The sequence below is a fragment of the Beta vulgaris genome, chromosome 3 (assembly GCF_026745355.1).
Source record: "Beta vulgaris subsp. vulgaris cultivar EL10 chromosome 3, EL10.2, whole genome shotgun sequence".
Lineage (NCBI taxonomy): Eukaryota > Viridiplantae > Streptophyta > Magnoliopsida > Caryophyllales > Amaranthaceae > Beta > Beta vulgaris.
The window spans coordinates 25,025,869-25,097,957 of NC_079204.1; the positions used below are offsets into that span (position 1 = coordinate 25,025,869).

The following is a 72,089-nucleotide window of genomic DNA, read 5'->3' on the forward strand; positions in this document are numbered from 1 at the left end:
AGATAGAGAGAATGAAAAACAAAAGGGCCCCATGTGAACATGTGATAGGAGAGAGATAGAGAGAAGTTATTACCCAAAATAAAAGTGTAACATCTAATTTAAAATTTCCTAAAATAGAAAGTGTAACATCTAAAAAAAAACGGAGGATGTATATATATATATATATATATGTATGTATGTATGTATGTATGTATGTATATAAAGTTTTCTACTGTGGTTAAGACAAGTCCCTAAATTATTTTTCTCCCAAATCTAAATAAATGCAAACACTGATTTTTGTACTATTCATATACTAACTTTTACCATACTTTTTCTCAAATATTTAAAGAACAATTTTTCATATGTAAAATGTTGTTCGATTAGTCTTGATTTATGTTTCTATTATATGAATTTTTATAATTTTTGCTAATGATTAAAGTTGTCCATTGGCAAGCGTGAAAATCAAATTGTTGCATTTATATCAAACAGAGAAGTACGACATTGTTTTCTAGATAAAATTGTATGTGAATAACAAACCAATTAATATATAATTATATATGTTTTGTACTATTGTTGCAAGAAAACAAACAAACGAACAAATATGCCTACAAATGTTACAACACTTTGGATGTAAAATCCCTACCTATTGTAGCCAAGAACCAGTCCAAGGCCCTGTTGGATAAGTAAACATAAATCTAAACTAATTAGGATTGTCTGAGGCTCTACATAGTACATACTGCCATTCACCAACTTCTAACAATCTTTCCTACTTGAATCAGGAAAGCCAAAATAGCGAACTAGCTGCAACCTTGTATGCCAAGTAAAGGACTTCCAATAGCTCCTTTTGCACTGATCAACGAGTTTGTTGATATTCTTGGATCCGTAGCAAGTTTAGATGTCCATCCAACCATCCTTCCTTGATCTTGGTGTAAACTTATTAATGGATCAATGAATCCCCAGACACCAATATATGTTTTAATTGTGAACATAAACACTTATAACCACAAATAAACTTCAAGAAAAAATCAAGAACTTGTAACTTTGCGTCAAAAACTGCAAATAACTTGACAAGAACTTCAATATTTTCCAAGAAACCTTAAAAGACTTTAGGAACTTGATTTAATGGCTTCATATCAGTATCAGGGATCTCTTCTGGCAATACTACCTCTGTATACTTGTTAGGAGTCTTGCTGCCATGATAATACTTAATTACTTTGTCGACAAGATGACCTGTGCTAACTGATGGCGCTCCCCCCCCCCCCCCAACCCAACCCTAGAATTTATACTAATTTGTGTTATTCTGAATGCAGGCATATCTTATAGTGAGCATATTGGTTTCAGGTATGTTCGCATAGATATTTCCTTTTCTTTTTTTTTTTTTGAAAAAATATGCTTTGAGACAATAAGATTAACACTTAACTATAATATTTTTGGTTGTTTCTTACCTTTGCTATATCTGTGGCAAACAGTTCCTTTGTCCTGCAATTCCTTCATTTCCTTGCCAGAGAAAGTCTATAATAGTTTATTTGCAAGTTGACTAGTATGCCTGGGTTGATAAATTGTTGAAACATTGGGCGCATTTTTGCTTCAGATTGTTATAATAAGTTCATCTTTTGCTTGCAGTGATTTTAATGGTTTGTGTAACTAAAGTGGCTAAGACTGCTTTAGAGAAAGCACTGGATGAAAATCAGAATGTAGATGACCTATCGACATCCGAGCTGCCTATATCAGATGATCTGGTTGGGGATCTTCACGCACTCATTATCAAGATGGATTCATCCCTGGATAGCCAGCAACATTAAAAATTGGTAAGATTTTTTCTATGAATTCTTCACTTTGTGCCTTGGATTCTCATAACTTTGATTTAGACTTCTTTCATTTGCCTACAGCACCCATGTACTCAGACGTTCCTACAAATTGTACAGCCTTACAGTGACATTACCTTCGTGATATTGGCAGCGAACTACAAATGTGTATAGCTTTTTCATGGATAACTGGATTTACTACATTGAGATAGTTAAAAAGGCTGGTTAGGATTATGCTGGAGAGCTCATGCAACAACTGGCCAATAGAAATCTTTTGTCCCATATGGTATCTCATTTGGTGTCCCGAATAACACTCATGTTACCACCTAACCCACATACAATTGTTTGAGGGAGGGGGCGGGGGATAGTGGGACTGGGACATATAATGAGACATGATCTCAAGTCTCAACCCAGTAACTGGCGGAAATGAAAAGATGTTGCTAGAACTTAGAAGAGATTGTTTCCTTTGACATAGGCTATTAACCTAACTATTTGTGAACACTTTTTAATATCAAACTAGTATTTGGTTACGGGTAATGTCCCGTGTCAGTTACAATTATCAAATATATTATTATTTATAAATGCGATGTTGATTTTATTAGCTTTTGTTACAATTTGTCTAGTGTGAAATTGGACAATGAACATTATTGCATGATAAGTTGAAAAAAAAATTATAAGGATTTGGAGATGAAAATAACAATTTCAATGAAATTGGGGTAAAAAAATGTTATTACCTTAATATAAATGTTGGAGATCAAAAGGCTTGTTTATGGTCTTTATAGTTACATATAATGATAAGATTTTATTATGTTTTACTTTGAAACATTAAACATCATAATAAACATTGTAATAGTAGTAGATTGATGGTTAAATTTTCATATTTCATTTCAAATGTCATGTGCTCGTTTTCTAATAGCTATACATTAATAATATTTTTAAATGAGATTATAAACATGTGTATTAGAAGTTTTAGAAGAGTCATTTGACACTTCTCCTTTGATAAGAATCCTTTTAATATACTTCATCAATTTTTTTTAGATGTTACACTTTCTATTTTAGGAAGTTTTAAATAGATGTTACACTTTTATTTTGGTAATAACTTCTCTCTATCTCTCTCCTATCACATGTTCACATGAGACTCTTTTGTTTTTCATTCTCTCTATCTCTTTCCTCTCCAAAAATTACCTAGGAGTCCGTGATTTGAAAAGTGTAACATCTAAATAAAAACGGAGGACGTATTTGTATTAATATTTTCTTACCTTTTCTTATATTCTCATGCTCATTTTTCTCTCTCCTTGTAGATTATGTCATTAGTTTACGAAGATAATAATTGATAGTCATATACTTCCTTTATCCTGAAATAAGTGAAATGTATTTCTCTCTTTTATGTGAGAAGCTTCTTGAGAAAAGTGATTCATTTATTTGAGAACGGATGAAGTATATGTTTACTAGTTAGTATTTTCTTGAACAACTTTTCATGAGGGTCAGGACTCAAGAATATAAATAAATGTTCTATAAGTTAACTTGATTGAAAAATTTATACTTCTAATAAAAATTTATTGATTTGCGATGGTATTTAATTCACGGTTCTAATTTCAAAATTAATTTATAACTATGTTGCAACGGAAGCGATTATCAAAGCAATAAACTCAAGAAAGCGAATAAAGAACACACAAGATTTAACGAGGTTCACTATCAATTTGATAGCTACGTCCTCAAGGCAGGGGAAAAGATTGTTTCACTATGAACGAGATGATTACAAGTACAATAGGCAAGATTCAATTCAATTGAATCTCAAAGACTCTCTCTAATCTCCTCTATTGTATTTCTCTCTAATCTCTCTCTCTAATTTTGTGGTAAAAACGAAGCATACAATTAGGGCACTATTTATACCCTCATTAAAAAAAACCGGAGAAAATCCGCGTTCCCGATAGGTGCGGGCGCACCACCTTTTGGTCGGGCGCACCGGCTTCTGGTGCGGGCGCACCACAAATGTGCGGGCGCACCATTTGCTTCTGCCTCAACAACTGAAAATCCGTCGAGTGTGCGGGCGCACCCCTCCCTGGTGCGGGAGCACCTGACCTGGTGCAGGCGCACCTTTACTTGGTGCGGGCGCACCACTCGCGCTGATCGCAAGTCACTCGTTTCACAAATCTCCACCTTGACTTGCATCTACCACACAACTCCACCTCAAAACAATCAACCAAACATGTATCTCTTCAACAGTACTCGAGATACACTTTCCCCTCCTGCAGTTGCATCTTTAACCCGATGCCGGGCTTGCCCTCTTTATCCTGGGGCCGGGATTGCCTCCACCTTGAGGCACAACCTCTCACAAGATCAAATGTGACTATCAACGTTCAACAAGTCCAAGCAATGTTTGAACTTGCGAACTGGAACTGGCTTGGTGAACATATCAGCTGGGTTGTCTGCAGTCCCAACTTTCTTCACCACTATCCTCTTCTCACTCCTCAGAAAATGGTACCTTACATCAATGTTTATTCCTATCATGGTGCACCTGATCCTTACAGACAAATAACACTCAAGCTATCACAATACACAATAGCACGATCATGTGAAGACCCAGATCACTAACCAAACCACTAACCATATACCCTCCTTTGCTGCAGCAGTCAAAGCCATGTACTCAGCCTCCGTAGTAGACAAAGTCACTGAAGACTGCAAAGTAGCCTTCCAACTAACCACAGAACCTCCTAGAGTGTATACATACCTAGTCATCGATCTTTTAGTGTCTATATCACCTGCATAGTCCGAATCAGAATATCCGGTCACCAAACACTCAGTATCATTCCCATAAATGAGACCCACATCTGCCGTTCCTCTCAAGTAGCGGAAAATCCGCTTCACTGCCTGCCAGTGTTCCTTCCCTGGTTGAGTCATAAACCTGCTCACAACACTAACAGCATGTGCTAAGTCTGGCCTAGTGCAAACCATAGCATACATCAGACTACCAACAGCACTAGCATACGGAACCTTAGACATATACTCTTTTTCCTCATCAGATTGAGGAGAAAGACAACAGAAAGACGAGCATTTGCAGCAGCAGGAGTATCAATAGATTTCGCAGTACTCATACCAAACCTGTCAAGTACCTTCAAGATATAACTTTTCTGAGAAAGGAAAAGTTTCTTCCGTCCATGATCCCTATAGATCTCCATGCCAAGAATCTTCTTTGCTCCCAAATCTTTCATGTCAAACTCGGAACTCAGAAGCTTCTTCAACTTCACCACGTCTGACTTCTTCTTTGCTGCAATAAGCATGTCATCAACATATAACAATAAGTAAATATATGAACCGTCCTCCACCTTGCTATGATAAACACAGCAATCATATGGACTCCTGTAAAACCATGCTCAACCATGAAGCTGTCAAACCTCTTGTACCACTGTCTAGGTGACTGCTTAAGTCCATACAAGGACTTCTTCAGACTGCAAGCAAACTTCTCTTTTCCTGGAACAACGAACCCCTCTGGTTGACTCATCAGAATATCCTCCTCCAACTCCCCATGTAGGAAAGCTGTTTTCACATCTAACTGCTCAAGTTCCAGATCAAAATGTGCTACCATTGCTAATAACACTCTAATAGAAGTATGACGAACCACTGGCGAGAAAATCTCATTGTAGTCGACCCCTTCCCTCTGATGAACCCTTTTGCAACTAGCCTGGCTTTATATCTGACACTTTCACCCTCTGAAGTTCCCTCTTTCCTCTTGAAAACCCACTTGCAACCAACCACCTTACGACCCTGTGGTATCCTCACTAGTTCCCATGTCTGGTTCTTGTGAAGAGACTCCATCTCCTCACTCATAGCAACTAACCACTTAGCTGATTCGTTACTAGAAACTGCTTCCTTGTAGGACATTGGCTCAGGTGACTCAATATCTTCAGCTACATGTAATGCATAACCAATCATCTCCTCTACACAGCAGTTTCGGCCAGGAACATTCCTGCCCTCTATCTGTTCAATCAGTTCTGCGCGCTTCTTCCTAGGTCGTTTCTGACCTTCAACAACAGTTTCCTCATGATCAGACTCAACATCAGCTGTTTCATCAACAACAGCTACATCCCTCTGACTAGTCTCCACAATGGGAGAACTCACTGGAGCCTCATTATCCTTCCCCTGAGTTCGAACCTGTGGAGTAGGTCTGGAGCAACTACTTGCTCAGATCCTTCATCTGTGCTCTCATCAGTATCACCTGCAGGTTTGTTAGCAGATACAAACATAGTGTTTTCATCAAAAGTAACATCTCTACTAAGTATAACACGCCCTTCTGATGGGGACCAAATCCTGTAACCCTTCACACCATCTCCATACCCCAAAAAACAACCCTTCTTAGCCCTTGGTTCAAGTTTACCCTCATTCACATGATAATAGACCATACAACCAAAAACACGCAAACCAGAATACTCAGCACTTCTCCCAGACCATACCTCATAAGGTACCTTGCAGTCAATACCTGTATGAGGACCACGGTTTATCAGATAACATGCCGTTTTCACGGCTTCACTCCAGTACTTCCTAGTCAACCCTGCATTAGAAAGCATGCATCGAACTCTCTCTAGCAAAGTCTGGTTCATGCGCTCTGCAACACCATTCTGCTGTGGTGTTTTCCTGACAGTGCGATGTCTCACTATCCCTGCGTCCCTGCAAAGCTCATTGAACTCATCATTAACAAATTCTAAACCATTATCCGTACGTAGCCTCTTAACCTTCTTTCCTGTCTGATTTTCCACTAAGACTTTCCATTGCACAAAAGTCTTAAAAGCCTCTCCTTTATGCTTTAAACAATAAAGCCAACAGTACCTGGAGAAATCATCAATAAAAGTCACAAAATAACTGAATCCTCCTATACCTTCTACCCGAGCAGGCCCCCAGCAATCTGAGTGAATATAATCCAGCGTCGCCTTAGTTATGTGCAGCCCCTTCCCAAACTTAGTCCTGTGTTGCTTACCCAACACACAGTGCTCACAAAACTCAAGGTTCTTCACCTTGTGGCCACAAAGAAGGTTCATCTTGGATAATATCTGCATCCCTCGCTCACCCATATGCCCAAGTCGTCTATGCCACAACTTAGTCATCTCCTCAGAACTTGTAGATGCAACATTAGCAGAACCAGTCAGAGTAGTACCTTGAACACATACAGAGTACCCAACTTAGTGCTCTTAAGCACCACCTTCGAACCTTTCCACACACATAGTTCCCCATCCGAGCCAGAAAAAGTAAACCCTCCTTCATCTAAGACACCCAGAGAAATCAGATTTTTCTTTAACTGTGGAACATGTCTAACATTCATCAATGTACGAATCTCACCCCCCAAAGTCTTTATCTTGATGGAACCCCTTCCTACAACCTTACAAGCAGCATCATTACCCATAGTAACATTACCACCATCACAAGACTCATAAGAAGTAAACCAATCACGATTTGGACACATATGGTAAGAACACCCCGAATCTAAAATCCAACGATCAGACGGACTAGGCATATCAACAGCAGCTAATGCTAGGTCCTCTTCGGAGTCATATTTCGTATCCTGTTGTGCAATGTTAGCATTGGAAGCTTTAGGATTCTTGGGACATTTATTCTTCCAATGGCCAGGTTCTTTGCAATAGTGACAGACATTCCTAGGATTGGTCTCTTTACCCTTAGAATTTTTCTTCTTCTTAGGACCCTTCCCCTTAGCCGAGTTCACCACCAACCCAGCCCCTGAATCTCCACCACTCTCAGTCGTTGCCGCCTTCTGGCGCAACTCCCTAGTAAAAAGTGCTGACTTCACCTCCTCTAGGGTCACAGTCTCTCTCCCAACAACAAATGACTCAACAAAGTTCTCATATGAATGTGGAAGTGAAACAAGCAAAATCAAAGCAGCATCTTCATCCTCAATCTTAACATCTATATTACGCAAATCAAGTAAAATAGTATTAAGTTGATCTAAATGATCTCTTAGAGACGTACCTCCTTGCATACGCAAGGCAAACAGCCGTTGCTTCAAAAGCAACTTGTTGGTGAGTGACTTCGTCATGTAGAGACTCTCCAACTTCGCCCACAGACCTGCCGCAGTGATCTCATCTGCAACCTCTGTGATCACATCGTCTGCCAAGCACAGCAAAATCGTGGAGTGAGCCTTCTCCTCCATCGCCTCTAATTCGGCCTCGCTAGGGCCTCCAGCCGCTCCACTCTTGTCACTCTTGACAAGAGGTTTCCAGATGCCTTGTTGCTTCAACAAAGCGCGCATCTTTATCTGCCATAGCCCAAAACTGTTCCTCCCCGTAAACTTATCAATCTTTGAGTTCATCGTATTCATCTTCCCAAAACCCTAACGCTGATTTTAATCTCAAGCTCTAGATACCAAGTTTGTTGCAACGGAAGCGATTATCAAAGCAATAAACTCAAGAAAGCGAATAAAGAACACACAAGATTTAACGAGGTTCACTATCAATTTGATAGCTACGTCCTCAAGGCAGGGGAAAAGATTGTTTCACTATGAACGAGATGATTACAAGTACAATAGGCAAGATTCAATAATTGAATCTCAAAGACTCTCTCTAATCTCCTCTATTGTGTTTCTCTCTAATCTCTCTCTCTAATTTGTGGTAAAACAACGTACAATTAGGGCACTATTTATACCCTTCATTAAACAAAAACCGGGAAAAAGCCGAATTCCCGATAGGTGCGGGCGCACCACTTTTGGTGCGGGCGCACCGCTTCTGGTGCGGGCGCACCAGACAAATGTGCGGGACGCAACGCACACATTTGCTTCTCCTCCAACTGAAAATCCGTCGTGACGAGTGTGCGGGCGCACCCCTCCCTGGTGCGGGCGCACCTTTACTTGGTGCGGGCGCACCACTCGCGCTGATCGCAAGTCACTCGTTTCACAAACTATTAGATTTCTATGATCATACCTTGGGATTTTGATATAAAAAAACTCTTATAAGAAGAGTAAATAAAAAAAGAGGACAAAGCTGTCTCAACTCTCAAGATATATGAAGTTTGACCCACCAGGACATACCAAGTACCAACTGTGTGGTACGTTGCCTTTTAAATTGGTAGATAAGATGAGTAGATGGTGTGCTTTCTGTTTCTGGGTTAATAAAGCAGTTTGTTCCAAACTTCAACAAGACAAAAGAAAAAAAAAAAAGTACCTCATTTTATGATGAAACTTGACACAAACGTCATTATAACGCCCCCCATGTTCGATATATTTTAAACTTTTTTTAGCATATCAAGTTGTGGAATACTTTGTTGAAAAAAAAATCAGAAGTTCATAAAACAATCCATGTTTTTTACAGAACTTTTGAAGCCAAACCAAACCAAAATCTACAATGCCTAAAAAATCAAGCATTTTCGCGCTTCTTAAGTGCATAAATACATGTCAAGATCACACCAATAAATATAATACTTCAAAGCTTGGCACAAGGGTATGGAACTTAAGTGATAGGTCAGTGGAGCTTCAAATAAGGGTTGGATCAATACTGAAGAAGGTTCATACGTTGAAACCCGGGTCGTCGAAGCGACTTAAGAGCAAGAGTATATATAAAGCTTATATGCCTCAGCTTATAGATTATGATAATATTGGGAAAGGTATAGCAAAAAGGCATGTATATTATTATGATGAGACATGCTTGCCATATATATGGATACATGATGCAGGAGGAAGCTTTTCAAGGATGGTTAAGCAGCAGTATATTAGCCTTGAAGATCTTAGAGATTGCTGTGAGATCAAGATTTTTAGAGACCATCAAAGAGGGTGCATTGCTGTTAGAAAAAAGTTTAGGACTAATGTATGCTGAACCAATATCTATCATCTATGTAACACGTAAATGGTTAGGGTGCTTTGAAAATGGACAATTTTTCACAATGGAAAAACTTCAAGGTCTAGCTGTTTCCGAGTTTTTTTTAGCTCAAAAACAGTTGTGGTTTTCAAGAGAAAAATTGCATCTCGAGTTCTAGAAGTTTTCATGCCTTAATAAACAGGCACTGGGTTCACTTTCTTTTTATCTTTTCTTTTGGGTGGGGGTGGGGGGTGGGGGGTGGGGGGTGGGGGGTGGTTGTGTAACACCCCCAAATTTCTCTCTTTATAAAGAATATATTTTAATATAAACACTTGAGAAACTTGAGAGTATTACCGTCACGTGATAACGTTAAAGGCTAAAACTACTAACTACTAAATTAACAATGCAGCGGAATTAATAAAAATAACTTCTCTTTATTGATAAATAAAAATTTATTGTTTCAACTAAGACAAAGGGAAATATAAACATAATGACTACTAAACTAAGCTATGTAGTACTCCTCACTAGCTCCCCATATGTAGTATGCATCAATCAACCTGAAAAATCTGCTCACCAAAAGGATCATCACAGGGACAAAGCCATAAAACAAACAAAACAAAATGCGTGTCAGTAAAAATACTGAGTACATATATATGCGAAAATTTAAACACTTTATTAAACATTCAAAAGAATATTCATATAAACCTTTCTTGAATACTTGAAATAACTTGTATAATATAAAGTATATAACTTTAACAAAACTCCTTTTCCTTGCCTAGGTTCCTTTCCTAAAGTGTGCACACCCCTCAAGTTTAGTATTCCTTACTGAGTCTATTACGAGGGGAACTACCTTGTCTACATGACTTATATAAAAAGTACATGGGTAAATAATATAATAGCTACCGTTCTTGTTAGTAAATAACAAGCCGTGGCCTCTTTATAAATTGTGATCGTAAAAGATCATATAACTAATAAAAATCTTTCGGAAATAATTCTCCTTTATAAAGAATAATAATTCTTATATTTAAAACTTTTGCCACTTAAAAGACATAATATTAATAACTTGCTCATATCAAATAATCCCTGAAAATAATCTTTCTTTAAAATTAATAATAATAATACTGATAATAATACTTATAACCTTCGTCAAACAGTGGCAAATAGTTAAGCAAAAATATTCTTGAAGCTAGTTAATCATACTCGAACTACAATGGTATGAAGAAAGTTCAAGTCAACGCAACATGTAGTCTAACACCTAATATACTGTACTACTAATGCGTAAACAATAAGGTAGGCGTGAATTATTGATTGATTCTAAGCTCATAAAACATTCATAACTTTTAACAATGTAGGCGTTGACTTGTTTATTCATATAGAAGAACAAATATTCATGGCTACGTCAGCAAGATTGCTTCTAACATATTCCAAGTTCAACAAATTATTCATATTAAAATCACACATGTATATATGTGGACGCATACTGCACTTAACTGTATTAACATGTACGATTCTAAAACGTTCAAGATTATATAAAACTCATAAGGTTCATGATAAAACTCATAAAAGCATATGTTTCAATCCCAAAATAATAACCCTAAGAACATGATACTAGGTATGCAGAATAATATAAAAGATCTACATAAACACGCACCTTTAAAAATAATAACTACTAGGGAGGAAAATAGAGAAGGTAGGCTAAGAGGGAGAGAGAGTTTAAACTTGAGAAAAGAGATTTATTCCTCAAATTTGGTGTGAAGAATATGGTGGGTGGAGACCCCTATTTATACTAGTTGGGTAAATAAGATAAGAATAAGAATAGGAACTAAAAGATAGATTTTTGAGAAAGATAATTAATTTTAGCTAGGATAAACTATCTTTTATGATAATATATCTAGAATAGAGGAATATTCCACAAGATAAATAGTCTAGATGCTAATTACCCAAAAGATAAACAACCAAATAACCAAATTAATCAAAAGATAACAAAGAACCAAGTAATCACAAACTTCACGCTGTGCGTGAGTTTGCTTTGTGATAAAGTATTTTTTTTTTCTTTTATAAACCTTTTGTAAATCCTTTTTGAAATTTCTTTTTAAAATATCTTCTAACTACTTGGATTACAAGTTGTAAACTTAGGCCCAGTATATAATTTGGGCTAGAATTTATTTGAAAACCCCATAATTTAATACAAAGGCCTATTTAAAGCCTTAATAATTAATAAAAGCCTTTTTAGTATATAAAACCTTTTAAAAATATAACTAATAACTTACTAAAAATACGGAGTATTACAGACTACCCCCTTAAAAGAAGTTTCGTCCTCGAAACTTAATGCAAGCAATGCAAGAGACAAAGCAAGTAAGACACATATACCACCAACTTCCTATAAAAGTAAGTTGATTCACATAATAACTCATAAAATATGCCAAACAATATGGTTCTAAGTCAAACGCGCGAAACTCTATCGTATTCTACCCCCTTAAAAGGAGTTACGTCCCCATAACTCTACTACTAACCTTCTGCAAACAACTCTGGATATTTCTTTCGCATGTCAGCCTCTGCTTCCCATGTTGCTTCTTCAGACTTCTGATTAGACCAGAGCACCTTAACAATTTTAACATCTTTGTTTCGGGTACTTCTAACCTTAATGTCTAAAATCTTAATATGCCTTTCTTCATAGGACAAGTTCTCATCAATTTGAACTGTTTCAGGCTGCAACACATGCGATTTATCTGGATACCGTCTCAACTGAGATATATGGAACACATTATGAACACGGCTTAATTCAGTGGGTAGGGCTAGCCTATAGGCCACTTTTCCAACTCTATCCAATATTTCATATGGACCTATAAACTTAGGGCTGAGCTTCCCTTTCTTTCCAAACCTCATCACACCGTTCATTGGTGATACTTTCAAAAGCACTTTTTCGCCCACTTCATATTCTTCTTCCCTACGCTTCAGATCAGCATAGCTTTTCTGACGATCTTGGGCTGCCTTAATCTTTCCTTGGATCATCTTAACCTGTTTCACGGTCTCTTCAATCAATTCAGGCCCAAGTACAACTGTTTCACTTATATCGTTCCAACATAATGGGCTTCTACATTTCCTACCATACAAAGCCTCGAATGGTGCCATGCCTATACTTGAATGATAACTGTTATTATAGGAGAACTCTATCAAATCGAGATGATCTTCCCATGAACCCTGATATTCCATGACACAAGCTCTTAACATATCTTCTAAGGTTTGTATGGTCCTTTCAGTCTGACCATCAGTGGCTGGATGAAAAGCAGTACTCATTAATAGCTTCGAACCAAAGGCTTGTTGAAGCTTCTGCCAGAAGTTAGACAAAAATCTAGAATCTCGATCAGACACAATATCTTTCGGTACTCCATGTATTCTCAATACATGCTTGATGTAGGCCTTAGCTAGTTGGTCCATCGACCATGTTGCCTTCATAGGTATGAACACTGCAGACTTGGTCAACCTATCGACAATTAACGCAACAACGAAATCCATCGAAATAGAATCCTACTTCCATCCTGGCACATCTAAAAGTTGGACTTTTCCTTGGGGTCTTTTATGTTCACTCTTCACCTTTTGACATGTTAAGCATTTGGAAACAAATTCCGCTATGTCCAACTTCATACGAGCCCACCAGAAATTCTTCTTTAAATCCTTATACAACTTATCACCCCATGGGTGCATCGAATATGGAGAATTATGACCTTCCTCCATGATTTTCAATTTCAAATCTTCATAAGCTTCGGGTATACACCACCTTCCTTCCATTCTTAAACTTCCATCTTCATGAATTTCGAAGTCTCCAGCATGACCCTCCCTCACCTTTTCCTTTATCCTTTCCATTTTTTCATCTTTTAATTGAGCTTCCCTAATTTGATCAAACATCGAGGGTTGGATGGTCAGTGCACTAAACATTTTCTCTACTTCTCCATATTGCATAACTTCAAGATTCATCTTCTGAAAGTCTAAACACAGTTGATCTGCCACCACCATAGTGCTTAAGGTATGACTTGTCTTCCTACTCAAAGCATCTGCCACTACATTGGCTTTCCCTTCATGGTATTGGATATCCAAATCGTAGTCTTTTATGAATTCTAACCATCTCCTTTGCCTCATATTCAAATCCTTTTGGGTGAAAATGTATTTCAAACTCTTGTGATCTGTGTATATCTTACATGTCACCCCATACAAATAATGACGCCAAATCTTTAAAGCAAAGACTATTGCGGCCAACTCTAGGTCATGAGAGTAGTAATTATCATATGGCTTCAGTTGACTTGATGCATAAGCAATGACTCTTCTATTTTGCATTAAAACACACCCTAGACCATTTAGATGCATCACTATATACTTCATAAGTATCACTCCCATCAGGCAAGGATAACACAGGGGCTGAGGTTAGTCTTTCCTTTAGGATGGTGAAGGCTTTCTCACATTCTGGGATCCAAATAAACTTGGACTCTTTCTTCATAAGGTTGGTCATTGGTCGGGCTTTTTTCGAGAAATCTTTAACAAAATGTCTGTAATAACCTGCCAGACCTAGAAAACTTCTTATATCAGTCACATTCTTTGGAGTAGGCCATTCACTAACGGCTTCAATCTTTGCTGGATCAACGGCAACACCCTCCTTAGAAATGACGTGGCCTAAAAATGCCACTTTTTCCAACCAAAACTCACACTTCGAAAACTTTGCATACAATTGCTTCTGTTGGAGGGTTGACAAAATTATTCGGAGGTGTTTCTCATGCTCTTCATTATTCTTAGAGTAAACCAATATATCATCTATAAATACTACCACAAATTGGTCTAAGTATGGCTTAAAAATTCTATGCATGAGATCCATAAACACTGCTGGCGCATTAGTCAATCCAAAAGGCATTACTGTAAACTCATAATGGCCATAACGCGTCCTAAAAGCGGTCTTAGCAATGTCCTTATCAGCAATTCTTAACTGATGATACCCTGACCTTAAGTCAATCTTAGAGAAAATTCCAGCTCCTTTCAGTTGGAAACAAATCATCGATCCTTGGGAGAGGATATTTATTCTTGATGGTCACTTGGTTCAACTCACGGTAGTCGATGCACAACCTTAGACTACCATCCTTCTTCTTTACAAACAAGACAGGCGCACCCCATGGGGATACACTAGGCCTTACGTAGCCCTTCTCTAATAACTCTTCGAATTTGGTCTTAAGCTCATTCATTTCAGCTGGAGCCATACGATATGGTGCTTTAGATATTGGGCCAGTTCCAGGCATTAGGTCTATGGTGAACTCCACCTCCCTTATTGGAGGCATTCCAGGGATTTCTTCTGGAAAGACATCCAGAAATTCATTAACTACAGGAATATTCTCCATCTTTTCTCCTTCTACTCCCAACTTTTGTATACTACACAAGTACAATGGATACCCCTTTCTTATACAGTTCTTGAGTTGCATAGCAGAAATCATTCTTGGACTGGGCTTCTGACTGATTTTTTTATAGGTCACTCTGACTCCTTTTGGGCCTTTCAACATCACTTTTTGGGCTCTGCAGTCTATTTGGGCTTTGAATCTCCCCAACCAATCCATTCCCATAACAACATATAGGTCATCTAACTCAAATTCAATTAAGTCTGAAGGAAATTCTACCCCTGCTATAGTCACTAAGACATCTCTATATAGCTTAGAAACGTTAATGACATCTCCAGAAGGTATGACTATATCCATGCTTATAAGTTCGGGTTTTCCCAACTTAAGTTTCTCCACTAAGGTTTTCGAAATAAAAGAGTGAGAAGCTCCTGAATCAATAAATCTTAACTGGAATAGAAGAGATGAAGAAAGTACCAGTCACTACGCCCGCAGTCGTTTCAGCCTCACGATTGCTCATGACAAACACTCGACCTTGATTATTTGTCTTAGCCTGATTGTCTCCTCCGTTCCCATTCTTAGGAGGAACACGATTATGGGTCACTGATTGCTGTTGTTGAGTCTTTCTGGAAGCACTCATATTCTCTATGGCCTAACTTGCTACAAATCCTACAAGTTACCAGATTTCCTTCACAGTCCCTCTCTGGGTGGTTTCTTGGACATCTTTTGCAGTAGTAGACTCTCTTGGACTTTCCATTTTCAGATTGACTACGATTGTTGTTATTCCCATTACTTTTATCATCCTTTCCTTGCTTGAATCCCCCATTAGTCTTTTGACGCTTATCTCCACCTTGAGACTCATTACTAGACCCCTTCCTTTTATCTCCAGGATTCACTTCTAGCTCTCTTCCTTTGATCCCGAATAGATGGGCAGCTCTCCCATACACTTCCTCAAGGCTATCAAAGTTAGCCCCTCCCAATTTCCCTTGAATGGACAAGGTCAACCCTTGCTCAAATCTTTGAGCCTTCAAACTTCAGTTGGAACCATTTCAGGTGCAAACCTCATTAACTCTATAAACTTAGAGTAGTACTCATTGACAGTCATGGTCCCCATCCTTAGGTTGGTAAACTCTAGGCACTTCTTTTTCCTTAATTGAGGTGGGTAAAACTTGGTTCTCAAGGCTTCCTTAAATTGCTCCCACCCAAAATCCTCTTGAGTCGCCAAAGACTCCTTCCTTTGGGACCACCATAAATCGGCTTCCTCTCTTAGGTAGTATGTAGCATTGTTGATTTTCAACTCATCATCACACCTAACAGCAGTAAACAGTTCATCAAACTCTCTAATCCAGTTCTCAAGACTGGCTGGGTCCTCTTTCCATCATAGACAGGTGGATTCCTAGAGGCTACTTTCTTAAACACCTCGCCAGCTAGGTCAGGCTCTTGTTGACGGTTCAGTTGAGAAGTCATAGCCTTAGCCAAATTCTTGGTCAGAGAGGTCAACTCCTTAAGAGTTGCTCGAGTTTTGGATCTACTTCCGGGTCTACTGGCCATTTCTTCCGGAGTAAGAAACAAACTACTTATTAAGTTATCCTACTAAATTTGTAATTCATACAGCAATCATGATTCATAATATGATTGACAAATTGCACATAGCATAAAAAGAATAAACGAGAATTTTTATATATTGATCCTTGAAAAGGAATGCTAACATATATAAAGAGTAGTAGTCTAATTACAGAACTACTAATTATTAAAGCTACTGAAAACTGCTAATCTAACATTTTCCTAAAAAGTTCTCTTATTAGTAAATAAAATCAGATGGATCTTGATCTCTTGCTTCATCATTGGCTTGGTGTCTAAACCATTCATCATCAGACATAGGGTGATATTCCGGAGGTGATGAACGGCTACCCTCTGTGTTTGGTAGGTTGCTTTGAATATTAGAGGGTTCAGGACTAGTAGTAGGTTCATGGTCAGGATGGCTTGGAGTTTGATATGCATTCATCATAACTCGTGCTTCTTGTTGCTCTTTCCATAATTCCGCATATCGGAGGTCAAATGTGAAATAAGGTACGGTAGCTAGCCAGATTCCTTCTTGGTAATGATCCCTCATGTTGGGTATCCCATCTAATAAAGTCATCACATTGTAATACTTATTATATAGCCAATGGTAGGGTTCAATGTAGGGCAAGTGTTCTAGAAGCAAAGCAACCGTTGGTCCATGATGACGAAACTGTTGGTATCCTTGGTCTATTAAAAAGTTTGCATACTTCAGAATAGCACGCACATAATCAGTCACAGTTTGAGCATCTCTTTTTACTAGAATACGTACGAAAAATGGACTATGACTTGCCATAATAAATCTGTGGTAAAAACAAATACAAATAGTAAGTACTATACGTATATTGTCATAAAGACAACTAAATCTCCTTCCTTATGAAAATTAATAATATTTTCATATTTTGCTAGACAGAATGTCATACAATTATTCATAAGAACAGTAATCTGATTGTAAATAAGGAAACAAAGAAGAAAAGAAAATTCAAACTATTTGTATTTTCGAAAAAAAAAGATTTAATATATATGTATAATAAGTTTTTATTTCGAATACTAGGTTTTTCATATATGGAAAAATTAATCGAGGGAGTTCCCAGGAAAGAGAGGTGCGGCACAAACGGCCAACTTAAGTACCAAGTCTTTCCTTAACCAGAACTTTCCTCAGAAAAATAAAGCCACACACTTATTCCTTTCTTCAAAATAAATAAATTGGAAAATATTTATATTTGGAAATATAACTTTATTTATGCAAATAAAATGCATATAACTTTATTTATGCAAATAAAATGCAAAAAATTTATGCACTAAAATGCCAAACTCTAACTTATATGCCCTTCCTAAATCTACCCAGACTCTCATTAATAAACCTAAAGGCTCTGATACCACTTTGTAACACCCCCAAATTTCTCTCTTTATAAAGAATATATTTTAATATAAACACTTGAGAAACTTGAGAGTATTACCGCCACGTGATAACGTTAAAGGCTAAAACTACTAACTACTAAATTAACAATGCAGCGGAATTAATAAAAATAACTTCTCTTTATTGATAAATAAAAATTTATTGTTTCAACTAAGACAAAGGGAAATATAAAACATAATGACTACTAAACTAAGCTATGTAGTACTCCTCACTAGCTCCCCATATGTAGTATGCATCAATCAACCTGAAAAATCTGCTCACCAAAAGGTATCACAGGGACAAAGCCATAAAACAAACAAAACAAAATGCGTGTCAGTAAAAATACTGAGTACATATATATGCGGAAATTTAAACACTTTATTAAACATTCAAAAGAATATTCATATAAACCTTTCTTGAATACTTGAAATAACTTGTATAATATAAAGTATATAACTTTAATAAAACTCCTTTTCCTTGCCTAGGTTCCTTTCCTAAAGTGTGCACACCCCCCAAGTTTAGTATTCCTTACTGAGTCTATTACGAGGGGAACTACCTTGTCCACATGACTTATATAAAAAGTACATGGGTAAATAATATAATTGTTAGTAAATAACAAGGCGTGGCCTCTTTATAAATTGTGATCGTAAAAGATCATATAACTAATAAAAATCTTTCGGAAATAATTCTCCTTTATAAAGAATAGTAATTCTTATATATAAAACTTTTGCCACTTAAAAGACATAATATTAATAACTTGCTCATATCAAATAATCCCTGAAAATAATCTTTCTTTAAAATTAATAATAATAATAATACTGATAATAATACTTATAACCTTCGTCAAACAGTGGAAATAGTTAAGCAAAAATATTCTTGAAGCTAGTTAATCATACTCGAACTACAATGGTATGAAGAAAGTTCAAGTCAACGCAACATGTAGTCTAACACCTAATATACTGTACTACTAATGCGTAAACAATAAGGTAGGCGTGAATTATTGATTGATTCTAAGCTCATAAAACATTCATAACTTTTAACAATGTAGGCGTTGACTTGTTTATTCATATAGAAGAACAAATATTCATGGCTACGTCAGCAAGATTGCTTCTAACATATTCCAAGTTCAACAAATTATTCATATTAAAGCACACAAAACATGTATATATGTGGACGCATACTGCACTTAACTGTATTAACATGTACGATTCTAAAACGTTCAAGATTATATAAAACTCATAAGGTTCATAATAAAACTCATAAAAGCATATGTTTCAATCCCAAAATAATAACCCTAAGAACATGATACTAGGTATGCAGAATAATATAAAAGATCTACATATACACGCACCTTTAAAAATAATAACTACTAGGGGGAGGAAAAATAGAGAAGGTAGGCTAAGAGGGAGAGAGAGTTTAAACTTGAGAAAAGAGATTTATTCCTCAAATTTGGTGTGAAGAATATGGTGGGTGGAGACCCCTATTTATACTAGTTGGGTAAATAAGATAAGAATAGGAATAGGAACTAAAAGATAGATTTTTGAGAAAGATAATTAATTTTAGCTAGGAAAACTATCTTTTATGATAATATATCTAGAATAGAGGAATATTCCACAAGATAAATAGTCTAGATGCTAATTACCCAAAAGATAAACAACCAAATAACCAAATTAATCAAAAGATAACAAACAACCAAGTAATCACAAACTTCACGCTGTGCGTGAGTTTGCTTTGTGATAAAGTATATTTTTTTTTTCTTTTATAAACCTTTTGTAAATCCTTTTTGAAATTTCTTTTTAAAATATCTTCTAACTACTTGGATTACAAGTTGTAAACTTAGGCCCAGTATATAATTTGGGCTAGAATTTATTTGAAAACCCCATAATTTAATACAAAGGCCTATTTAAAGCCTTAATAATTAATAAAAGCCTTTTTAGTATATAAAACCTTTTTAAAATATAACTAATAACTTACTAAAAATACGGAGTATTACAGGTTGGGGTTCTAAGTTCTAAGCTCTAAGTTCTAACTATAATCTTTCAGTGTGTTTTCAGGATTAGCCATATTTGGTGTGAAATACTATCTTGGATTTTCAAAATTGTATATATTTTGTGATAGTAAAGTACTTAACTTTGGTTTGTGCCTGGCATTGGCAATTGGTGTGAAACTGTATCTATTTTGTGATAGTAAAGTACTAAACAATTCATGAAGGTCTTATAATTAGTTTTTTTTTTTTTTTTTGGAGATTTTAGTTAATGGATCTTTTTGGATATTGGATCAGTATAGAGAGATATTGCGTACTCCATTCGTTCTCTTTTCCTCTTATTCATGTATTCCTTATCGAAAAATTTGACAATGTTCTTCCTAGTTCCTCTGTTTCTTTTTACTTGTAAGAGTATTTTTGGTGAATTACATATTCATGTAGGATCTTGTTACATTTTTCTCAATGTATATTTTCCGAATATCTACTTTTTATAATGTTTAATTGTCGATAATTAAAGATATTAATGATTGAAGTTATGCATTGACAAGCGTGAAAGTCAAACGGTTGCAAGTAAAAAGAAACAGATGAAGTATATTAGATCTTTCCACATATTAGTATTATTTTGGACGAAAATACCCTCATTGGGAAAATGTTAACCAACCATTGCCCCTAATTTCTTCTTTCTAACCGGTCCCTCATTAACGTTTCCAATAAACTAATTTCCCTCATTAGTTTTCTCTAAATTTACTACAGTTGCGATGGAGGTAAGCAACACATGCGACTTAAATGTTTTCTTTGCGATGGACCACATATGGCTCGTCTATGCCCTAAGCGACGAAAGTTGAGTGCTATTATAGCAACTTTGGAGGAGGAGTCGATGGCAGAAGCGTCGATGGGGGCGATGTGCTTGAGCTTGCCAATGTAAGACTCCTCAATGCCTCGAAAGTCATGGAAGAGGAGCCGAGCAGGGAGGCATCCACGACAACTCAAGGGACGAGAATCAAGCAAGGGGGCAGCTTGATGGTCGTAAACGGGTCGGTGAACGAGGTTTACACTAGGGTGCTTGTCGATACAGGGGAGACACACAATTTTCTTGCGCTACAGGAAGCCAAGAACCTAGGTGTGAAGTTCACCAAGATGGATGGCGAGATGAACGCCATCAACTCAAGAGCCACGCCGGTGTATAGAGAGCGTGGCATATTCATGTCCGCTTGGGGAAGTGGAAAGGAAAAACCGACTTCTTGATAGTCGACATGGATGATGAGTCCATAGTGCTGGGCATGGAGCTCTTGGACTCAGCCATGCCGATAAAGATGGCCGATGGTGTACTAACCATCACAAGTAAGGGGAGCGAGTATGATATCCATCTCGCAAAAGGCAAGGAAGCGGGCGTGAAGGAATGCTAAACCGAGACCGAGATAGAGAGAGAGGGCTGCCCTTTTTTGTTTTGTTGGCTCTTCGAGACAAATCATAGGAATGGTGCTAATTCCCATGTTCCTTCTAGTCTCGTTTGGTTTCGAGAGCTTCCCACTCCTCGTCTCTTCCTTGAAGGCAACATGGGCGCTAAGGGATAAGCGCCCAGGATCGGTCCAGGGACGGATCGGAACCTCAATGCCGAGGGTTAGGAATCGGAAGAAGCTCCATTGGACGAGCAACAAGGCGAAGCATGGAAGCCACATGCAAGGGACGTCAAGTGCTAGCCAAGGGGAAAAGGCGACAAGCACGAGATACCGGCAGACGAGACATGCCCGATCGAGGGTCGATCTTGACGAGGTCGTCAAGAATTTGGGTGGGGAGAACGTCACGGATGGCATTCCACACCCCCACAACATCGTTGGGCATAAGCACTGGGCTGGGCGCCATGCGCTGGCCCAACGAAGCCTTGAAACGCCACATGGCGTCTGGTAGGTCAAACGAGCTCCAAATGGGTTCAAATTTGGGGATCCATCGTATTTTGGGCCAATGAAGATAATGGTCAAGCTAAATTTTTAATTTGATACCCAAAAACAGGTGATGGTGCACGGACATATTCGATGGTGCACAGGAAGCTTCTAGAAGAGCCTAGCAAGGTCTTGGAGGTGAGCTTCTAGGCTAGGGTACTTCTAGAATGTATCTAGCTAGAGTCTTCCTTGCCGTACATATGTGTTGTAGAGTATCTAGAATGCACTATGGAGTACATTGTATAGAACCCTCCAATTGAGGAGGTGCAGAATATTCTAGAATTAGGGGAAGGAAGGAGGCCTATAAATAGGCATCCCCATTCATTTGTACATATGATCCGACACTTGTATTCTCTCTCAAGCAATCCAAGAGCTTTCACTTAAATGCTCTCTTGATTACTTACTTTGCCCAGCCATCTTTTCCATACTTAGCCAATTTCGTTGCACGCTTAACTTACCCAAGCTAGCCTAGCAAAGCAATCGGGTGCCTTGACTTGCCTTACGACGGACTGTGAAGCAAGTAGGCCATGTATAGCGACTACGGAAGAGTCGGTACGTGACACAATGCTAGCTTATGTGCTTCAAACATTACCTATTTACAAAAGTTACCCATAATTTACCCTAATCTCTACCCGCTACCATAATCGCTACCTTGCCAAACACTCCTAATTTTCCTTAAGTAGCTTTTTGACTTGTTCAACCTCTATCCATTACCTAAAGCGCTAGTGCCAAACAAAGCCTACATAAACCCCAAATTATTAAGGGAAATAATACAATGATAATTCTAACTACTAGTACAAACTCACAAAGAAATATTAAAAAAAAATAGTGAAATTCAAGTGCTTTCTTTTAACTTAATAATTTTGGAAGAATCAATAAGTACTATCAAAGAATATAAGTTCTGAATGACCAAATAAAATTTCCAAAAGAATTAAGAGGATCGAGGATTTTTTTTTTCATCTATATGAAAATGTTGGGGTCGAGCTCATTTTCTTTTCTTCTTTCTATGTTTAATACTTTTTGTTTGATTTGATATTTTGGTTGTCGCAAATTTATCTCAACAAATATTCCACTCCCCTTTATTTTCTCTTAATTTCTAGAAACCACCTCTTCTTCCCAACATGGTCTTTTACTCGTGTGTGTATATATATATATATATATATATATGGGTAAGATCACATCAGAATGCTCCTTACATGAGAAATGAGAATGAATCTCAACCGCACGATTGGATTAGAGTTACAACACTTGTTCATTAGAGTTATACCCTCCTAAGAAAATTTGAGCCCAAAAAAAATATTCTTTTAAAAAAATTTTGTCCTTTAATATTCTTTTTTTTTGAGTTTTTTTTCCTCTAATATTCTTTTTTTTGAGTTACGTCACTTTTTTATTATAGTTACATCACTTATTCATAAGAGATATAGCACGTAAAATTCATTTTCATTTCTCATGTAAGTATGCATTCTCATATGAACTAATTTATATATATATATATGTGTGTGTGTGTGTGTGGTGTGTGTGGTGTGTGTGTTTATGTGTGTGTGTGTGTGTGTGTGTGTGTGTGTGTGTGTTTGTGTGTGTGTGTGTGTGTGTGTGTGTGTAGATATATGTGTATATAGGGATGGCAACGGGTACGATTTGGACCGGATTATGCATAATCCGAAACCCTACCAGAAGTCGAATTTTAAATCCGACATTCGACTTCGAAAATCCGAATTCGACCCGATTCAAAATTTGAACATTGACTCCGAATTCGATCCGACTTACAATCCGAAAATCCGACTTAAAATTTGTACATTCGACTCTGAACCCGATCCGACTTATTTTTTGCCCAAGTTTTATAATAGTAGAATAGTCTTCTATAATATAATAATCTACTCATTACAATTTATTCTAATAATCTAAATATTACTATTATTTTTAACAATCGTTTCTTCAACGGGAAAATCCTATATAATACAATTGGATAAAAGTCGAAGTCAGGTTATACATAAATGTTACATTGACATAAATAAGAAGAAAGGATTGATTGACTCAAAGTCGGAGTCGGATGTCGGATTCTTTCATGAGATCCGACTCCGACCCTCCCCCGACCTGAAGTCGGATTACTTTTTAAACGGAGTCGGATTACTTTTTTTATCGGAGTCGACTCGGATTTTTGCCTTCGCATCGGAGCGGACTAGGATCGGATCCAGAATGGGTTGCCATCCCTATGTGTATATGTATATGTATATATGTATATGTATATATATGTATATATATATGTATATGTATATGTATATGTATATGTATATGTATATGTATATGTAATGTATAGTATATGTATATGTATATGTATATGTATATGTATATGTATATGTATATGTATATGTATATGCATATGCATATGCATATGCATATGCATATGTATATGTATATGTGTATATGTATATGTATATGTGTGTATATGTATATATGTACATGTATATATGTACATGTATATGTATATGTATATGATATTCAAAAATCGTTTGGGTCAGGGATATGTTATTGTATGTCTTTATGTTAATCAAATGTTAATTCTTGGCTTAACTGTAAATATTGTGAATGAGATTAGGAACTTTTTGTCATCTAAATTTGAAATGAAAGACATAGGTGAGGGCGATGTAATTCTTGGTGATGGCTTTTCTTTGTGCCAATCTCAAGAATGTTGAAAAAATTTAAACATTTTGATGTTATGCCTGTGAGGATTCCCTATGATCATAGCATATCCCTTAAAAAGAACAAAGATCAAAGTATTTCTCAAACCGAATATGCAAAAGATCATAGGGAGTATTATATTTCTTATGAATTATACTAGGCCCGACATAGCCTAAGCAGTTAGTAGGTTGAGTCGCTATACTCATAACCCGAGTAATGAACATTAGAGTGTTCTTCATAGTTTGCTTAAGTATGTCAAAAGTACTATGAAATAGAGTTTGCATTTTAATAAATATCCTGTTGTTTTGGAAGGATACTGTCATGCAAACTGGGTTACAGATAACAATGAGGTTAGCTCAACAAGTGGCTATGTTTTCGCTTTAGGTGGAGGTGCTACATCATGGAAATCGGCAAATCATACATGTATATCACGCTCTACCATGGAATCTGAATTTATAGCTCTTAAACTGGTTGGTCAAGAAGTAGAATGGTTGAGAGACTTGTTGGCATGTATGCCAATGTGGGGAAATCTTCTATTCTAGTCTCCTTGCATTGTGACTCCCGGGCAGCAATTGGGATTGCCAAAAACAATGTGTATGATGGGAAAAGGAGACACATACACATCAGACATAATGCGGTCAAGCGACTCTTGAAAAATGGTGTTATTGCTTTAGAATATGTAAGATCCGAGAAGAACTTAGCAGATCCTTTCACTAAGGGATTGCCAGGGAAAGTTGTCCTTGATTCGTGAAGAGGAATGATGTAACACTCCGACAATTCTCTATTTTCCAAAATACTTTTTCAATATAAAACTTAGAGAATTATCAAAGCATTATCACCCGTGTGATAACGTATCGGCTTATTCAGAATTTTGCAGCGAAAAATAATAAATACTTTGTAAATTATAACTTAGTCAACCACAAGTCAACTCCAAAGTCAAACGAACATAAAGTCAAACCAACATAAAGTCAAACTCAAACCACAAATTAAAAGTCAACTATAAAGGTATTAAAGTTAACACAAGCTCTCTACGCAATCCCGAACCCATGATGCATCATCTTCAAACCTGAAATGGACAATGCACTTGATCTCGAGAGACTGCTCACCAAATGGGACATCACACGATCAATAAGGCATAAACATGATCAACAATATATGCAAAAGCACGTAATCAGCAAAGCTGAGTACTGCATAGTAAACAAATATAAAACTTAATATGATACTAATAAATATTAAGGTAAAGCTAAACAATAATATAATAACATAATAGACTACTTTACTAAACTTGACTCCACAACCAACAAGTTAATTAATTTAGGCAATGGAAGATTTGTCCAAACCAAACAAGTCTTCAATTATGAAGACGAAGTCACTAGTAGAATAAATGCTATTTGCTGCGGTCAAAAAATGGCCTATTGCTGCGGTTTTGGGCGCGCAGCAATTAAGGGGGCAGCAATAGGTAATAATTATATTGCTACGGTTTAAAACCGCAACAATATTTGAACATATTGCTGCGGTTTCTGGGTAAAAAACCGCGGCAATATATTTTTTTTTAACAAAAAACGTGCAACATATTGCTGCGGTTTTTGCTCAAAACCGCAGCAATAGGTCCTGGTACAAGTAAAAAAAATCTTTTTTTTTTGGCATTTCTCAATTAAATTTGAAAAATTAAAAAGCAAATTGAATATAAAATAACATATGTATGGTCGCGCATCGTTTGGTTGGGTTACTGAACTTTCAAGAAAGTTAACAATCACTGAGTCTCCAATAGATGATTCAAAATGAACGTCACACTAAAAAAGTAAATCATAAACTATTGACCAAAAATCAGACTGCTTCTTATCAAATTTAATGAAAATTTACAAAAAGAAATCCTAAAACAAAATCTACAAACAGATTAAAAAACGATAAAAAAGACAAAAAAAAAAGAAACGAAAACAAGGAAACGAAAAGCAAAAAGGAAAAAAAAAAAAACAGATCTGCTCTGCTCTCTGTTCTTGTGAAAACCCGGTTCTCGTTTCTTGTGAAAACCCGTTGCGAGGGTGGAGAACGACGAACGATTTGAGCGTCGGTCGAAACCTGAGCGTCAGTCGAACGGTTGAACGGAGTTGTCATCGATCTGAACCGCCGACGAAGAAAAACCGGCCGACGAAGAAAAACCGGCCGACGAAGAAAACCACGTTGACGAAGAAAAACCGGCCGACGAAGAAAACCACGCTGACGAAGAAAACCGCGACCGGCTGCCGAAGAAAACCACGACCGGCTGCCGAAGAAAACCACGACCGTCTGATGATATTCGTTAATGATTAAGAGGAGAAGAGAGGCGAAGAATTGAGAGGAGAATAGAGGCGAAGAATTGAGAGGAGAGAGGGGCGGTCGTGAGAAGAGAGAGAGAGAGGAGAGAGGGGCGTGAAATGAGAGAGAGGAGAGAGGGGCGTGAAATGAGAAAGGGGAGGGCGTGAGGAGCTGAAGGTTTCATTTAGGGTTAAGTGAGAGAAAATACTATTATATAATATTGGGTTTTTATATTGCTACGGTTTTTAAAGAAACCGCAGCAATATATTAAAATATTAATATTTTAATATATTGCTGCGGTTTCTTTAAAAAACCGCAGCAATAAGATTATTTTCGATTTTTTTTTGACGTAGTTTATTGCTGCGTATAGGTAAAACCGCAGCAATATGACCGCAGAAATAAGCAATTATTCTACTAGTGAGTACGGGCGCGACTCTGTACCCCCTCTAACCAACAAGATCGATGAACCTTTTAGATAAAATAGGACACGGTGATCAATCGTCCGGTCCCAAGAAAAATCATGGGCTACCACCATATACTCCAACTCATACTAGCCTAACACTTCAAACGCGCACAAGTCTAGACGTTATAGTTATTCACTTTCCACTTTAAGTGATTAATAAATTATTTAATTGTTATGACTCAAAAAAGTAAGACAATCATATAATCATCAAGGATACAACTTATATTTTCTCTTAGGATTAGATAAGACGATCATCAACTTAACAGTCCAAGAATATTTCCAATTATTAGTTCCATAATCATTATTTATTTGTTGATCGTAGTCAATAATCAGTCAACCTTTCATAGGTGAATAACTAACTTACCAAATAAGGCCCTCGATCCTCATAAAGTAAATAAAATAATCCAAAGGGAACAACAACATAATCCAAGATCTAATATTAACATAATTATTAATCCCTCATGTGAATTAATAAAATAAAGTTCCCAATTGCATATGCTTGCATCAATCATCCATACAACATAATATAACCAACATAATCAACATGTTTCACACAACAGCATAATACATGCAATTCCACTTGATATAAATCACATATGAAGTAAAAATAGTTCCCTATACATGATATTACACTAGTGGAAAAAACATCAAGTGCTCCGGTTAAATACCGTACAAGTGCTTTGTATTTGACCCGTAGCGGACGTCATACGAGCACTTGAGTATTTATCAAGTGCCCCGGTTGAAAACCGGAGCACTTAAATTTACAAGTGCTCCGGTTGTCTTAAAAACCGGAGCACTTGTGAATTTTATATATTTAAAATACATCAAGTGCTCCGGTTGTTAAGAGAAAACCTTTTTAAGTGCTCTGGTTGTCTTAAAAACCGGAGCACTTGTGAATTTTATATATTCAAAATACATCAAGTGCTCCGGTTGTTAAGAGAAAACCGGAGCACTCGTGAATTAAGTGCTCCGGTTTTTTCCTAACAACCGGAGCACTTGACATATTTTTTTCGGTTTTTTCACCAGGTACCCCTGTACTTTAACAAAATTCATGGTGTACCCCTAACTTTAAACTAATGCACAAGGTACCCTTATTATTTCAGTTAAATGCACCAAATACCCTTAATGACTAACGGTGTCAAGTTTCCGTTAGTCATTAGGGTTAATTAACTCCTCTAATCCTAATTAAACCCTAATTAACTAACTAAACCCTAACTCCATAACTTGAAACCCTAACCCCCAACCACCACCCAACCACCACCACCTTCCTTCCTCTCCCCTAACCCACCACCCCTCCAACAACCCCAGCCCCCCCACCCAGCCCCCTCCCCTCGCCGGAACCCCTCGCCGGCAACCCCTCTCCGTCGCCGTCAACCACCTCCGATCCCTCTCGCGCCGCCTTGCCGACAAACCCCTGCAGCAAGCCTCATTCCCCCTTGATTTCCCCAACCCACCGCCATCCCCCAGCCCCAACCCCACGCCCATCCCCATCCCCGACAGCGTACCCCCCTCCCCTAGCAGCAACCACCACCATTCTTGATTTCAAAACCTGTTTTCAAAAATCAATTTCAAAAACAATTTCGAAATCATTTTTGAAAATCTATTTCGAAATCATTTCCGAAATCAAGAACCATTTTCGAAAAGGTTTTTGAAAATGGTTTTCGAAAACCTTTTGCGAAAATTTGCAAAAACCTTTTGAAATCATTTTCGAAATTAGTTTTGAAATCAGTTTTTGAAATCAAGAAAAGCAATGAAGAAGAAGGAGAGAAAAATTAAGAACAACATTTGCGGGGGTGGGGGAAATCAACGGGAATGGGGGAGGGGATAGGGCTGCGAGGGATGGGGGAGGGTGGCTGTCGTGGGGGTGTGGGAGGGGAGGGGTGATGCGGGGGGCTGGGGGGAAGGGCGGCTGCTGCGAAGGGTGGGTAAAGGAGGGGAGGGGTGTTGCAGGTGGTGGTGAGTGGGTGGGGGAGGGGATGGGGAAGGTAGAAGGGGGATGTAGTGGGTGGGTGGTAGTTAGGGTTAGGGTTCAGGTTGGGGGTGGGTGTGGAGGTGTTAGGGTTAGAAGGCTTAATTAGAGTTAGAGGGCTAATTAGGGTTAATGACTAACGGAAACTTAACGCCGTTAGTCATTAAGGGCATTTGGTGCATTTTATTGAAACAATAAGGGTACCTTGTGCATTAGTTTAAAGTTAGGGGTACCCCATGAATTTTGTTAAAGTACAGGGGTACCTGGTGAAAAAACCGTATTTTTATTTATAAAAAAAATTTGTTGTTGCTGTAACAGTAACACCACTAGTTGGAATATTACCATGCTCAAGGCATTGTTTCTTGAACTCCTTGCACAATATCAATACCAAACATATCCCCCTCCCAAGACTTGCTCTTCGAACAAAGAGAAAAGGACAAACATCACATTATTTTTCATAAACAGAGACCATTTATTTGCATTAAGAAAGTTACAGCAATATAGATACAGGAGCAAGAATCCTATATCTAACTAATAGACAGAAAAAGTGTGCACCAAGCTCAACTAAAGTAATCACGCCATGCACACCAAGCTCTTTCAGTCACAATAAGTTGCTGAGAAAATGGAACAACACCTGGCAACACAAATTAGAAGCACGTATTAGGAAACGAAAAAGGCCATGATAGAAACTAAATAATATAATCATTCTAAAATCCAACCAAATTTCACCTATTTTTTTAAGTAAATTAAAGAAGTTAAGAAATACATAACATAAACTTGAATTATGATTTTTATGTTGGAATTAGTTTAACCAACTTTGAGACCAATAAATAGAACGAACGAAAAATATTTATAAATTTCAACATCAAAAAAATATTAATTGAACAATATAGTACCCGAGTCAATTTTGAGTTCATTTTGTTCTTTATGTACTTTGTTGTTGAGGCTTAAATATCTCTATATCTGTCGAGGAAGAAATCATTTCCTGTTTTTATTTTTTTTTTTGTGAACAAAGGATAACATAAAATTAAGGAGTCATGACAAAAAGCCTATTACAATCCGTGGATAACAAATCTGTACAATAATTATAGGAAAAGTTTTCGCATTACGAACATAGTCTTTAGCCAACTTGTCCGCTACTTGATTGTCCTCTCTCTTAATCTGCATTATCCTCGCCACTTGGAAGTAAAGTTGAAGCTCCCTGTAATCAATAATGATGTCACTATATACATATCCTCAAATTCACATCCGTGTTTATGCTATTCATCGCTTTTTGACAATGCGATAGAAGGACCAAACATGATATGTCTCTCCTTCTAACTTCTTTTAGTCCTTGACGAATAGCCAGAAGCTCCGCATGATAAGCATCGAGGGCATATATAACACATGGATTGGAAACCCATAATCCACTGCCCACGAGTGTTTTTCAAAACTGCTGCAATACTTACCTTGGTTTCAATGTTAAAAAAGGAAGCATCAAGGGATGCAACTATTATATACAATTACCCACTATAAAATTAGACAAAAGTTTACCGCAAAGATAATAGAAATTCGAGTCTCACCCACCACTCAAAGCCTCACCAAAAGAAAAAAGGGAGAAAGGGAAAACGAAAAGGGGGTGGGTCAAACAACAATAGCTGAGAATGCTGATAAATGATTTCCACTTACTTAGCAATCTTTTCTATCTACATGATACTGTGCCTCTCTCAAATCACCAACACTGCACCTCACCTGTTCACCACGATACTCAAGGACCTGAAAAGCAAGATTCAGTGTCAGCCAATGTTTATTTAACCCGAATTATTTATATAAAACACGAAAAACCTTCTCCCCCTTTCAAGGGTCCAGCATGCAACAAGAAAATAACTTGGCAACAGTTAAGAAATGGCAAAACGGGCCAAATCAGGCTCAGCCCCCAGAAATCAGGCTGTGGTAGGGAAGGGAGGCTAGGGTAGGGAGGGCAATGAGGGGTGGGGAGTGGCTATGAGAGGGCAGCGTAGTGGCAGGTCAGGTAGGGCAGGCAGGGCAAGGAGGGGTGGGGACTCCTACAATACCATAATATCTATAAGCTATTTCCATGATATTGGATTTCCCAACAATATTAATGCCTTGATGTCTCTCTTATCCACCAGCATTGCACCCTAAACGCTAAACATTAGCTCATGTAACAATTGAGTAAGAGTGCAACGGAGAAAGCAAACACATTTTGGAATAAGGATAAAATTAGCAATCCTTCCCCAATTGCAGCAAACAACACAACACACTAGGAAAGAGGGTTCACCACAGATGCACCTCTCGATACACAATTAGTAGTGTTTGCCTTGGCACAACACCCTGCCAAAAATCACCGGATAGAGGGGGAACCATAATCTCAGCCAACAAAAATCACACTGAATTATATCTTCACGACATTTGATACCTTGTAAGTTATAACATTGGTTATTCACCAGTATCACACACTAAACCCTGGCTCAAGTAACTAGTAACAGAGCATAAAAGGCAAACATATTCAAAGATGTAATACATCATTGTTCATCTGATTTTTAGTTATAACATAGGTTATGTGATTAGCAATAAATTTGAGCATTGGAATCTGATTTTTAGTTCAAAAAAAACCCTAGTTTTAATGGGTCAATTTTTGTAGTTCTCCACCATTAACATAGCAAAAATCCACCATTAACAAGGTAAGAATTTTTTTTTTTTTTGGCAATTCAAAGTTATTATTGACTACCAAAAAAATATGGTGAAGTACAACCAAGCACAATGAGCTAAACTCAGTAGAACAGGCTCTACCTGAGGAAACAACCCACGCACACCAAACAACAAAACAAAACTACAGAAGAATTAATAGACTAACAACTGCCTATCATCCTCTTTACATAAGCAAGCAACCCTGAAGATAATAGGAAAAATTGACAATAGAGGTCTGAACTTTGGGTGATAATTTTTAAAAGTTCTGAACTATTGATTAACCTATGTAGGTACCAACTTTAGGGGGTCTTAACTTTTAGCGGGCCTTAGTGACTTAAAACTGGCTTAATAGGTCATCACTTGTAAAACTTGGGTCACATCAGAAGGGTTAATTAAGGGAGGGATGTAGGAACTAGGTGAGATATAAAAAAAAATCTTTAGTTGTAAGTCATTAAGGCCCGCTAAAAGTTAAGACCCCCTAAAGTTGGTACCTACACAGGTTAATCAATAGTTCAGACCTTTTAAAAATTATCACCCAAAGTTCAGACCTCTATTGTCAATTTTCTTTAACCACCTGACTACAATCTAAGCACTTGCCATTGAAAATTTTGTTGTTTCTTTGACTCCACACAGCATAAATGGTTTCACTGAAGCACATTGTATAAATCCTTGCCTGTCTAGTGCTTCCTCTAGCTTTAGCAATAGCTATGGCACACTCCTGATCAAAAGTACTGCCTGAACTTGTAGCACTGATGATCTGACACACCCTTCTCCAGATACTAGCAGCATAAACACACGCAAAGAATAAGTGTTGAACACTTTCATCCTCTCTATCACATAAACTGCAAGTAGCTCTGCAAGAAACATTCCAATTAATAAGTCTGTCAGTGGTAGCCAATCTATTTTGGATAGCTAGCCAAACAATAAACTTGCTCTTTGGTGAGGCATGGTTGTTGCAAATAAGCCTTCTCCAAGGAACATGCTGCTGGACACCCTGAAGGAGCTTATAAGCTTGCTTAATACTGAATTTACCAGCTTTACAAACCTCATTCCAGCCTCCCAACATTTGCAAAGTCTCGCTGGTATCAATAATTTTTCGAAGCAGCCAGGAAGTATTAGTAGAAATACTCACTGTATATAGGTGAGTCTTTTGATATAGTACTCATGCACCCATTTCACCCACAATCTATCATATTTATAAGCAATAGCCCACAAAAGCTTAAGCATTGCAGCCTTGTTCCAAAGAGTCATGTTAACCAGATTCCAACCCCCACAGGTTTTAGGATCATAAAATTTGCTCCAAGCTATAGGAGCTTTCTTAGACTCAATGATATTACCAGTCCATAAGAATCTTCTGCAAATTCCGTCCACTTCCTTAATTACTTTCTTTGGTAAAGGAAATATATGCCCCCAATAGTTTTGCATACTACTTAGGATACTCCTAACCAATTGAAGGCGCCCAGCATATGAAAGGAGTTTAGCAATCCACCCTTGAGCTCTATTAGTAATTCTTTCAACAAGTGGCTTGCATTGAGAGTAGGTGAGCTTTTTTGTACTGAATGTAATCCCCAGATACTTGAATGGTAAAGTACCTAATTGCATATTGCTCACTTCAATTAAACCAGTAGCTTCATCATTATTTACCCCAGCTAAGTAGATGTTACTTTTTTCAGGACTGATGTGCAGGCCAGAAGCATTAGAAAACTTATCAATTGCACTACATATCTTTGAAACTGAGCTGTGCTCTGCTCTACAGAAAAGTAGAAGATCATCAGCAAACATCAAATGTGTCAGGTGAACTCTTTCACATTTAGGATGGAAATTGAAATCAGGGTTATGACTTAGCTCTCCCAGACACCTGCTTAAGTACTCCATGCTAAGAGCAAACAAATAGGGGGATAGGGGATCCCCTTGCCTCAGCCCCTTCTTAGCACTGAATGGAGGAGAAGGCTTACCATTAATCACTATAGAGTAACTCACTGTGTTCACACAGGCCATGATCCAATTAACAAAAGTACTTGGAAACCCCAATTCTGTCAACATGCTATATAAAAAGGACCACTCAACTGAGTCATAGGCCTTTTTAATATCCACTTTCAGACAGCACCTAGGAGAAACACTTCTTCTACTGTAGCCTCTTATAAGTTCAGTAGTTAACAAGATGTTTTCAGAAATGTGCCTATCAGGCATGAATCCTAATTGAGAGGTGTCAACAACTTCACCAATGACATCTTGCAATCTCTTTGTAATAATCTTAGAGATTATTTTGTACATTACAGTACAACAAGCTATAGGCCTAAATTCCTTAGCTTTTGTAGCATTTTATGTTTTGGGGATCAAAGTGATAATTGTAGCATTGATAGGCTTATGCATCCTTTCCTTCTCAAAAACTTCAGCAACTGCTCTATACATATCTTCCTTGATAATATTCCAACTTTTCTTATAGAAGAAAGACTTGAAACCATCAATTCCAGGGGGCTTTGGAATCTTTGATGTTGTTCAAGGCTGCATCAATCTCTTGTTTAGTGATAGGAACCATTAGCCTACTCCTTGCTTCTAAGCTTAAGCTTGATCCAACTCTCACAGTTTGCAGATCAACAGCTTGAATTGTAGGAGCAGCAGTTCGAAGGAGGCTTCTATAAAAACCCACTATCTCTTCTTGAATCTCCTCAGGTTTAGATAACAGCACACCCTGATCATTATAGAGAACACTGATATTGTTCCTTGCTTTCCTTACTTTTGCAGCAATAAAGAAAAGCTTAGAATTAGTGTCACCATGAGTTATCCCGTCTATTCTTGACTTTTGCTTCAGTATGCTATCATCCACCTTGCTCCAGTGCCTATACTGATTATACAGCTGTCTTTCTTCCATCTGGAGCTGAACATTTTGCTGTAAATCACTTTGAGCTTGAATGCAATTAAGTCTTTGCCTGTAATCTTCCACTTATTGTCTAGCATTTGAATAAGCACGATTATGCAGCCCCTTCATTGCCACCTTAACTACCTTTAGTCTCTTCCAAGTTGTCTGCAGATAGTAACTCCCTGAGATAGATTGCCAAGCCTCTTTAACAATATCCAAGAAAAGCTCATGTTCTGCTAGTATATTATGAAATTTAAATGGTCTGCCACCTTCACTTCCACTGCTTCCAAAATCAAGCATCGAAGGAGTATGATCAGAAATCCCACTAGGGAGGTATTGTACTTGCACATCAGGATATTTACAGGACCACTCCTCATTCACAAAGGCCTTATCAATTCTGCTTGACACTCTATCATCACCAATACTATTGATTGTCCAAGAGTAGAATAAACCATTACTAGGGGCTTCCATTACTTGCACTCTCATGATAAAATCATTAAAATCATGGGTTTCATGATTCGTGATTTGTGCTCCATTTATTCTATCCCTGATATAAGTGACAGCATTAAAATCTCCTATAAGAATAAGAGGATCATGACAAACCACAGTATGACTTAACAACTCTCTCCAAAGCTCTTTCCTATCTTGGACAGTGTGTAACCCATATACAGCTGCAATATGAAAATTCACACTTCCTACTAAATTTTCAACTTTCATAACTATTACTTGTTTAGACTTAGAAAGTACCTGAACTTGAACTTCACCTGGTTCCATCCAAACCAGATTCTACCTCTAGGAGAAAAATCATTGTTATCCTTTCATTGCCAATCAATCCCAAACCTTTTCCTGATTTTAGCCACATTATTTCTTCTCACTCTTCTCACAGGCTTAGGATTGATTTTAGGCTTGCTTCCTCCAGCTTCACAATTATGTCCTATCTTTAGACATTTCTTACAGTAAGGTGGTAACCAATCATAGCTTACTTTTCGAGTGAAAGTAGCTCCATTTGGCTCTTCTATTTGTATTTCAGTTGGTAGCTTTTGAGTTACATCCATTTCAATGAAGATCCTAGCAAAAGATACTCTTAGAGCTTTAGATGTACATTCATTAGCATACATAGGCTTACCAAGTAAACTACCTATCCTGCTGAGTGAATCCCCACTCCAGTAGTGTAGAGGCAGATTAGGGAGCTTAACCCATAATGGAATAATTCTCAACACTTCAATGTGAAAGTTAAAACTAGGATCCCACTGTTTTACTATGATTGGTTTTCCATAGAAAGATGTGATCCTGCACACAAAATTGTATCTCGCTCATCCCTAAACTTAAGTTTCACCACAAAATATCCTTCCTCATGTTTGAATATTTTGGGGTCAATAGTCACATTCCAACGAGACCTAATATACGCCGTCATAGCTGTAATAGTAGGTGATTGCCCAATAACATATACAATTATGGAGTTAATCCATATTATTTCACTCAGCTTAGACACCTCTGTCTTATCAAGTTTTGCTACTGGAACTCCATTCATAACCACAGGTGCAATAAATTTAAGTCCCATACCTTTATCAGAGATTCTACTCTGAGCCGTAAATGTTTTCCAGTTGAGCATAGCTTCATTCTCTACCACTGGTGAGCTTTCCTTCAATGGGGATTTTTTTGGGTTTCCAGGAGTTATTGTTCCATCAATTTCTGTCGCTTTCAGGTCTTGGTTTACCACTTTGGAGGTACTAGGATGTTGCTCAAGAGATTCCGGTTTCGGTGTACTCGGAATCGGCGTCGCCACCTTCTTCTTTCTCCCCATGGCTTCAGGGAGGTGCACGTTAGCGTATCACCTTAACGTGCGCCTAGAGAGGTTTTAGGGAGGGTTTTTCACAATTTCAACAAGGTAAGAAATTTCAATCCACTGTTTCTAATTATAGGTAAATTTATTTGGCGAATTTGCGTGGTTTCGAAAATAACGTATCCTGAAACTGGAATTACTGAAATTAGGTCAAAAATAATGAAAAATTGAAAATAATCACCAAACAAAAGTGTGTGCCACGGAGGAGGACGAGAAGGTTCGGCGGTGAAGCGCTAAGATTGTGCAGCCTTCACCCAAGCGACGGAGGAGGACGAGAAGGTTCCGCAGAGAAGCAAGTGGCACGACGGAAGCGAATGAGGAGGACGAGAAGGTTCGGTGGACGGACGACGGGGTATTATCTTGAGGGAGGAGTTTGAGTGCAGTAACACGACGGAAGCGAAGGAGGAATTCTGAGTTCTTGAGGGTTCCAAATTAATCGAGGGAAAAGTAAAGTGAAGCGCGTTATGGTTATGACTTATGTGCAAGTGCAAGTGCTCGGGTTGACTTGTCAAATTGAGCACTTGACATCAAGTGCTCCGGTGGACTAGTCAACCCAAGCAGTTGTGAATTTTTAATATTAAAATATTCACAAGTGCTTGGGTTGATTATTCAACCGAAGCACTTGACAAGTAGCACATGCAGTTTTTTCCACTAGTGTTATACCAATCCTAATCTTACTAGTTCAACCAGCACATAGGTATGTACTTACCTTGTGTAGATAATATGCGAGACCACTTTAACAACCTTAGAAGTTGCCTAAAGAGAATTATTTATCTACCCAAATATCAAAACAACTACTAATCAATACTCAAACAAAATTTCAGTAACTTTCTAATATTTTAAACCCTCTTTAAAAGTGTTTCAAAACTTTTTTAATCATTAAAACTTCAACTATTAATGCCTCCTAGTATAGTACCACCGTACTAGTCATCAAAACTCTCAAAAACCCATACTTAATTTCATAAGCATACTAATATAAATTTCAGCAACTTATACTGTGTTTGAAACCCTTTAAAAACATGCTTAAACATAATCATAAGAGTATTTAATTTCATAAATTATAATATATAGCACTATAATTTTCCAACTCATAAAACCCTAGAAATCCATACTTTGATACTTAAAACCTTAATTTAAATATGATAAACAAATCTGAAATCTAGTTACTTCACTATATAAATTACATGATTTGAAATTTACATTTAAATCATCAAACTACTGTAGGCGTGTTTTTATTTCGCCTACGTGAAATGAGCGTGTATTTGTATTTGACTACCCCATTGTAAAGATTTTTGTATTGAAATGTTTTGAAGTCGCCAACAAGTCTTTAAAGGAAGACTCATTAATCTAATTTGATATGGAAAACCGTAGGGACAAATTAGGCACTTATCCAATGAAGATTTACTCGTTTAAACTTCATAGATGGTCAAAATGAACCAAAGATTGAGTTCGGGAGTGAGGGTACAAATATAGTCAAGAACCATGTTGCCTATTGTTGGCCTATACTTAATAATGATTCATGTCATCGTTTATGTAATAGAATAACCAAATAATTTTTTAAGCACCCTAAATATATTTAGTCTAAGTTGGTTCAAGAAACACATAAAAGTCTACTTTTTTTAGTGATATGTTATTATGCAATCAATTCACATGGAACCTAGCAGGTTGTCTAAATTAATCTGATTAATGTTAGAATAGTTCTTTAGGTCTTGATTAACAATAAATACAAAGTGATAAATATTGCAATTAGGCAAACATATAATAATGTATGAAAATAAATAAAAAAGAAGTAAAGGTTTAGAATAATATACAATAGAATGATTTTATACCAAAGATCTATATCATGAAATAAATGGTTAGTAACTTCAATATAAAAATATAAAATTTATTTAAGGACCTTTAGGGTTATATTGTGGCTTGGGTCTGCGAGATTGACAACCTTTGGGATGAGCAATTGTGAAGCCTGAAAATCCGAATGTCTGAAAAATGTAGGTTGAATGTGTTTGTATTCGAAAGTATGAGTTTTTGTAGGGAGGTTTCATGGTTAGTAGAGTGGTTTGCAAAGCAGTCCTAATATAAAAGTCGAGAGTAGACGTGTGTTAATGTGAAAAATTCCGTCTCTAATCTGTACGAAAAATAGCCCTATTTAGGGAAAATGATACTTCACTTCACGCGTTAGCTGCGCTTTGCGCATGCTGACGTATCACACGCATGACACGACATGTCTAGTAGAAAGAGCACACGTGGTACGTGTTTTAACAAAGATAAGAAAGAAAAGGTGCGTCTCATGTCGAGAGGTGTGCTTGGCGCATGTATGGGAGAGAGGCTGCCTCTTATTAGTAACATGCAGAATGTCGAAGCTAGTGGTAACCGTGGTTATAGAGCGGTTGATCGACAGATTATGAGGATGAGGAACGATGGCTAACTGTTAGGCTAGAATAAACTATGGAGATTGAGAGTAGGTTTTGACCTATATAACGATGCAATACGAGGTCAAGGTAATTTAGAAATACTTTCATCTTCCTTCAACACTATGTTAGACCTGCGCCTAAATCTCATCACTGGATGATATAACATGACATGGGTTCTATAATTGTCACTGGATTTTATGTGGTGGTTGTTAGTTAATCTTTCGATCAGCCATTTATTTATTTTTGCTAGTAATTGCATGTGAGTGAAAACCTGCACTTGCTGAAGTCATTACATAATGATTTCTAGATCACATGGAACATTAGATTGTGGTATGAGTTGCTTTTTTTTTTTTTTATTGCCGTTCTTTTACTTCTTTTCTTACGTTTTTGTTGTTTGTTCAGTTGAAATGATGGAAGATTTTCCTACGCTATCAATTTACCCATATATATATTTATCATGACACAAATACTTTCTTTTATTAGATGAACTACATCTTCTTTTGTTGAGTATACAACTAGCTTTTCTAAGGCATTGATGTTGTTCCTCAACTTGTTATTGCCATCATTCTATACAATTTTTGTAGATATACATTGGACCACTCATCAACCGATGCCGCTTCCCATATTGGATAAAAGTGCAACCCAATAGCTGCAGAAGTAGGAATAATGGCACCAGAAATAATATTGTTTCCGTAAAGTAGAGATCCGGAAACAGGTTCGCGAATACCATCAATATCTACTGGAGGAGCAGCAATGAAGGCTATAATAAATACAGAATTTGCAGTCAATAAGGTAGGGATCATCAAAACACCAAATCATCCAATGTAAAGACGGTTTTCAGTGCTAGTTATCCAGTTACAGAAGCGACCCCATAGGCTTTTGCTTTCGCGTCTCTCTAAAATTGCAGTCATGGTAAAATCTTGGTTTATTTAATTTAATCATCAGGGACTCCCAAGCACACGAATTCTCTAGAAATAGAGTGTAACACCCCGATAATTCTCTCTTTCTAGAAAATACTTTTATAATAAACCTTAGAGAATTACCCAGGCATTATCCCCCGTGTGATAACGTTTCGGCTTACTCAGAATTTTGCAGCGGAAAACAACTTACTAAAAACAACTTTATTAAAACTTATGAAACCAATAACAATGTCTGAAATTAAAACACACCAACTTAAAACTAATGTCTGAAAACATAAGTTCCTACGAAAGCAACTTAAATGATACTAGTAATACAATGAGTCTCTCATTCCAGATTCCCAATGAGATGCATCTGCGAACCTTGAATGTCAATGCTTTCTCGACTCTGCTCCCCGAAGGATCACCACAGGATCAATAGGCAAAGCCATGATCACAACACAACAAGCACGTAATCAGCAAAGCTGAGTACTACATATCAGGCATAAATAACCTAAACATGATACTACAAAATAACTTGCAGGGATAAATAATATATAACATATAATATATCTGCAGACAACTTTACTGAACTGAACTCTAAACTTTATTTCTTTCTTTAAATGGAATAGTTATTGGACGATGTTGACTTATCTAAAAATAGGAAATATGGGAGCTACCACATATTCCAAAAATGACCTGCGATATCGAGGAACCTTTGAACTGAAAGAGGGATGGTGATCAATCCATTCCTAGAAGAACCATGGCACGTCACCATGCATTCCAACCCTTAGTGTCCAACTCTAGACGTGCACAGTCTAAAGTCTATAACCTATTCTGTTTCACTTTAGTTGAATATATTTTATTACTTGTGTTACACAACAAACAAGCAACACATAACTAATACTCAAACAGTAAACGAAACTCTTTTTATCTTTGGATTAACAAGTGATCACAACTCATCAATCAAGATCCTTTAACTCCTTATTTTTATACTTTACTAACTTGCTTGTTGAACCTAGCCAACAATAAACTTTACCTTTATATAGGTAGAACTTGTAACTTACCAAATAAGGTCCACGGTCCTTATAAGATAGTAAATAATACTAAAAGAATATATGTAACACATGATTCTAACTTATATTAATTCACTCACGAATTAATAAATAAACTTGACTTATCCTGCTTGCATCAATCTTCCATACAAACATTTATAATCATAATCACTTCTAGTTTACATGTAGCACACAGGCAAATAACATGTAAAAACAATTCCAGTAATCATATATATGAACAAATAGAGTCCTATACATGTACTAATAAATAAAATACTCTTAGACATGCTTCTAAATCACATAGCACGTAGACGATGTACGTACCTTGTATAAACCAATCGGTAGGCCACTTTTACTCGCTAAAAGTCACCTACTACGAAATCTCCGCCTAGAAAATAAAGTAATGAAATAAATATCTCGAACTAAAAATTTACAGCAACTTTAAAACGATCAAAACCCCCTTAAACGTGTTTTAAAATCGTTTTTACGTACCAAACTTTCGTTATTTTTAATCCCTAGTATAGTACAACTATTCTAGTGATTAAAAATCTTTAAAACTCTTAAAATACTTATTTTCTGAAATTACAGCACTTATAATATTTAATAAATCTTCTGAAAATATATTCAATACATATAAAATTATGTACTAACCAAATCTCATGATTTATACTTTATATATATAGTTTCTAGTAATTAAAAACCCTAAAAACTATAAATTTCATGATAAAAACTAAAATAAACTTAACATATTAAATCTGAAATTATTATAATAATAGTCAAATAACCGAAATTATTTATATAAATAAAACAGTACTTTAATTCATAAACATGATAAGTATCAATATAATAACATAAAAACTAGTATTTTAATGGAATCTTAGAGAGGAAGAAAGAAAACAACCAACAATAATGAGGAAAAAGGCGCTGGACAGCAGCAGCCACGGCAGGGGCCGGCGGTTGGTCGGTTCTTGGCTCAAAGAAAAGATTTGTGACGTTGATTGTTGAACAAGAAACGTTACTTGAAGAAGAAACGAACTTTTGAGAGGAAAAGATGAAGAAAACGACGCCCAAGGAGGAGAGAGAGAATGCCGAGTGAGAGAGAGAGAAATTACGTGTGAAGTGGAGAAAAATAAGTTGTAGGGTAAAATAATTGGGTTTTTAGGATATTTATATAAAGGCTTGTACTTGTGGCTTAGGAAAAGAGATTTTAATTAATGAAACTTGATGACTAATAAGATGGGCTATTTAAAACTTTAGTCATCAAATGACTCTTTCCCTTTTTATCACTTTTGGGCTTTCGATTCCATTAACTACCTTTTCAATATACTTTTAGTATTTAAAACTCTTATTAAAACATGCTTAATTAAAATATTTCAATTTTATTAAGCTAGGAAAAATAATTTCAGTTGACTTTTAAAATAGTCAACCCTTTTTAAAAGTCAAATCATTTTCCAAACTCATTTGGATTTAAATATAACTACATAAATACTTTAATATATTTATGAAAATTCTTTAAAATTGTGGGGGATTACATAGAGAATTTAAAGCTTGTTATTCAACAGTATAACATGCCTTATACGCCCGTGTCAACCAATATCCATTGAGATCGATCAGAATTCTTTGTGAATACCTGAAGTGAAATGAAAAAGAAATTAGAGAAATAGAGATAGGATTTCTATACATAAAATCGAATTTCAATATGAAAAAAATGGGTTGCCCGGGACTCGAACCCGGAACCAATCGGATGGAGTAGATAATTTCGTTGTTAAAAAAAAAAGAAAAAGAAAAAACCCCTCCCCCTAATTAGTATCCCATCTGATTTTTATTAGTATTACCAATTTTTTTTTTGGGTTGTCATTGATTAATTTACCCACTTTTTTTTTGTTCTTGAAATGATCCTATTAATTTTATATTATTATATATTTAAATTTACCTTCTCCTTCTACTTTCATTAGCCCACAATATAATATACAATAAAATAATTTTTCACTTCCTGTCTATATCCACATACGAGTGCATTCATCATACACCGGAAAAGATGGGAATGGATCGGGTTCGGGGCGGGTGGAGCGTCACCCGCATCCACACACTCCATCCGATCCATCCATCACCTGCGTCCATCTCCACCCAAATCCATCCATCCATTTGTAACCGGGTGAAACGGATGGATCGGGTGATTAACGGGTAAAATCAAATAGTATTAGGAGAACAAAGAAAAATTACTAACAGGAACCATTGATCCATTTATATAATTCTACTTACTATATAAAATCATCTCCAAACTAACCCTAATCCACATTATTAACATAAAAATATTTAAAAAAAACCTAAATCTAACACAACATGAAACAACAGTATCACAATAAATTTCACTCATCAAAATACATAAAGATAAACAAATTGAAATTAGCATTTGAAATGGGAAAAAAAGAGGAGAGTGAAAATTGGCATACTTTGTTCAGGTCATGAACATCGACGAGGTGGTCGTACTCTTTGCTATAGTTGACAAGACCAACTCTTCCGATCTCAACGTACCTCTTGTACGGCTAAACACATACAAAAAACAACGAAAAGATGAGTTCATAGAAATGTTAGAGAGGAGAGAGAAAATTATTATTTTGGAAAATTAGGGTTTTTCTTTGAAGATTAGTGGTGAGAGGATGAAGAAGATACGAGGAGAGGAGGCAATTGAAAAAGATCGAAGCGAACTACATGAGCAACATCACCAATATTACCATCATAACAAGTTAAAAATCACAACAACAACAATATCATAACAGACTTTGGCGTTTTCCGGCGAGGAAGAACTGAAGAGAGAGAGGGAGACCGGAGATGGTGGATGGGGAGAAGGGATAGTGAATCATGTTAGGGTTTTGGGAGTTACTGAGTTACATATTTATACTACCATCTTGTAACTTTTGGGCTATGGATTAATAATGAAGCTGTAAAAATGAAAAAGTCAAAAATAAAAAAAATTATATTTTTTACTTTAAACGAGTGATGTGTGAAAAAATATCACACGACCCCGACCCGCGTCTGTCACTCGGTTATCCGTCACCCGGCTATCATCAGTTTTAACCGGGTTTTTCACCCACTTAATAAACCGGGTGGAGCGGATGGTCGGGTGATCCACTGGATATTTCCATCTCTATACACAGGGTGTACCATGTGCATGGTACATTCAAGACTATTTTTTGCTCATTTGAAATTCTAAATATGAGTGATTATGCTCACTTGGATGTTTCAAATGAGTAATGAGCAAAAAAATAAACTTGGCTCATGATACACCTAGGTGTATGATAAAAATTCCCTCCACATACATATCTAAAATAAAAGTCGGTGTTTAAAGAAGTGGGTAAACTAATAAAAACTAGAGAAGGTAAGGATATATTCTTTTCAGACAAATTCAGTTAAGTTAAGTTCAATTTAATTTAGTTCAGTTTAATTTAATTCAGTTAATTTTCTCTCACATTTTACATTTATCTTAATTCAGTTTAATTCATTTTACTTAATTTAAATTTATACAAATTCAATTCAATTCTATTCGATGTAAAATAAGAGAGCTTTAATCCCTACATAAATTCGGGAAAGCTGGCCTACGAAACTTTGGCTGCTTTGACCCCCATAAAAGAGTTAAAAAAACAGACCACTTAACCTCCGTGGCGCGTAATTTCCGCAATGATGACAACAAAGCAAACCAAAAGTATCAACTCAAATCCACACTTATTATTACTCCTAATTCTTTACAAAAACTACTCTTTCCATTTCCTTGTTCAATTTCACCATTCAGCTCACTTTTTCATCCTCCATTCTCATTCGTCATTCCCTATAACTTGTTCAATTCTCTCTTTTTCCCCTTTCCTAAATCTTCCATAAATAAAAATGGGGATTTCATTTAGTTCAGGCAGGAGAAACCAAAATCACCACCATCATCACCACCACACTCCATACTACCTTCCCAACCCACCACCACCACCACCACCACAACCACAACCACAGCCCTACTACTACCACCAATCTTCCACACCCACTGTCCCTCAATCTTCCCCTCTTTCGCCATCGTCGTCATCGTCGTCGCAAGACAATTTTGGTTATGCATCCCAATCTCATACTCCATACCCAACCACCCATTTCCAGTACCAACACCCACCTCCAATTCAGTCCAATTATTACTACCCTGGTTGGTCTAACTCCTATAATTACCAAAATCCTATGATGGGTCAGGGTCAGGGTCAAGGAAGGTCCAATGTGGGTTATATTCAGGGTAATTATGGGAATGGGTGGCATCAGATGAGGTACCCACCTCCGCAATCGTCGATGCTGCTGCCGCCACCACCTTATGTTGAGCATCAGAGTGCTAAGGTTGTCAAGAATGATGTCAATGTTCATAAGGATACTATTAAGCTTGAACTTGATGAGGATTATTCTGATCATTATTTGGTTTCTTTTGTGTTTGATGCTCATTTTGATGGCAGGTCAGTTTCTTTTACTTTCCGTTGATTTTTATGTTGTTTTTTAGGTCTTTTTTCTGTGATTTTGAAATGTTCTTGATCCATGTATTGACTTTTATCTATGCTTGCTTCATTGTCTTTTCTTGTTGATGTTGATTGGGGATTCATTTTTAAATATTTTGTTGATTAGAAAAAATTGGCTGTTTTCTTGTGTTTAGTTAACAATGTTTAATATTTACTTAGAATTCTATTGTATCTTTGATAGTTTTGACTGGGAGGTGAATCAATTTATTTATTTTTTTATTTTTTTGCGTTTAGAAGAGAGATTAGCTGATGATCAAGTGCAATATTAGTAAATGAGGTTTATGGTTATGCTCAGGTGAATAGTTGTGAAAAGGAGTAATGTTTCGCATGAACTACTCTCGGCTTTAAGTTTTATAGTAGCATCCCCAAAGCCAATAAGTTGATTGCCCTCAATTTTGTCTTGGATATAAGAGGTATGTTTTAGGACTGTTAGTCTTCACCGGAAATTAGTGAGTTTGCTTGTTAATGTCTGGTAGAAGTTTGATAAAAAAGTTCCGAAATCCTTAGACTTCAATTCTAGGAATCCCATATACGTAACTTTTGGGAGGATTTAGATGGTCCAAAATATTCCTCAAACAGCGAAGCTATTTATGGGTGGAGCTTTAAATGGACGTGTGGGGCAAGTCGCAATGATTTTGAAAGTGTTCATAGAGGCTTTGGATATGAAAGAAGGAATGAAGGGGAAGATACCATTTTAGATTTTGCATAGTCATATTATTTGATCTTGACTAGCACATGTGATGTAAGTATGTAACGCCTTGTACTTTTGTCAAGATTTTATAGAATTCCAGGAGAAATATGGATTCTTTAAGGTTTTCTAGAAGTTTAAAGTTCTGAAAATAAACTCGAAACAAGGATATGAATTAAGGTCTTTGTATTTATGAAATATCTTAAAGCTAATGGATGGATGGACGAAATGAAGTGGTTCTTTAGGTGAATAAGTATCTTCTCAACTCTGAATTCATAAAAGAATTTGCAACTCAAAAGCTTAAGCAAAAATTTAACTCAGAGTATTAATAAGCGCATAATCTTTTTTTATTATGATAAGTAAGCCTTAAAATAGGCTTTACAAATCTAAACCTAATTAGAATGGAACCATAAAATCTAATCCTAAAAGATAATATATGAAACATATAGATAAATGCGTAAAGGCCTAATCCTACAAGAATTTACAATCCTAATTTGCTTAAAACAAGGAAAACCAATTCCAAGTATAATAGTAAAAACTTGTAAGCCAAAACTACTAACATTACTATAATTTTAAACCAACTAAAATCCTTAACGGAGTTAGAGCCTTTAGAAGATGTTAGTGTAATGAACTGATAACATAATACTAGTGTGTTATTACCAAGAGTACCCTTACCCCCTAGGCTAGTCTATTACAGTTAGCAACAACTGATTTTAAATTCAAAGAAAATCTTACACATGGTTCATTAATGAAGGGGTTAATGCAAACATTAAATCTTAATTCCGTGGCTAGCGCAACGGAGTATGTTGACGAACTTCAATTTTGGTAAGGAGAAAGAGAGTCAATGAAGGATGTAACAACAACATTGGATGAAAAGGAGTTCCCCATTAGTGAATGTTTTAACTTTTAAGTACCTTAGGTCGACTTTATAGAGAATTGGAGATACTCATCAAGATGTGACAAGGATACAACGAGGGTGGTTGTAGCGAAAGTAGCACTTGGAACTATGTACAATGGTAGTGTATCTCTCTAAGGTTGAAAGAAATTTTTGTAGGATTGCTATTAGACGAGCGTTATCATATGGATCTAAGCGTCGAGGCATTTAGGTTAGACTAGACTAGAAAGATGGGGTAACAGGAGTTAAGTACACAGTTGGGTGTTAAACTTTACTAAAGTTCCAGTTTGGTAACTCAACTTCAAAATGTTTTAATTTGGGTACTCAAACCAAACTTCTGTTACTTTTGTTGTTAACTCCAATTAAATAATAAAAAAGTCGATTTTTTACCAAATACTTCTGACAAATTACGAAATTCACCATATACCATCAATGTTTTAGATATTCACCATATACCCTTGAGTTTCTGAAAATGTTCACCAAATACCCTTTTTCTAACGGACGTTAACTTGCACTTAACTTTATTTACCATTTTGCCAATATTAACCCCTAACCCTAACCTACCCCCTTCCCTCCCCTCCCTTCCACCACAGCCCCCACCCCCACCCCCACCCCTACCCCTCCCCCTCCTCTCCACCCCACCGACGCATCCCCCACCCCTTCGAATTCTCCAGCCCCCACCCTTCCCCTTCGAATTCCCTAGCCCCCACCCCTCCCCTTCGAATTCTCCAGACCCAACCCCTCCCCTTCGAATTACCGAGCCCATACCCCTCCGTTAGGGTTAGGGGGTGGGAGGTAGGGTTAGGGTTAGGGGTGGGAGGTTGGGTTAGGGTTAGAGGTGGGGGGTAAGGTTAGGGTTAAGGTTAGTGTTTAAGATTACAATTAGGGCTTAGGCTATTAAGATTTTAGGGTTAAGGATTAATAGTGGCAATAAAGCTAACGACGACTTAACTCCCGTTAGAAAAAGGGTATATGGTGCAAAGTTTTGAAAACTCAGGGATATATGGTGAATATCTTAAAATTGAGGGTATATGGTGAATTTCATAATTTGTCGGAAATATTTGGTGAAAAAACCGTAAAAAAGTACTCTTGCACATAATTTTTTCATTTCGCTTCCTAAAAAGACTTACTATGTCTTACTCTCTCCTCCCACTCAAATCAGGTCGCCACTCCACCTCCTCCCCCCTTCCCCCTAGTTTTTCTCTCTCCTTCGCTCCTGCTTCCATTGCTCTTCCGCATTCCTCTCCTCTCCGGCAACCACAACAACATCATGATGCTGCATTTCACAAGCAACACTCAACATTTCTGAGATAAATAACCAAACATTGGAGAGAGAAATTTCCACTGAAACAAAACAAATTACAAAGAAAGTCAAACAAAAACAAGAAAAAACTTCAAATTCTTCAATGGCGAAACAATCAATGGTATCAATCTCTAACCAAGAAGAGATGTGCAACTAGGAATTCGTCACGATTTGATTCCGAAACTGATGATGAAAGCATTTACGAAATTCAAAGCGTCGATCTCCTTGAATCCATTAGTTCTCTATCCTCTTCATCAGATGAAGATGATGATGTGAAGGAAGTGTTCACAAATGATGTCAACACGCATGCCGATCTGGATCATCATCATGATCATGTGAAGTGTGCTAGGGTTCTTGATTTGGGGCAGAATCATTAGTGTTTTGGTGGTGATTTGAGCAGCAATGGTGATAGTTCTTATAAAATTGATGGGGTTTTATGGGAATTTTGATGGATAGAGTTTACATGTACATGGGCATGACAATTATAATGATGGGTATCATCAACGATGGCGAATTTTTTTTGGTGTGGAGGGGTGGAGTGGTGGGTGGGTGGGTGGGGGGTGGATTTGGTGTTTATGGGGGAAGGAGAGAGAAAGAGATATTAAATCTTTTTGAAGAAGAGAAATGAAATTTTTTGTGCAAAAGTATTGTTTTTTATTTAATTGGAGTTAACCACAAAAGTAACAAAAGTTTGGGTTGAGTACCCAAACTGAAATATTTTGAAGTTCACCCAAACCAAAACTTTTAGCAAGTTTAATACCTAGTTGTGTACTTAACTTAGGTAGCAGAGATGTGCATGTTAGAGATAACTTGTGAAGAGATAGAATTTGCAAATGCTCAGGAGAGAGTTTGAGTTGCATATCTACTATGACCATGTATACTATGTTGATAGGTAGTAAATGATGATGAAAATCAATGCAGAAAGATATCATATTGGTGGTAGACATATTAGCACAGACATTTCATCCAAAATTACACATGAATTGCTCACTATATTTTTACTTAATAACCTTTTATAAGTGAGCCTTATTACTACACTACAAAGTAAGCCAATAGGCTGATGCTACATCGTACATATGTCTGTTGAATGGTCTGGGCGGTGGGCCCTCTAGCTTTGCATAGCCATTGAGGATGATCATGTCTGTTTCAGGCTTATAAAATTTTCTGTCAAAACGTATATCTTCATGGTTCCTGGTGTAGGCCCTCTAGCTCTACATAGCCATTGGAAATGAAGCATTGTTGTTTATTTAATGATACCTTCTCAATTCTGTTCCAATATACTTCCTCCGTTTTCTTTTAGTTGTATCATATTGACATTTGACACTATTCACTAACTTTATTTTGACCCCCTTGTATTATTTATACATAAGGAAAAATATAGTCATATGGGGTTGTTATTAGATTCGTCTTGACATTTATTTTCAAGACATCAACTTTTCTCTTTATTTATACATGATCAGAGATATTAAAGTTTAAAGTTGTATGTTGGCAAACATGCAAATTACTTTGGTAGAACTAAAGAAAGCGGAAAAGTATGTATCTTGAGTCTTTGTTGGTCGATGACGCCTATGCTAAATTAACAGTTTTCTCATTGATTATGTTTGGCATTTTGGGTCTTAGATTTTCTGTGCTATCTTGGACGACAATGTTGGACTCCACAGCGGGGAGTGAAGGACTTGACAAATGAATTTTTCAGACATTTATTTTTGGAATAGTTCAGGATTGACAAGGATAAAATTCTAATTTCAGACCTGGTTTTGTCTGGCTCTGAGATTAAACAAACGCTGTGTTTTTTTTTGTCTATGTTGTGCTTAAAATTGTAGAGACCTGTTTGTGATACCAGTATAAACTGGTAGTTGCTTATTTCCATTCCGTTTTGGAACAATAGACAGTCTCAGGGACATAGTGCAGTATATTTTTCTGAACTTACTTAATGCATATAATTGCTTACACACGAGTCAGGTAGTTGATTATTTCCATTCCCTTATGATACAATGAACTTTGCTTCTGTGACTCAGTGCATATATCTATATATATAATTGAAAATTTTTCTATTTGTATTTATTAAAGACAAAACAAGTTGGGTGCTTTATACAACCTTAGTGTTTCTTGTTATTGAAATTCTCTCTATAGCTCATGGATTTGGCCGTATCGATATGAGCTAAATTGTAGGGTTTGCTTACATCTTTTTGACAGTATAACGATCTATTACTTTGCAATGGAGGAAAAAGAGACCTGTACATTTACTCCAGTATATCCTGAAGCAAGCAGTTCAGTAAAAGTCCCTTTTCAGAAAGGGGTAGGGCAGAGATTTCGCCAGCCTACTGGCACCGGTGTGGACTTAGGGTTCTTTGATCTGGAAAGTTTGGGGAAGCCATCAGATGATGATGTCTTTCCACTTGTCATATATGCTGAAGTATGTTCCTCATCACAGGAAGCAGATGATGTGACAGGAAAATCTTCGACAGAGGATTTTCCCAGGGTACAGGTTACTCAAGCTATTATTGAGAAAAAGAACGAATATTCCTTCCAAGTTAAAGCAATTAAGCAGATTTTGTGGATCGATGGTGTACGTTATGAACTACGTGATTTATATGGAATCGGAAATTCATCTTCTGAAGGATTCAATGATGATGAGCCAGGGAAAGAGTGTGTAATTTGCATGACTGAGGCCAAGAATACAGCTGTAATCCCTTGCCGGCACTTGGTAAGAATTTTTCAACCATGTTTGACTATTTACATGACATCATGTTTATGGTCTGGTTGTGGTTTATGCTTTCTGTTTCCAGTATTTATTTACAGAACTAGGATATAGACCCATGCAATGCATTGGACACGTTGCATAAAATTTATTAGAAGTATGAGGTCGAGTTGAAAGTCAAAGTTTTGTGTAGTGTGATCTTGGGATAAAATTAGTTGTTGATGTGAAGGGAGGTGACTAGTCCCTTTGGATTGAAGTTGTGTTGCTAGACAAACAATCCTATAGTAAATCATCAAAACCATATTATCTCGTGATCCACTATATATCAAAAATCATGTTCCTTGAACATCATTCATCAATAATATTAATTCGAGCAAAAAGTATTAATTGTATGAAAATGTATAATTGGAGGTATTCCCACAAGCATTGTGTGACTTTGATGAAACTAAATTAAAGGAGTCATTGACAATACATCTTTTCTCTCCAACAACCTTCTTGAGTCATTGACAATACATCTTTTATGTGCAACAATCTTCTTATCTTACTCTACATTTCTTAGATCTTGTAATCCCTTTATATCTTCTCTCACATCATTTTCTTTTCCTCGTTGGAATCGTTGAAAAATATGAAAATTCCTTAGTGAACAAAATCAAAAGAGAGAGGGATCCTTGGACAAACAATCTAAGTTCATTTCGTCCACGAAAATGCTTCTATTATGCTGTAATATCATAAAAAAAATCAATGACTAATTAGAATTTAGAGATGTAAACTATAAATGTAGAAACCCATCAGTTCGTGTATTTCTTGAGTTTCACAAAGTGATAGTTTGGAACCCCAAAAGTCTCAAGTGTCTTTTTAAGTTTCCAATGGATTAAATGCTTTGATGGATAGAGATAGACAGGATTTTTTTTTTACTAAAAGTGAAATTAATAGGAGATTGCATGAGAGAGGGACATTTGTCATCTAGGATAGTTGTAACGTTTATAAGAAGTGTTCAATAGGATTATGGCAACCCCCAAACCCCACCTTGTAAGGTTTTCCTCTCATATGTAATGTATACTATAATAATAGGAACAACGATAATGATTTTTTGATAATAATGACCTCATATTTTACCCACTTTGCGAATATTACCTTATACCTTTTTTTTTGTATTTTAATTTTTACCACCTTAAGTTTACGAACTTCTCGAATTTCACCACCACTAACACTTTCCATCCAATTTCCGTTTCCTGCCTTTTCTTCCTCTTGATCTCTTCTCCATAGGTCCAAGTAATCTTTTAAATTTCACTGTAGATTGAAGTACAAAGTCGATATATAAATCTGTCTTCTCCTATCTGTAAATTTAGATGGAAGATTTTGACAAGTGAGAGAGATTTGATATATAGGCAAAGTTTGAGGAGTAATGGAAGAATCATGGAGTTATAATTTTATAATGTGGAATTGAGGGAAATAGTAGGTGGGGCCACATTGAATGGAAAAATAGATGGAAAACGTTAAGTGATGGTGAAATATAAGGACTTAGTAAAGTTAAGGTGGTAAGAAAAAGAATGAGAAGTATAAGGTGGTTATTCTCAAAGTGGGTAAAACATAAAGTCGTTATTATCAAAAGAATCCTAAAATCAACAAATTCCTCCATTTTGCCATGTTAGCCATTGATAGTTTGAGAGCTGAATATCTAGGTTGAACTTTGAGAGCTGAATATTTTCAAAATATTAGTAACCAGTTAAGTATTAATAGAACATATTATTATATACAATTATTTATTAACCACTCCATTTAAGACAAGTTCACTCCTATTAGATTGAAAGAATAGTTCTTGAACCTAAATAATGAAAATGAAGTTAGAAACCTATAAATGTCAATTTTCGGGAAAAAGTCATGCTGTGTTGGTCACGATCCATTCCAGTCATCTACTACAAGTCGCTTCCTCTATAATGCGACCATTTCCCTTGAATGCGTCTGCACCCATGACTTTCTTTCTTTGATAGTAATAATAATATTAATATCAATATGAGTAACAACAATATTAATAATTACGGGGGAAAAAGAAGGAAAGGGTACTAAGGATTAAACAAATACCACTAGTTATAGGCATCTAGAGTGAAGTAGTGTATTCAAGGAGGATGAAAAGAGCAAGAGGAGTACATGGTTACTTTATTTCGTAGTATCAATTAGGCTGCAAACGCAGTATGGGGTACATATATGCACCTTAGGGAATTCAGTTTATTGGAGAGCATTTGCTAAATTGATGGCATTTCTGTGTACTACCCCAGAAGAAGGTGAAATTCGTTAGAAGTAATTTGTTGTGCACAACACATGCATTCCCTAAATTGAAGTACAGTTACTGGATGTTTATGTGTGCTACTGTCTGATTTGTCGAAGCAAAAATCTAAGACGTGGGGAATGGGAAATATATATAAGTGTTTGTGTGTTTCTGTACATCCATACATACTCACTCATATAAGTGTGTGTCAGTTTGTATCATATGTTTGTGTGTGAAATTTCTTGAATATCATGACTGGACTTTTTCAAATTTTACGTAGTTATTCAACTCAGGAGCCTGTAAGTCTTGTCTCCAAATTTATAACTTCTCACCAATACCTGCTCTAAATTATCTACCATGACAGTATCTTCTACAAACAGTATACACCATGACATTTCATCTCTCATATTAAACGGTTATTGACAAGTATTTTTTAACCATTCTCGAAAGAGGAAGAACTTGTTACAAATGCTTGATGAAATTCAATTATGTCGGGGAAGCCCTCTAGCACTTTTCCACTTTTTCTAGGATTTTAATGGCATCCCCTGTACATATTTTTGATTATGTCCATGTATTTGCGAGATGAGCTTTTCTTTGTTTATCCCATCATAGTACGTCCTTTGCTACTTTGTCAAAATCCTTCTCAATTTGAATAATATTCATGTGGTAGCAGCTAGTTCTTTTTCTTTGCACAGTAGAGCTCCATCATGAGTTGCCGCCGGCATGAATCTAACCTGGTTCATCGCACCTTCACCTATTATCTCTGAACATGCTTAATCACCTTTTGCTAACTTTACTCGGACTCTTCATTTCACCTCGTACCCGTGTCGGATTCTCGACACTCGAACATTGGTGGGATGCTTGGACGCTTCATTTTGGTCCAAAATCATGAGAAAATTTCACAAAATATCCGAGTCGAACACTTGGACACGTACCACATGTCGAACAACGAGTATGCGAGTCTGAGTAACATGGCTTTTATATTATCTTTATGGTATGACTCATTAGTTCTAGTCTTTAGTATTTTTCATCCTTGATTCTTTATGGTATGACTGAAGTGCTCTTTCTCGACCTCTGATGCTTGCTGCTTCTCCACAACTTGTAGAAGAGGTTTCATAATTTGTATGACTTTATGCTCTTGAGCTCCATTTTTGCTCTTTGAATTGTTTGCTTATAATCTGTAATATGTGACTCCAATTCTTCCTTTTTACCTCCATAACTTCTGTTAAATCTTCGACACTTTGATATAGACAATTTATTTCATTTTGTACCAAAGACATGGTGATTTTGTTCACAAAGTAGCACTTGGATAGGGAGATTTTGTTCATAAAGTCTGAGTAGCATATATTTTATTAACCTTTTTATCTCGGAGAACTACTGAGCTCCATTGGAGAGATTCTTGAAGCACTCTTTCAATCTACTCTTAACCTCTTTTAACTTTTTGCGGATACATTAGAAAATTGTGTTATGTGTCTAAATTGTTCTCCTTAACTGCTGAGTTCCCATTCTCCCTTCTCTTTTTTTCCCCCGGAATCTTGGTTGACATTATTGGTTTAATATTTGTTTTCTTAGTTTGACCACATTCTTTTACTAGTATATACTTCCTCTTTTTTTAAAGGTTGCAAATTTTTGACTTTTGCACTATTTATATATCACTTTTGACTGAATATTTTGACTAATATACAATAAAATCAATTATGTAAGATGATGTTGGATTTGTCTTAATGTATGCCTAGAAAATATCAACGTTTTATAATTTATACTAATAGATATTTCAGTATATTGAAGAGTCAGTTTGCATTCTAATCCAAAACAGAGTTACCCATCACCGATTGGTAAGCATGTAATTCAAAATGTTGTAACCTTTAAAAAACCGAGGAAGTGTAATTATGTGAAATGTTGTTGGATTTGATGATAGTGAATTATTAAATTTTTTATAATAATTATTAGTAGATAATTAAAGATAACACCTGTTAAAACTGTGCTTTTCAAGTGTGAAAATTGATGTGTTGCAAGTATTTTGAAATAGGGAAGTATTACATTAAGGCCTTATTTAGGCGGAGTATTTACAAGCTTAAACAATTATTCAGTAAATTAAAAGTTCCCAAAATGCAGTCGAAGTTACAACAGGAAAAATGGAGTAGCTATCAGAATATAAATGGTGCATCTTTGACACCTAAAGTACTCCAAAATGGAAGATTGGTCAGCGGAGTCAGTGAGTCACAGCTACCTAGATTTACTCTGAAGTATACTAACCGCTTAGAGCTTACTCATGCTACTGGCATTTTGTAACATTGTTAAGATATTTTCTGTTTTAATTCATGCATGCCTAGTTTTCCTTCTATTGTGTTAATCTCATAAAAACTCTTCTGTCAAGGGAGACATCAACATTCCTATCTAGACATGAGACAGTGAATTCATAAGGAACCCTTTGAACCTTCTCAAAAGTTCAAATTTTCCCTCTATGTTTACGTTACGTTCAGCGAAGTTGACTTAACATCAACATAGGCTGTTGTTGTCTTTGAAGTGTTGCAGAAAATATGTTCAAACACAAAATTTTGCTCAGTACCGTCGTCCACTAGCATACTGAAGTATTTCAGCAGCTTAGGCCTACTTTATATATATAAAAAAAAAGAATTATAGTCAAATGTCTGTTTGTTTCCTATGGATATTATGGTTGGTAGATATTATCTTTCAGTCTGCATTCTAATCCAAAATATGATAAATCTAATAGCTTTGAAACTTATATGGGTGGGTGGGTTGAGAATAGCCTGAAATCGTGACTGGCTGATTGTTTTCAATAATGTGACATTGGCAATTTGGCATAGTTACATCATTAAGAATAGTGTAAGCTCAGCACAATTATTGGAGATTTGAATGCGAATGATGCATGGTAGGACCGTGGGTGCCACTCTTTCAAACTTATATGTCATCCAAAAGACACGACATGCATCTTACAGCTTGCTAAAGTTGGTCATAAATCTTTCTCATGCTGTACGTCTTTGTTGTCTTCTGACTAATGTCAGCTCCTCCTGTTTTCAGTGTATGTGCAGCGATTGTGCCAAAGAGTTGAGGCTTCAGTCCAATAAGTGTCCAATCTGCCGTCAACCAATTAGTGAGCTTATTGAAATCAAGATAAACAATACTACAACAGCCCAATGATCTCCGAGAGTTGTTTTCCTCAATCATGAATTTGATTATATATGATGAAGCAAATGTAATTTGTATCTTTGTAATATAAATATATAGTTGTATGCAACAGCGTGGCGATCAGATTCATAAGTTCATTCTTTTACGTTTTAGTCCATATTTTCTACTGCTATTAATTTCTCTCAGCATGATTCTTCTTTAGAGGTGAAAATATTGTCTACTTTTGTAAGTCTGCCTCTGTATCTATATGTTACTAGTTTTCATTTTGAGGTGTATGTGTTCCAGTAATGAAGGAGGTGGCTGTCTTCAAGGTAAGTCTGTCAAGAGTGGAGTGGGCGACTGCTAAGGAATAGCTTCGAAGGATGTGGGGAAACCTCCCCCGGTGATAAGTTAGAGATATGTCCGTGAATGATTTAGAGAGAGAATATGTGTGTTCAGAATGTATATGTAGAATAGTATCCAATGGCTATTAATAATAGTATTGTAGCTCTAACAGGATGTCTAATACTTCTTTATGTATATGGCTGTGATGAGCTTGACTTAGGGAAAGATTTTCATGTCAATCGTCGTATAATAGTCGAGTCTTGGTATTATACTGCCAGACGTAGAGTATATTGTCAGCTAGCATCTTGGGTACTACCAACATAACTAGTTGACACGAGTAAATGTGGCTTATTGGGTATCGTGTGCAAAAAGATCTGATCCGAATGATTTGATCCAATTGTCCCTCGATTTGATCTGAAAATTTGGATATCTGATTTGTTTTTTGATTTTCAGATATTTCGGATCGAATATTCGAAAAAAATCAAATTTTCACATCGGATACGGATTGGATTTTTTAGGTTTCATATAATTCGAAAATCAGGTTTTATATTTTCTTTTTTCTAATGGAATATCATAATCGACTTTAGTATACGAAACCCTAAATCTAATTGTTAGTTTTCTCAATTTCTCACGTCTTTCTCTTCACTTTTTCACACTCTTCTCTCACTGTCTTCAATTAAGTATGCTTATGTTGCTCTTCTCTTCATATACATCGTTCACGCTTCATGACTACTCTAAATTGCAAGTTGACTGAACTTCTCTTCAATCCTTAATAGTACATACAATAGTGAGTCGCAGATTGGCTATCTGTTCGCGACTCAAAGTTGCGACCCTGAAACTATGTATTTTTGGGAATTTCGTAAAATATATTAGAGTTACAGATCACGCTTACGGGTATGAACCTATGTTCTTGCGGATTGGTTTTCGGATTTTTGTATATTTGGATCATATATCGGATCCGATCCGAAAATTTTGGATATCCTAAATTTTTGAATCATATTCGGATCCCTTTTCTTTGCGATTCAAAATTTTGCATTCGATCTCACACCCCTAATGTTGGGTGAGTTTCCGTGTTCTACCACATGTCGTCTTGGTCGGTTTCTGAATTCAAAAAAGTGTAATCATTGCTTTTCTAGAAGTCCCGCCCATATTCTTTACTAGGGTTGGGCGTGCGCATGAAACCCGACGGAGATCTAGATGAGGAGTGGAAGGGACCTTTTATCTCATTTGTCCATTTATTGGCTTATATAGGACAAAACTGCTCTTTTTTCATTTTTATTTTCTTCACTAGTGGAAAAAACCCCACCTGATGCGGTCAAAACTAGCCTTTCAGATTAGGGATGGCAAATGGGCGGGGCGGATGCGGATACCCCTAAATCCACACCCACCTCCACCTAAATTTTCCATACCCATCACCTACCCACCAACCATGGCGGGTACAAGTTTCCATATCCACCTCCGCCCACGCGGGTATAAGGTTATACCCACATCCGCTCCACCACCCAAGTGGATATCCATTACCCACCTATACCCGCCCATCACCTAGGTAGATTTTCCACCCGCCCACCTGATTTATTTTCTATATATAACCTATTATATAAATTAATTATTAGAAACACCCATTTCAAAGAAAAAAAAGTACACATTCTTAGTATTCATATTTCTTAATTATTTTTTACAATTTTTTAGATTTATGAACATAATTCTTTATTTTATAAAGGGTAAATTAGTAAATATATACGAGGCGGGCGGATATGGGGCGGGGCGGGTGGATTTGGGGCAGGGGCGGGTGGATTTGGGGCGGATGTGACCTCATATCCACCACCTACCCACGACCCATGGCGGATTTGACTTTTCGTATCCATACCCACCCACTACCCACCAAAGTCATATCCATACCCGCCCCAACTGGGGCGGATGCGGTGCGAAACCCGCCAAATTATACCCACCTGTCATCCCTATTTCAGATGCGGTTTTGGTCCGCATTAGGTGGGGTCGCAGCAGTTCACTAATAATTTCTGATGCGGTCCAAAACCGCATCAGAAAACGATAATCTGATGCGGTTCATAGGGAAAACCGCATTAGATTAGGTGATAATATGATGCGGTTTTCCCTATGAACCGCATCATATTATTGTCTTGGCGCTAAGTTTCCTTTCTCCTTTAGGAGCAAACTGATGCAGTTTTCCCTAGAATCGCATCAGTTTCATAATATATATAAATATAATATATATATATAAATATAATATATATTATATATATATATATATATATATATATATATATATATATATATATATATATATATATATATATAATATAATATATATATATATATATATATATAATATTTATATATATATATATATATATATTATTTATATAGAGCTTGTATCTAAACCTGCCATAATTGGAAAATGTCTCACGCACGCGTCGTATAAAGTACTCAAAATGGTATTATATATATAATATTTTGATAATGTACTACAAATGAAGTTTTAAATATGTACTAAAATAAAAAATAAATATATATAGTGTAAGTAACTAGTAAAATAATCCTAACAAAGAAGCTCAAAGCCGCGACATCATCCTCACATGCAAATGTCGATAAGGTAGCGTGCTAGCAAATCCCGAACCTCGTCTATCTAGGAGGTGGTGAAAGAATCATCCCTCGGCTTTCCCTTGATGAATACCTTATAAAAAAATATAAGGAAACACACAAAAGAAGTCAATAATGAGACTAAGTGCGAGAGGTTAATGAAAGTTGAGCTATGAAGTCAAAAATCAGCCCGAAATGGCCTTCACTTACCCAAATTGGGTTTCAAAGCATGAAAAATGATTTAAATTGACTCTAATTATTAAATATGTTGTTATTATAGCTATACATGTTCTAACATGTGACTAAATGCGGGAATTAAGGAAAATGAACATGAAAATATAATATCACCCCTAAATGACCTTCATTTACCCAAATTGGGTTTCAAAGCATGAGAAATAATTTTTTTTACTCTAATGATTATATATGTTTCTATTAGTACTATATATTTCCTAACATGTGGCTAAATGTGGAGAACTATGTAAATTGAACTTGAAAGGCCAAAATAGGCCCGAAAAGACTTTCACTTACCCAAAATGACATTTATCTATCCAAAATGAATTGAGAGCACATGAGTGGACTTTACTTGACTCTAATGGTTATATATGTTGCTATTAGTACTATATATGTCCTAAGACATGACTAAATGCGGGAATTAAGGAAAATGAACATGAAAATATAATATCGGCCCTAAATGACCTTGATTTACCCAAATTGGGTTTCAAAGCATAAGAAATGGTTTTTCTTGACTCTAATGGTTATATATGTTGCTCTTAGTACTATTTTTTTTTTTGGTGAACCATACCCGGTTTCCGAAATCCATTTTGGATCCCGACTAATCCGGATTCGAGCCGGGTCAGGCCCCAATTGGGGGGAAAGCTCTCCCAACACACTCTGCTGCGTTCCCAGGGCTCGAACTCGAGACCTCTAGTTAAGCTAGAACAACTCCCTTACCAGTTGATCTAAGCATGTGTTGGTGCTCTTAGTACTATATATGTCCTAACATGTGACTAAATGTGGGAATTGAGGAGAAAGAACATGAAAATCTAATATCGGCTCTAAATGACCTTCATTTACCCAAGTTGGGTTTCAAAGCATGAGAAATGGTTTTTCTTGACTCTAATGGTTATATATATTGCTATTAGTACTATATATGTCCTAACATGTAGCTAAATATTGAAAAGTATGTAAATTGAACTTGAAAGGCAAAAATAGGTCCAAAAAGGCGAAAATGGGTTGTATGTAAAATATCTTCTCAATATCCCCGACTTCCTTGCAACTTGAGGCTATATCGAACATGAACCTCAACACATAGTAGCCACACTCGGTTTCCCCGGGTTGTTGAGCACACTAATTTTTTTTTTGAGGTAAATTGAGCACACTAATTATAGAAGTACATTAAAAAATCATGTAAGAAACATACATGTTTGTTTTTTGTAAAAGAAAGAAGTAGAAAAATAATATGAATTACCTTCATTGTTTTCCACTGAGGAACTTTTCCTGTTCTCTCAATCTTCTTCAAACAGTTATAGTTATGTTAATTTCATGTGAGAAGTGGACAAAGGAAGAAATTAGTGAAACGTGTTATGCTAATAATAATAAGCATTTTAATTAAGTAACAAACATACCTATAATTTAACATAATTTGTTATTATTTGCAACTCTTGCCATATATATATTTTTAACGAACTACTTGTCCATTACTTGGACATAGAATAACAAAATTTCGATCATAACTTATGATTAAAGGAAAATTTTAGTCACTAATTATTAATATTTAATTTAAGCAAGTTTAAATTTTCGGGATATTACATCCTTACCACCCTTAGAAAAAGTTTCGTCCTCGAAACTTGAGAAAAATCACAACAATATTTTACGAAAATAGTTTCCACATTTTATTTAGGTTGTTAACACATAAACGCGTTTTAAAACTACACTTAATAGCATCATAATAGGTAGCATTATCTTCATGTAATACGAGTTCGTCAATTCTTACAACCATACGATTTAGGCATCAAGAGAGAAGGTTTCATTGTTGAGAGAGACAGAGAGAGAGAGAAACTAACAAAAGTAATCTGGCTTGCAACAAGATTTAGAGTCGTGACATCTTGCTATTATACATAGCACAATTACAATCTCAACAAACTCTTAATCATGCTTTAAATGTCCACATTATTATATTTGTACCTTTTAAATGTTGAGTTTTCTTTTTATTATATTTAATGCAAATGAAAAAAAATGCATATCAAGTTTGGAAAAAGTATCACTTGGGGCAATGCTCGAGCTCAAATACTAGTATATGATAGAAAAATGTCACGACTTCAAATCTTCTTGCAAGTAAATTTACTTTTGCTAGTTGACATGACATATTTACGCATTGGATCATTCTAGTGGAGTAAGAGAGGTGTCACGTGGCGTGTACACGTTTTCAGACGTGCCTTTTGATATATTAGTACTAGAATTTTTTGCACGCGATGCGTGCTTGAATTTTTTTCAAAATAGAAACTCGATTTTCTTCGGCATAAGAGTCACAATTTGAACATTAGACATACGAAGTATAATTGTTTTTAGTTGCAAAATTTGATTGGTTTAGTTTATGTCACTTATGTCTCTCACCATTCTTTTTGTTTTTTTTTTTTTTTTTTTACTTTTCAAAGTTAAATTCTATGAACAAAATAGAATTTTATTGAATTTATTATATGATTTTTAATATTATAATTTTTTAGTTAATTTTTAAATTAAGTACAGTACTTCATAAATTGTAAAGAAAGTAGACAATTTGATTTCAAGTCAATTTTTTCATATGTTGTAGTTTGTAAGTGAATTTTTAAGTTTTTGTAAAATTTCCTCATTTTAGTGATTCACGTAAATTATGCAATTTTATGATTTTAGTTGACTTGTGAGTGATTGTTATAATTATATTTTTGATATATTTGTTTGAAGCCCTCTTTGATTTGTGAGTGAGTGTTGTAAATTTATTTTCGGTAATTTTCTTTTAGTGCCAATTTTGATTTTGTAATTCCTTTTGTAATTTAGAAAGGAAAGGGGGGTAAAATAGGCGTTTCAAAAGAGGACACCATTGCTCCTCCCTTCCCTTATATAATAGAGATAAATAGATGGGTAGTAATTAATATTGTGTATATCAGGTGTACATAAAATTATTTTACTTTTAGTTACAATAGGTTAGAGATCAGAATGAGTCACTTAAATTTCATTTTTGTGCTAGTTGTATTTTTTTTTATCATTTCATATCATAGACAGTCTTTTTAGACAAAATGGATCACTTTTAAAATCAATAAGTCCCTTTAGATTTTATATTTGTGCTAGTTGCTACTTGCTAGTATTTTTCATATAGTAGATAATTTTATCCTATTATCACTTAATTGATAGGCTGATTCAATGAAAAATGTCTTCATAATTCACACGCCTAGCTAGTTTATTTTATAAGAAATTGATAATCTTTTGTTAGTATAAGTATACAATTGGTTAGTTTTCAAATGATGTAATAGGAATGAAAACTCCGCTAAGTATAATTATTGATAGTTTTGTTTTTCTCTAAAAAAAATAGTAACTCAAGATAGTGAAATATAATTTAGAATTTATGTTCAAACAACTTCGAACCTACGTGTGGCTCAATTCTTGGATCCGCTACATCCATATATAGTTCACCCTTAAGCCATCAGGTTCTTAGAAACGGGCATGTATGTGGTTATGAGCACTGGTATTCCCATATCATATATTGGACAAATTGTCCAATATCATGGCCTTTCTGTAATTTTTATGACAAAAAATAAAATTTTAAATTAGAAAAAAGTTATTTTTTTTATATATTTTTATTTAGAGTTTGTTACTTGAAATCTAGTTGATATATTAGATGACTAGTAATTCTTTCGTAACAAAATAGATGTTACACTTTCTCATATGGTTGTAACAAAATAGATGTTACACTTTCTTTTTATGCAACAATATCTCTCTATTTCTCTCTTATCACATGGGTCTCCTTTTTTCATTCTCTCTCTCCTCTTCAAAAAAATTGTCTAGAAAATAACATTTTAAAAAATGTAACATTTATTTCATTACGAAGGAAGTATATCACATCTTGAGACCATCTTATCATATCAATTGACTAATAACATATCTTAATTGCATCTTATCTATCAAGTGAAATTTATATAATATAGTATCAAGTTGCTAGTAAATTACAAAAATATTACTTCCTCCGTTCCATAATAAGTGAAACACTTACTATTTTAGAACGTTTCAAAATAAGTGAAACATACCTTAAATGGAAAAAAAAAAGTGACAAAATGACAATACTACCCATCATAAACTTGTGTAATTTGCTTTTCTCTCTCCTACTTTTGAAAACATAAAAGGGTATTTTTTGACTTTTTGGCTTTTGAAAGTGATGTTTATTAAATCTTGTGCCCAATACCTATGTTTCACTTATTATGGAACGGAGAAAGTATAATATAAGACAAGTCGTCTCAATATTACATATGGGAGAATAATTCCTCACGTCGTAACTGGTACAAGGCAATGTTACGAAAAGAGAGATTGTTTTGAAAAAGAACAAATAAAACTTCATCACATTCACATCATTAGATATTACACTTCATTCTTCATGCTCTGCAAAAAAAAAAAAAAAAAAAAAAAAAAAAAAAAAAAAGGAGCTTTGCCAAAAATCCTTTATAAGCTTTTGAATTATCTACATTCTTTACCTTTATGCTAACTTCTGTAGCAAATATACTTACCATATCTCTCACTTTTTGGCTTCTAGCATCACCCCCAAAGAAATACTACTACAGAGAGAACATAAAAGGTAATGATTCTCTGCTACTCCTAGTCGTATGTTCGCTGCTCATTCATTCTCTCTCTCTTTCTTTCTCTAGGAGCTCCTGCATCTTGGATCTTCGTGCCCCTCACTTCTTAATGGTAATGAAAAGTTGTTTTGACAAACTGTTTCATTCTAGACATCAGAGCAGACACCAGCATGGTACTATAAAGTTGGATGGAATACTGAGAAGACAAGGCATCAATATGTTTTTTTTTCAAAAAAATAAAAGTTTTTACTGTGTTTTTCACTTTTGCTATGAATCAAAAGGGGTTAAAAAGTAAAAGTGAATATTCAGTAAATTGATTATGGGTGAAGATGTAATTCCCCTGCCCCTGATCATACGGTCATACCAAATTACTAGTATGTGGTAGTTTATTACAAGTGCTTTCTGATTTGAGTTAATAATTACTCGTTTTTTTATTTTTTATTTTTTTTTGACAACGGGGAAACATACAGAAAGGGAAGCAGAAAAACAAGACAAAGGAGCACTAAACGTAAAATGAAAGAAGGGAAAAGCAACAAGAGAAAAAACATAAACTTAGCTACACCCGGTCCTTCAGCCGAAATCCATATGATGTTGTCGACACCAAAGAGCAACATGTTAAGCCTATGTTATCTGTGAACTGCAGACTCGGATGACTTGACAAGAATTGAACGAGAAGTCGTTGGTCCTTATCGCGTCGATAGTCCATTTGATGTTGATATCTTGATAATCACTAGACTGAAGAATTTGAAGTAGTTGAGCGGACGACGTCAAAATAATAATATTTGTGTACCCAGCAGTCCTAGCCCAAGTAACTGCCTTAAGGCACGCCGTTAACACAACAGCTATTGCTGATGAAGCATAGGAAAAACACCCATACTCCCTTGGATGTTGATTAGGCGAAGAGGAAATGACCCATCCAATTCCCGTCAAGAGGTTACACTTATCCCACGCTGCACGAATCTGCATCTTAAGTGGCCTCTCCCCTGACTGCTGATTCCCAAGGTGTGCTAAGTGGAACCCTGGAGGCGTCGTTGGGTCCCTGAGCATCCTAGACTGCTCATTCCTCTCAACGATAAAGGTAGCATGTTGTTCGTCACTCTGTTGAAGGTTCATATGTATTGAAGCCGTAGTCGGCCTCCACTGTCGAAATACCTGATCATTCCGTAACAGCCATATCGTCCATAGAGTGCCGACAAACCCCGTTTGTTGGCCCCCTTGGTAGCCGTCAGCTTTGTAGAAGAAAAGTAGCCAGTAACGAATCCAATCACGCAAGGAGAGATCGTTACCTGTGTTTTGGTTCATTCCGAAATTGTGATGTGCCCAAGCCTCGAGTGCCAAGGGGCAAGAGAGAAAAAGATGATATGTATCTTCAATATCATGCAGGCAAATCGGACATTCACTAGAATCGCCAATCTTGCATCGGTAAAGATTTCGTTTTGTAGCTAGTCCGTTATGCCACAATTTCCAGATAAAAAGCTTCCATTTTGGCATGATGCGCGATCCCCATAGGACACGAAAGAAATCCCTGTCCGAGGTAGATGTCATGCTGCAGATTTCATTTTGCTGTTGAGTTGTAACGCATACCCCAATTTGGTGTTGTACTTGCCTGATTTGCTATATGGCCAAAATTGCTCGTCACGTATGTTGGGAACGTGAGGGAGTTCAATACTTTTTATTTGACGAGCCGAAACCGATTCAAACAAAGCATTGATTTTCCGAAAATTCCATTTACCTTGATCCTCCAGAATTAGGTCCGCAACTCGGAGGTTACAAGCTGCTGATAAAGGAACCTGGTCCCTAAAAATAGGCTTATCCCCATTCATCCAAAGGTGAGTGGAGACGCCTATGTCGCGACCATCTCCTATTTTCCAGTGAGAAAATTGATTAAGTAATTTGGCAGCCATGACAATGCCTCTCCGTCCCCAGGAAGAAAGCCTGATTGCTCATAAGAGAATTACTTGGGCTGGTGGATCTTTTGTAAATTTGCAAGATAAGCAGATTAGGGTTTTGTTGAATCCTCGGAGCCTTGCGCATTAGTAAAGCGTTGTTAAAGACCCCGATGTTTCGAATCCCCAATCCCCCTTCCCCTTTGGGTTTCTGAATCGTACTACGATTTCTCCAATGTAAACCTTTACCCTGGTTATCTCTCCAGAAAAAAGCCGCAAATAGACCATCCAGTTTGTTTGCAATGGTATTTGGAATTTTGAACACTGCCAGATAATGCATTAATGCTCCGATAAGAATCGAGTTAATAATACTCGTTTTTTTAAGGGAAGTCAATAATTACTTAAACTTTACCTATCTCACACAAAGTCAAATATAAGGGGGTAACAATTTTATAAAAGAATCGTCAAATCTAGGGTTACTTATCGGTCAAGCCGAGTCCGAAATGTGGTGTACTCGACTTGTGTTTGTTTAAGTTTATTCGAGTTCGAGTCGAGCTTCTAGTTTAACGAGCCGGACTTTAACCAAATGTTAAACCAGTCGAGCTTGAACTATTCACGAACAGGTTTGACTCTTTATCACCCTAGTTTTTACATGTTTTTTTCTTTTTTTATTTTTAATATTTGAGATTTATGAGTTTTCTATTAGACAATGAAATTAGTAACTTTTTCTTGTGTGATTTTGTAGGTGAATATATTTATGTATACATAAAAATATATTATTTTCTGTATAATAGTATAATCGAGCATGTTCACGAGCTTTTGAGTCGATCTTTGTCTAAATCGTTAAAGTCTCGAGGCGAGACTGAATCCAAGACAAGCCACCACAAGTCGAGTTTTGACCGAGTCGATCCCGAATTGCTCATGAACTAGGCCAGACTCATTATGAGCCCTAGTCTCACCATGTATATGTAGAAAGAACTTTAAACCAACAAATGAAGAAACTTACCAAATTCATGTTGTTTGGATACTTGATCTGGTCAAATAGTACTATATACAGCCCACCTAAAAATGTCAACATAGTATGGCCTAGAGGGCCCACCAAATCTTTAGGTGAAGAAAAACTTTTGCCATAAAAAGTAGACAGCTTTCCTAAAATCACGGGTGTTCCTCCAATAGGATTTCCTATCTGAGAAATCTCCAACATTATAAAACTAGCATACCCAATCTAGGGAAGGTATGCAAGCTTACAAAGTTCATTTATGGACTAAAGCAAGCATCAAGGAGTTGGAATCTAAGATTTGATGAGGTAGTCAAGAAATTTTGCTTTCTCAGAAATGAAGAGGAATCCTTTGTATACAAGAAGTTAAGTGGGAGTAGTATTAGTTTTCTGGTCTTGTATGTGGATCACATACTTCTCATAGGAAATGATAAAACCATGCTTGAGTCAGTCAAGGAATGGCTTAAAAATTATTTCTCTGTGAAAGACCTAGGGGAGGCAGAGTAAATATTGGGAATAAAGATCGATAGACATAGATCGAAAAGCCTAATTGGGGTCAGTAAAAAAAATCTTATATTGATAAGGTTCTTGCAAGGTTCAAGCTGAAAAATTCCAAAAGAGGTTTTATTCCCATGCAACATGGCATTGCACTTGGCAAGACTCAGTGTCCTTGGAGTCCTGATGAGGTTAAGCGTATGAGTAATGTTCCTTATGCTTTTGTAGTAGGATCCATTATGTATGCCATGATATGCACTCAACCGGATGTTGCATATGCTTTGAGTATATGCAGAAGATACTAGTCAAATTTAGGAGATGCGCACTGGATTGCAGGGAAAAATATCCTCAAGTACTTGCGAAGGACTAAGGATAATTTTTTTGTTTATGGTGAAGATGATGAGTTGGTTGTTACTGGATACACCGATGCAAGCTTCCAGAGTGACAGACATAATTTCCGATCTCAATCGGATTTCATATTTTTTTCTCAATGGAGGAGTTGTGAGCTGGAAGAGCTCTAAGTAGAGTACCATCACAGATTCTACAACAAGTATATTGCAGCAGCAGATGCAGCAAAGGAAGCTGTTTGGATTAAAAAAGTTCATTAGTGAGCTTGGTGTAGTTCCCAACATTGATAATGGCATTGAGTTGTATTGTGATAACAATGGTGCCACTACTCAGTCTAATGAACCTAGATCGCATCAAAGGTCTAAACATGTGCTCAGGAAATTCCATCTCTTTCAAGAAATCGTTGGTAGAGAGGATGTGAATGTAAGCAAGGTTCATACTGAGGATAATGTAGCAGATCCTTTTACTAAACCACTTGCTCAACCTAATCATAAGTGTCATACTAGGTCCATGGGGCTTAAGCATATGGAAGAATGGCTTTAGGTTGTCTGCTTCATGTTTATAATTGTTAAGATATTTTATTATGCATTGAAATTTTTATCAATAAAATTCTGTTCTTATTTAATTGTTTGGCTTAGTATTAAATAAAATGTCCAAATAGTTTATGTTTGCAAATAGGATTATTGAAAACGTTTTGATATTGGAACCCTATAAAGTGAACTGAAATAACAATTTATTTGAAGTCCCTAGTCTCAATCACTAAATTGGACACAAGTGATCTATTTAATAGATTGGTGTATAATTAATTGATAGCGCAGTTCCATGGGCTATGGAGAATAGAGATGTCTAATTGATTATATGGATGTGTGCTTGATACATTGAGACTTGACGTAATTAGATTCTAAGAGTAGAATCAAAGTACTATATTTAGTGGATTCCTTAGACATGAGTATGTCATAATAACCACAATATGACTAGGTTAACCTTGACGATGTTAAACGTCGTGCCGTAAAAGGAGGTTATAAAGGCAGTGATCAGGTAGGCTAAGTATTGAGTGAGAATTATGGTCATACAAGAGTGGATAAGTCCTCCTATTAAATAGGAATGGTGTCCGGGCCTCTTGATGAATGAGAACTACCCGCTACTCTAGCTAATTGTCCACCCTTTCCAAGTGTGATTTCTATGTTATGTATGGCCGTGCCTAAGGGCATATCGATCAAAGGTAGGGCATTTCCCATTTTTATAGGAACTTCTATACCAGAAACAATGGTAAAGAATGCATGGCCATGCAGAATGGGATTAAAGAGTTAATCCTTATTTGAGCAGTTTGAACTCAGCAATCAAGGAACATACATTTGCGAATAACATTGTGTTATCAAATTTTACATTAAGTGACTTAAGGAATTTAACATTGCACTTGTTGGGCCCCAAATCTTTGTGCTTTTGGCGGTATTTTTGGTTCATTTTGAAATTGTATTTGCATGGCAGTTGGGATGAGAAATGATGCGCGCATGACCAAGTCAAGCAGCAGTTTATTTTGGCATTTTGGGCAGTTGATAAATATAAGTAGATACGTTGAGATTTCGGCTGACGTGTCCCATACATGGAGGAACAACTTAAGTTGCAGCTGGGAATATTCTTAGATATAAATATGTAACTAGATGTAAACCTAGCTTCTCTCTCTCTCGAATTTTTCTTTAGCACACAATCACATTCTCCCTACTCTCTACTGTTATAGCTCCCATTGTTACGAAGAAAAGCTTTCCATTGTAACTTGTTATTGTATTGACGCCGTCGGCATATTAGTGGATTGGTGATCAAGAGTATCACCCGCGGTTTTTCCCATCAATTGTGTTTTCCGCGTCAACAATTCTTTCGTCTTTTTATTGTGTTATTTCCTTTACGTATTTCATTCATTCGTTAATGTTGATTGCAATAGTGTAAAGATCTCGTTGTTGGTCCCCTTTTCCTTTTGCGTACTTGGTACAAAATCGGCATAAACAATTTGGCGCCCACCGTGGGGCCACAGCAAGATCTCTATACATCTGTTCGCAATCGCATTTCTTTTGTTTTACTTTACCTACATTAGTTTTCCGTATTCTCCCATCCTTTTGTGTTTTCAATGGCAGGACAATGGATCACTACCCAAGAGGTCATCGATGAACTCAACCGCGTCAAGGCGGAAATGGCAACGTTGAAAGAACGTTACGTCACGTACTGCATGGAGAATCAGAGCTTGAAATCCGCCCAGAAACCTTCAAAATGGCCAAAGCCTCGCAACACCAGTGACATCCCAGGATGCGTGATCTGGATGTTGAAGGATTCGAAACTCCTGTGAACCATGTCATCCACGAAGACGCTCGCGAATCAGAAAAGGAAGATTGTGATGATGATGGCGACCTCAACCCCCAAAAGAGCCATTCCAAGGCCAGCCTTGTCGTCGTCTTGATGATCCTGTCCAACAGCGTCTCCAACAATAGGAAGATATGATCGCCCGCATTCCTGGCATCCCCCGACCATTGGAGAAGGCCACCCCAAACAACTATGCAGATTCTGCCTTCGCTGATCCCATTGCATTGATCGAGGTGCCCAAGCGATTCTCCGTCCCATCTATGAAGCTATATGACGGCACCACAGATCCCAACGACCATGTCGCTCAATATAAGCAAAGGATGATCACCATTTCAATCCCAAAAAACATGCGAGAGGCATGCATGTGCAAAGGCTTCGGCTCAACGCTAACTGTGCCGGCATTACAGTGGTTCATTAATCTCAATAATGGGATTATTTCTTCTTTTGCTCAATTAGTCAATACTTTTAATATGCAGTTGGCTAGTAGTCGTAAGATGGAAAAGCAAGCTAGTGGTTTGCATAGGATTGTGCAAAAATCTGATGAATCTCTTAAGGAATTTGTGAACAGGTTTAACAGGGAAAAGGTGTCCATTCCAAACTGTGACGCTCGGACGGCCGTCGAAGCTTTCAGGCGAGGGTTGGACGAAGAATCAGACCTCTACAAGGAGTTGACTATCCTTGCCCGACATTCGAAGACGCCCAAGCTAAGGCGTTGGCCCAAATCAGGCTGGAAGAAGACATGCAATCCAGAAAAGTTTATGCTAACGCCAGAAGACGGTGACCAGTAAGCAGACGTTATGGCGCCAGAAACCATACGAGCGACCACAACAAGTCCATAGCGTTCGTCATGTCTGATCAGCCAACGACTGGAAGAACGATCATGGCCTGCCCCCTAGGCTCGCTGAATACGGCTTCAACGTCACCATGTGAGGTATTATTAACACTTTACATTCTTTGGGTATTGCTGTGAAATGGCCTTACAGGAACGAAAAGTCGACGGCCCATCGCGACAAATCCAAATGGTGTGAATTCCAAGGAGACCATGGGCATCAGACCGACGAATGCGTCGCCTTGTGACGGAAAGTGGCTCATCTTTTGAAGCAAGGGTATCTGAAGGATTTGCTGACACGAAAAGGAAAACAAACGACGTTGAAGGGCGAGGACCGACGCCAACCAACCTCCTCACCAGCCCATGTAAAGGTAATCAACGTTATTAGTGGTGGATCAGATAATTGTTGACTAACATACTCTGCAGCTAAGCGACATGCATGAGACGACCCAAATCAGGACGCCGTCCTAAAAGAGTTCCGTCAACCACGTGACGCTGAACTGGAGGCTATGCCCATTACCTTTGACGACGCCGACCTCGGTGACGACAGAGACATACATCATGACGGACTGGTAATATCGTTAACTGTTAGTAATTGCCTACTTAAACGTGTGTTAGTTGATAATGGCAGTTCAACCAACATCCTTATGAGAGGCGCTCTAGAAGACATGGGATCAACGAATGAGACATCATCCGAAAGTCAACGGTCCTTGGCCATGACTCATTATGTGGGTTAAGCAAAAATAGGATAGAAAGGCTCAGATGGGTTGAGAAGCGGATATTATGCAGGTATTCAAGCTATTGGTTTTGTAGCTCCTATTACTAGCAAAGAAACGCCCTAAATCATTCTCCTAGAGGCTCGTCTTATGTAATCTTGGGGAGCTAAAATGCAAGTCACAAGTTAGGCGATC

At 36.6% G+C, this 72,089-nt stretch overlaps 5 protein-coding genes across 6 annotated transcripts in view; 2 read left to right on the forward strand and 3 right to left on the reverse strand.

Annotated features, from left to right (window-relative positions):
- The window catches only part of LOC104906793 (uncharacterized), a 12,420-nt gene extending 10,035 nt beyond the window's left edge, over positions 1-2,385 (forward strand). The window contains exons 8-10 of one of the 2 annotated variants that reach the window (XM_010695607.4): positions 1,290-1,320; positions 1,603-1,787; positions 1,848-2,385. In XM_010695607.4, coding sequence (XP_010693909.2) covers positions 1,290-1,320; positions 1,603-1,781 — 210 coding nt within the window. In that variant the 3' untranslated portion in view covers positions 1,782-1,787; positions 1,848-2,385. The remainder of the gene's footprint in view (positions 1-1,289; positions 1,321-1,602; positions 1,788-1,847) is intronic. The other variant, XM_010695606.4, reaches the window with a different exon arrangement.
- Positions 2,386-30,903: 28,518 nt separating this feature from the next.
- Positions 30,904-32,992, reverse strand: LOC104906814 (uncharacterized). The gene is made up of 2 exons (XM_010695631.1): positions 32,501-32,992; positions 30,904-30,990 (listed from the first exon to the last, which is right to left on the reverse strand). Exons 1-2 carry the CDS (start codon positions 32,990-32,992, stop codon positions 30,904-30,906), a joined length of 579 nt encoding a protein of 192 aa, XP_010693933.1.
- Positions 32,993-34,390: 1,398 nt separating this feature from the next.
- On the reverse strand, positions 34,391-35,503 carry LOC109136392 (uncharacterized). The gene is made up of 2 exons (XM_019252468.1): positions 34,931-35,503; positions 34,391-34,816 (listed from the first exon to the last, which is right to left on the reverse strand). Exons 1-2 carry the CDS (start codon positions 35,501-35,503, stop codon positions 34,391-34,393), a joined length of 999 nt encoding a protein of 332 aa, XP_019108013.1.
- Positions 35,504-44,669: 9,166 nt separating this feature from the next.
- On the forward strand, positions 44,670-56,705 carry LOC104906791 (probable E3 ubiquitin-protein ligase LUL4). Its single transcript, XM_010695604.4, has 3 exons — positions 44,670-45,466; positions 50,609-51,119; positions 56,422-56,705. The coding sequence occupies exons 1-3, from the start codon at positions 44,874-44,876 to the stop codon at positions 56,539-56,541; spliced, it is 1,224 nt and encodes a 407-aa protein (XP_010693906.1). The 5' UTR covers positions 44,670-44,873; the 3' UTR covers positions 56,542-56,705.
- An 8,187-nt stretch (positions 56,706-64,892) lies between these two features.
- On the reverse strand, positions 64,893-65,816 carry LOC104906813 (uncharacterized). Its single transcript, XM_010695630.1, has one exon. The coding sequence runs from the start codon at positions 65,814-65,816 to the stop codon at positions 64,893-64,895; it is 924 nt and encodes a 307-aa protein (XP_010693932.1).
- Between the last annotated feature and the right edge of the window lie 6,273 nt (positions 65,817-72,089).

Excerpts from the sequence above, each read along its gene's own strand:
- LOC104906814 (XM_010695631.1), bottom strand. The coding sequence starts at position 32,992 with ATGTTGGGAGGCTGGAATGAGGTTTGTAAAGCTGGTAAATTCAGTATT. Across the intron at positions 30,991-32,500 it reads AGTGCTTAGATTGTAGTCAG|GTCCTTGAGTATCGTGGTGA; the intron begins GTGGTTAAAGAA and ends CTTGCTTTTCAG.
- LOC109136392 (XM_019252468.1), bottom strand. The coding sequence starts at position 35,503 with ATGAAAGTTGAAAATTTAGTAGGAAGTGTGAATTTTCATATTGCAGCT. Across the intron at positions 34,817-34,930 it reads CAACTTGGAAGAGACTAAAG|CAAAATGTTCAGCTCCAGAT; the intron begins GTAGTTAAGGTG and ends AGTGATTTACAG.
- LOC104906791 (XM_010695604.4), top strand. The coding sequence starts at position 44,874 with ATGGGGATTTCATTTAGTTCAGGCAGGAGAAACCAAAATCACCACCAT. Across the intron at positions 45,467-50,608 it reads GATGCTCATTTTGATGGCAG|TATAACGATCTATTACTTTG; the intron begins GTCAGTTTCTTT and ends TCTTTTTGACAG. Across the intron at positions 51,120-56,421 it reads TAATCCCTTGCCGGCACTTG|TGTATGTGCAGCGATTGTGC; the intron begins GTAAGAATTTTT and ends TCCTGTTTTCAG.
- LOC104906813 (XM_010695630.1), bottom strand. The coding sequence starts at position 65,816 with ATGACATCTACCTCGGACAGGGATTTCTTTCGTGTCCTATGGGGATCG.